This window comes from Thalia democratica, chromosome 1 (assembly GCF_965202585.1).
Source record: "Thalia democratica chromosome 1, ktThaDemo2.hap1.1, whole genome shotgun sequence".
In the NCBI taxonomy this organism is placed as follows: domain Eukaryota; kingdom Metazoa; phylum Chordata; class Thaliacea; order Salpida; family Salpidae; genus Thalia; species Thalia democratica.
The window spans coordinates 75,443,820-75,515,908 of NC_139165.1; the positions used below are offsets into that span (position 1 = coordinate 75,443,820).

At 26.2% G+C, this 72,089-nt stretch overlaps 3 protein-coding genes across 3 annotated transcripts; 1 reads left to right on the plus strand and 2 right to left on the minus strand.

Annotated features, from left to right (window-relative positions):
- The first annotated feature begins 9,488 nt into the window (after positions 1–9,488).
- Positions 9,489–10,728, plus strand: LOC145831808 (lactadherin-like). The gene is made up of 4 exons (XM_082939152.1): positions 9,489–9,737; positions 9,801–9,974; positions 10,037–10,218; positions 10,542–10,728. The coding sequence occupies exons 1-4, from the start codon at positions 9,524–9,526 to the stop codon at positions 10,677–10,679; spliced, it is 708 nt and encodes a 235-aa protein (XP_082795278.1). The 5' UTR covers positions 9,489–9,523; the 3' UTR covers positions 10,680–10,728.
- A 6,778-nt stretch (positions 10,729–17,506) lies between these two features.
- On the minus strand, positions 17,507–29,305 carry LOC145849104 (NEDD8-activating enzyme E1 catalytic subunit-like). Its single transcript, XM_082954184.1, has 11 exons — positions 29,197–29,305; positions 25,746–25,906; positions 25,343–25,423; positions 25,239–25,282; positions 25,034–25,098; positions 24,549–24,707; positions 21,420–21,522; positions 20,754–20,955; positions 19,926–20,108; positions 18,312–18,424; positions 17,507–18,046 (listed from the first exon to the last, which is right to left on the minus strand). The coding sequence occupies exons 1-11, from the start codon at positions 29,287–29,289 to the stop codon at positions 17,955–17,957; spliced, it is 1,296 nt and encodes a 431-aa protein (XP_082810310.1). The 5' UTR covers positions 29,290–29,305; the 3' UTR covers positions 17,507–17,954.
- Positions 29,306–35,317: 6,012 nt separating this feature from the next.
- LOC145832555 (lactadherin-like) lies at positions 35,318–36,861 on the minus strand. The gene is made up of 4 exons (XM_082939873.1): positions 36,507–36,861; positions 36,277–36,450; positions 36,033–36,214; positions 35,318–35,625 (listed from the first exon to the last, which is right to left on the minus strand). Exons 1-4 carry the CDS (start codon positions 36,694–36,696, stop codon positions 35,488–35,490), a joined length of 684 nt encoding a protein of 227 aa, XP_082795999.1. The 5' UTR covers positions 36,697–36,861; the 3' UTR covers positions 35,318–35,487.
- Positions 36,862–72,089: the final 35,228 nt, after the last annotated feature.

Genomic DNA, 72,089 nt, shown 5'->3' on the forward strand with positions numbered 1-72,089 from the left:
ATTAAATAGTTGAAATTGAAACAAAAAAAAAATTATAATAAACATCTTTTTTTTTATATGTTCTCGCACAAAAAAAAAATTACTCACATTAAGTTGTAGTATACTTATTCACATATCCTAAAAACTATCAAGTTGTTATTCCGAACTAAAAAAATATTTTAAAAATAATATGACATTTTACCAATTTCAATATTTAAAATATGGGTAGGTGTCTAATATGCACAGAGGGTCAAATATGCATGAAAACGCTTTTGTACAAAGACACTTTTGCACAAAAGTGTCTTTTGCACCTTTGTACAAAGGGACATTTTTGAACCAAAACACTTTTGTACAACGTCAATTTTGCACAAGGGGTCGCTTTTGCAGCACAAAATGTCACTTTTGCACATGCTGAAGACTTTTAAATTAATTGTTTTTTAATTAACTTTAATATTTTATTAATTTTTAGTATTATCACTATTACTCTTAACCCTTACCATCAATCAGTAATTTTTTATTCTCTTTTATTTTGGTTTTTTGTAATTAATTTATTATCTTTTTTTTTCCAGTTTGTTTTTTAATATTTTATTTATTTTCTAATATATTTTTTTTTATTCGAGCAAAAATGTACCTTTGTGCATATGGACCCTTGGTGCAACTTATGTCTTTGTGCACATTTGACCTATTCTCTTAAAATATATTTCTTTTAATTTGTTATCAAATATAAAGTTATTAAATTACAAAATAATATAACGTAAAGTGTAAACTGATGAAAAGTGACAAAAACAAAAAAAATTGTTTCTGTTTATAACATATAATAGTCAATCAAATTATGAGTTTTTATAACTGATGACCTCTTTTATCAAAACATTTTGTTTAATTTAACCAGAGTTTCCAAAACTCATTTTTATGAAGTCCCCTTTGCAGATATTCATAAAATATAATTGCCCTTATTTACAATATATATTTCCCTTTTTTGGCCGATTAATAGTGTAAACTGCATATAAAGGAGCAATATAACCCACTTTGGTTATCCCTACATTAAAATAAAAAAATAAAAAAATTGTATATTATATACTTAAACTTATTAGACTTAAAATTCTTATAAAAATTGCTTTTAAATGTATAAAAATTACATTTGTAAACTTTACTACAAAATAATAAAATTTATGATCATTAACTATTGTGCATGCAAAAGCAATTGGTCCAGTGATAAGTTCTATATAGAAAAATCTAGTGTATTTATTATATTTTAACTTTTCTATTTAAATTTACTTATCCAAGGAAATCCTGAGTACTATGAAATAAGTATTGAAATTATTTGTTCCAATCTCATCAAACTTGAGGCTAAAAAACCAAGTGCCATTTATAAAAAAGTTAATGTTAAAAACCAACTCAAAAAAAAAATCTGAATATAATCATGCAAATGTTTTGCAAAATTTCAACCTCTAATAACAAAAATACTTTTCTCCGCTATTTGTACTGAAAACTTGACCATTTGAAAGTTTTTGAAATCAAAAACTTAAAATCAGTTGTACTGAAAAATCCTGCCTTTTTAACAATATTGCCAAATTTACTGATGCCAGGGTGGTTACTCAGAAAAAAAAAGAGGTAAATATCACAAAACATAACAAAAGTTTTAAAAATAGTTTTTTTGAAATCAAACTAGTCTGAGTGTTAGGAAATATTTTTACAATTTCTGGAGTTTTAAAGTTTTCTTGGAGTTTTAATTTACTTTTTTTATATCCTTAGTTTTTAACACCCAAGAAAACTCTCATAGTTGCAAAAGGCAGAGTATTAAAATTCTATTTTTTTATAATTGTAATAGAAAAAAACTTCAGAATCAGACTCTTTACTTTGCAATTATTTATTTTCTTATTGAGTTGCCACTAGTTTTTGAGTAATTTCTTCCAGGCTTTCAGAATGTCTTCCAGGTATTGAAATACACGCTTTTAGGTCTACTTTTAATTTAAGGTTAAAAACTGTATTAAGTAGTATAAAAACATTGTAAAGATATTCTAATGCTACTATAAATGTGTTTCTAAATTAAAAAAAAATTGTTGATGACAAAAAATGTTTATCAATGTTATAGATTTTTTGAATCAAATCAAAATGTTACTACTTTGTTTTGAAATTCTAGGTTTTTCTAGGTTTTTTGATGATTTTTGTTCAAAGTTCCAGGTTTCTGCAACATTTCTCAAATTTCAGGTTTTTTAGTCTAAATTGTCAAACTCCAGGTTTTTTGACAATCCTGTGCATTGTATGTTGCAAGACTGAAACCCAGTGGCAGGGTTGCCACAGATCAAGCTGAAAAAAAATTTCTGACTTTTCCTAATTTTTCCTGACTTTTAACTAAAATTTTCCTGGATTTTATAAATCAAGCTCTTTATCTAAACTTATTAAAAAACACATAATCAAACGCTTAGAACTTAAGAAAGCTTTTAATCTTATTTTTTTACAGGTTAAAACAACTGTTTTTGTTGAATTCAACCATCTAACTTTCATTACATCACTTAAACCATCTATGTATGAATGATGTATTTCCAATAAACGGCTCTATCAGCAAAATACATGTATTTTCTAACTTATAAACACAACTTGTTTGAAAAAAGAAACAATATTTAGCATTTCCTAACATAAATATATCTAAACAAACAAAAAGACATATAATTTTTCAATATAAACCTTTAGAAAATAACCAACTTTTACAATTGCAACATTAAAACAATAACAAACTTATACAACTAAAACCTTAAAACAATAACAAACTTCTACAGTTTAAACCTTAAAATAATAATGAATTTAATCAAACACATTTCTTTTTTACTAATTCACTAAAATTTATTTTCTCCGTTTCTTTAGCACTTCAACCTCTTCATCTAATGAAGATATAATTTCCTTTATCTGGTCTGCATCTCATTTAGTTTTCTTGGCATTTAAACAATTTACCTCACTTTACTTAAACTGTTCTCATCTGCTGTTCCTACACTTGTTGAAGAAAACCTTTTCTTTAGATCTAGCCACAGTTTTTAAACTTCATTTCTTTTCTTTTTGCACTCATTTATTAATTTTAACAGATGAAGGCACTGGAAATTAAGTAATTTTGTAAATTTTTAGGAAAATTTTGCAAGTTTAGTATGAAGTGTTTTTAATATTTTTTTTTAACATTTAAAGACTTTGGAAAATCACTGACTTTTTTTTTGAAACCCCCCATTTTTTCCTGACCTTGTGGCAACCCTGCAGTGATCTACAAACAGAAAAAAATTCCGGGTAACTCAACATGGTTGAAATAAGTGAATGGTGATCAAATCCTGAATGATACTAATGCAGGTTTTTATGCACACAAGGTTTATTGACCATAGTTGTGAACACTAAAGTTTTAATTATTCTATAAGTATTAACAAATATTATAACTTTTCACTTATGATAAAGAAAAAGATTGTACAAAATTATACATGATTAAATAAGTGGTTGAAACGTATTGAACAAAAGATTCAATTTAAATTGAAAATTCATACATTTTTTAATGTTTATTGATTTTTTTTAAAACATGACACAAAAAGAAGATTTTAATGTCAAGTTTCAGTATTGTTTAGGGTAAATAACCCCAAGCAACAACTTTTTTAAGGCTCATCAGTGGAGCCATAAAACTACTTATCGAAGAAAAGTCTAAGTTTTACTTAAATAGTGATTTTAGTCCTTATAAGTTTAACCCTTTTTATTTAACATTAAAACAATTAAAACTTATAACCAATAAATAGTTTTAAACACTAATAAAAATTATAATACTTTACTAAAGTAAAACTATAAAACAATCATATATTCTAATTAAAAAACTTGTAGAATTTGACTTTAATTTAAGTAAGGGTAATCGATTTTGAAATTCGGCGGTGTTAAATAGTCTTTTGCAGAACATATTTTTAAAACAAGTCTTTTTGTCCAGTGATATATTAAAAAAGTATACAATAACAGCTATATTAGAACTACTAAAAAGTATAAAAGTGATTAAATATTAAGTAATATCTACTACTGTTTGTGTATTAAAAACTATTTTAAACGAACATTATGAAATTTATAAAAAAAAAGAGTTTTAGATTTTTTTCTAAAATGTTTTTTTTTTTTGAAACATGTACAGTTTAAAAAAAAAAGCCAGAGACCTATTTTTAATAGGTCGTACATGACCCATCCCTACTTAAATCTAATAAAATTTACAACTTAACAATATTACGTTCAAATCCAAATTCTGTCTACTTTTTATACTTCTATGTTTTTTTTTTTTTTTTAATAAATATTGATTTAATGGTGTAGACCAGGGTTTCCCAAAGTGGGCGATATCGCCCCCCTGGGGGCGATTTTAGTAAGTCGGAGGGCGATAATTAGTAAGGGGGCGAAAGGGTGGGCGATAACTGGTAAGGGGGCGAAAAGGGGGCGATTTGAAAATTTTTTCTTTTTATCTTGTTATTTTACTAGTTTTAGCTTGCTAATAAATATTTGACTCGAGGTAAAACTTAAACAAAAATAGATTTTTTTAATGTAAAATATAGAGAAAAAAAAATCAAGTACTTATGACTCCTACTTTCAAGTAAATTACATATTTTCACTCATATATGTTCTTATTTAACAATTATATAGATCATAGACGATCGGAATCCCTCTCACCATTTTATAACCTGACATATATATTATTTGGGATCATAAATGGTTTGTAAAAATCTATGTTATATATTATTAACTATCACCTCATGATATTTCCAATTGTTTTTTGAAAAGTCACTAAGTTAGACTAAGAAATAAAACTATACAGGGTTGCCAATTTACCTAGAAACATGGAAAAACCTGTAAATTTAGGCAAAAAAAACCTAAAAAATCTGGAATTTTTAACAATTTCAATATATTAGGTAGTAACATTTCGATTTTACACAAAAAAGCTATTATATAGATAAAAATATGGATCCCTTCGAGGCAGATTTTTTTAAAGTGAACGACTTACAGGAAACCTTCTCAGACTTACAAACTGACCTTGAACTTAAAGTAAATTTTTCCAAAGAACAATATAAAAGCTTTTGGACTAATCAAAAACTAAGGCAAAAGTATCCAATCATTTGAGAGGAATTTAGATTGTTGTTTATAGTTTTTCCTTTGTTGTTGAGAAAGATTTCAGTTCAATTATCAACATCTTGAGCAAAAGGTCTAATCTAGATTAGAATAAGATCAGATTAGAAAAACTTGCAAGCAGTCATGAACCTCATCCTTTGCATTATATTAGACTTCAGTAGCAGACATTATTTTATCAAAGTTTTTTTTTATTTGATTTGATTTTTAAAAACACTTCTTATTTAACCTGGTTTATATTGTATTTAAGTAGCCTTTTTATGATAAAAATTTTATTAAGTTATTTATTCTACAACAGGTTTGCATAATGCCTAATAAATATTAATTATGATAGACTACTCTTGGGTTCGCACTTTTTACCTAAAAAAAGTGCAAATTTATATTTTCTAAAATTTAACTTAAATAAAGTTTATTACTAAGTAAGTACTAATAAAACAAAAAATACATTATACATAACAGCTTATATAGATCTATTTTTTTAATGAATGTTTGTTTTATGTTATAGTTGATTTTATATTTATTCATAACGTTGTTGAATATAACATATTTAGATTTATCATTTATAAAAAAAGGTAATAATTTTTGAGTTTGCACTTTTTGATTTTGTTCAAAGTGCGAACTCAAGCGGAAGTCTACTGTATTTATTAAATGGTTTATGTTTTAAATACGTTAATAGTTTTATTTTGACCTTGATAATTTTTTAGTTTATACTTGTCGTTTTACATTACACTAAAAGTTTTTATAGCATAGTGATTAAAGTAGTTGTTTGAAAGAAATTAATTTGACATATTTTTGTTATTACTTGTTTAATCTGTATAAATAAAAAATCTTGATAACCATTTAAGTTTTTATTCCAAAAACTTTTTTTTTTGGTTATAAAAGAGTATAGATTTGAGGTCTCTATTTGAAATGACTACAAACTTTTCATTTAAAAGATTCCTAAACTCAATTTTATTTTATAACTTGAATTATTATTGTTAAAAAATCTATATATCAAGGAATTTTAAACTATTAATACAACTGTTTTTTGTTTTATCTTAATTTTTAATATATTAGCAATTAGAATGTGTTGTTTATTTTAATAGTTCATCACAAGCTTTTATCTTTTCACTATTTTCTTCTGGTAAATTATTATAAGCTAATAACTAGAGAAAAAATAAATTCAAACAGTATTAAACAAGCCATCAAAAAGAATGCTACAGTTACAAAACCAAATTTTAACCTAAATAAAAAAAAATTTTAATCGATTAATTTCTGTTCACAAAATTAACAGTAAAACTTTTGATTTTTTTTTTGAATTTAAATTAAGTATAAAGAAAGTATTAAAATTAAGGTTTAGTTTCCTAAAGGTTATTCCAAGTCAAATACTATTCAATGGTATTCTACCACAAAACATATAGTTTAAAAAGTTTAAAATTAAGTTTTTAACTTTACAACTAACTTGCTTATAATAAATCTTAGCATTGAAATTAATAATTTTACTGCATTAACTGAAGCTGTTGATGAAACCAATTTTTATGTGAGGTAATCAACCAGTCGGTCAAACTTCCTCAAACTAGATCAGAAATGATGTTTTAATATTTATTTTAATATATGTAAAACAAACTGTTCATTCTTTTATAGTTTTTTAATCTCTAGTATAGTAATTTTAGAACATGCCTATTTATAAAATAAATTAAGTATTTTGTGCGGCTTAAATAAGTTACTTAGTATTAACTTCTAAAATTCCGAAATTCCCTATATGAGAGATTATTATAATGTCAGGTTTCAGTTAAGATTTCAGATGGGTAACGTACGGTTAAGATCTAGTCAAATTTCGACCCACTAAGTAACTTGTGCAAAATACTACTTGTGCAAAATAAACAAAATTTAGTTTTTTGATACTTTATATCTAGAAATACACTTTCAATTTGGTTTTCTGTTTACAATAGTATTTCCTAAGTCACAATAATACTAAATCATTTTATTACAATTTTGCTCGAGTTTTTAAATTTCTTTATACGTTATTTTTTTAAATTATGCAGCCTGCAATTACATTTTTTAACGAGTTGAAACTAGAAAATGTTTTTTAGTAAATATCAATTGCTGACTACCAAAGTTGTCCAACACTAACCTAAAAGTTTCATTAGTTTAAAAACAGTTCATATCTAAACAGGAATGATTACAGATTACACAAGGCTTTTTGATAATTTTGTATTTCAATACATTTTACTGGGCTTATAAGAAAACAAATGTAACTTAATTTCTCAAGCCCTGTAAACTATTTTGAACACAGCCCAAAAGTGCGTGCATAAGAAGTACCAGACTAAATTACATTTCCAACACAATTTTTTCGGCTCAAAAGTTTGTACTCAAGAGAAAAACTCAAAATCGTAGGGGGCGATTATTTTTCAAATTTCTGAAAAGGGGGCGATTTAGAAAATGAGTTTGGGAAACCCTGGTGTAGACTGTAGTATTAGTTTTTTTGTGTTACGTTTTATTTGTAACTGAATTCAATCAAAACTGTTTATTTTTCAAAATTTAAAACATCATTAATTTATAAGTTTATAATTAAAACTAGATACTTGAATATTTTTTATAACTAGTAGTTTTAAAATATTTATTATTTAACAAAATTTTAAATTAAATCATTTATAAGATGTTCAAAATAGAGTTTATATACAATACTTGTGCTAGATAATTTGTTTAATAATTCAGATGTATTTTAAACGTGCGTTATGCATAAAAAAATATTTTAACGAAATAGTAATAATCTAGCTAAAAAGTTCTATTTAGAGCTATCAATTTTTGTCTGATAATTTACTAAATTGCACGTCAAAAAAACTTAACTTATAATTTGTAAACAATTTATGTCTATACATATGCATACATATTTACAGTAAATTAGTTTACACTAGTTTTCCTTATCTATGAATAATATTAGCAAGCAAAAATTTTATAGAATCACTAATAACTAATTTTTTCTCAGTAAAATTTCAATTAAAAAACAATGAAAACCTTTCAGTCATATTGCTTTAAAAAAACTTAACCAATGTCATTGTAAATTAAAAATGCTATTAATTACAGTCTAAAAAAACCTAAAGGCAGTAAAGTTTTGCGACATATTAATCCCGTGGTACTCCGTAAAAAAAAATTATGCTAAAAGTTTATTTATGTGTCTTAAGGTGTTGCAATCTGAAACAATTTTCATATAACGACACATTTGAATGTAGTTAACTTTATATATACATAAAACTTAGCTTGAGCGAATATCAACATTCATAAACTGTTATATTTATGCCTTAGAAACACTAAGCTTGTTTTTTTAGGTTAAACATTTTCCAAGGTTTTTTCTCTAAAGTTTTATGTTTTGCTTACTTAAATATCTAAATACTAATAGCTATATTTCTGTTTAATAGTAAATATTTCAAATAAAATTTTCATTATACTATTTTTAATGATTGTATTTCAGTCAATTCACTGTTAAAAAAAAGTTTTGATAAATGTATTTAAACAAAAAGTATAAGGAAAGCAATAAAATAGTTTTTAACTAAGAGCTTATATAAAACCGTTCAATGTATTAGTAGTGTATATTTTATTAGTAAAACGATATAGTTCTAAATTTTAATTTTAAATTATTGTTTTACAATGCGATTCAAGTTATGAAATTGTAAAATAAACTTAGTTTCAAAAAGAAAACTAAAAATTTGTCTGACTACTTATTATAATTAGGAATATTAAGTAAATTATTAAAAAACTTTTAAAACATTTATTTTTATTATTCAAAACAAGTAAAAATTGAAACACGTATGCGATGATTCGAATAGAAATACGTAAATCGATTAAATCATTAAAATGCGCACTTCCTATATTAAATCATCAACATTCTATATAACATGTATTTTTTGTTTTGAAAAAGCAAATATGATATACTACTAGTCTTTAACATTAGAATTAATATTAAGTGTTTCGCGGCTGAGAGTTGTAGATAAGTAATTTTTTTCAACTTCTATTAATTTTTTTTTTGCTTCTAGTTTGAACATAGTTTCTAAATGTTCTGATTATATCAATTATAAACTTTTATAGACTTAGTGCGAGTCTAGAATGTTTTAAACACATTCTACAAAAACGATTTTTTTAGCAAAATAAAAGGAATTTGTAGAATTTTTTTAGAGTAGGACAAAAATAAATCTAGTTTTATGTATTAAAAATGAAAACTACTTTTGTATGATCAGGTCTTTTTTACTCAAATACACTTTCATTTTGTGTATACTTTTACGGTTTACTTCAAATGTATGTACATTTTCAAGATGCATTGCATACTTTAAAGAGAGCATATTTTTACTTTTTGTTACCTTAAATTTCAAATGTAAGCACATTTTATATTTACAAACATAACTCAACACGAGTGCAGAACTGAAACGAAATCGATTCAGATTTCTTTATACTAACCATGAAGTTCTTTGGTGTCTTGTTCGCGCTTTCAATCGCCGTGTGCGCTTCTGCCGTCAAACCTGGAGAAGTTATAAGTCATGAGGAGTGGGTGATGGGATCTTGCAGCAAATACTGCGGGGGAGGAGACAGGATCGACACAAGGACGTGCTTGGGCGGGGACTGCCTCGGGTACAACAAGAGAATCTTGCCGTGCAACACCAGGCGTTGCAGAGGTACCGAGCGATTGTACTTGTAATTTTTTTAGTTGAAAAAATAATTTATATTTTTAATTTTAGTTGTAGCAGAAGAGTGCGGATCCGTGCTGCAAAACCCGGATGTTCTGCCGGACAAGAGTGTCACTGCGAGTTCAAGCGCCACAAATGGCAACAATCACTACTGGAACAGCGTTCATTTTCCCCACAACGGAAGACTTTTCGGTAGCAGAGGGGTTGGTGGTTGGGCGGCAGGAAGTATATACAACTTATTTGAAACTTAATTAACTTATTTCAAACACTAATTATTATAATAACAGAAAATGCAGTAGGTGAGTGGATTCAAGTGGATTACGGAAAAGACATGACCATGACCGGAGTGGCCACCCAAGGCAGAGGTAATCACGAGTGGAAGCAATGGGTTACTGAATATACCGTCAGTTACAAAGCAGATGGCTCAAACACATTTGAAACAATCAAAGATGGCTGTGAAAAAGCTATGGTAATATTTATACTTAATTATCAGACACCTTTTTGTATATTATAAATGTAGTTTTAAAAGATCGGTATAAAAAGTTACCTTTAAGTTTTAAAATTTTTTTAAGTTTAACTTGGGAGAAAATAACTAAAAAGTACTTATAAGCCTTAAATATTCAAATAATTTTTTTATTATTTCTATAACAATAATAAATTGGTTAGTTTGATATTTTAAATTCTTAAGCATCAATACATGCTTAAAAAATTATTATTCAATGAAACATATTAAGTTTTTTTTGATGAAAAACAAAAAGCGTATAAAATTTAGTAAAATACAAACATTTAAAGGTATTTAAAGGAAACGATGACAAAGTGGAGATAGTTGTGAACAAATTGCCGCGTCCCATAACTGCAAGGTACTTCAGAATCAACCCAATAGCGTGGAACGGTCATATTACTATGCGATTTGATTTTCTCAACTGTTGATACAGCATTATGTTTAAATTTATTGAAATTAACAATTTTACATTTTTTATCAATTTTGTCTTTTTTATACATTTATGCTTTTATATTCTTAAAGATGTGAAGCATTTGTTTTAAATAATAAACTATTTTGAAGATTTAAAATATTTGTAGTTATAAAAAAAATCAGGTTCAGTATATTAGTGGTAAAATAATACGCATTAAATTTAAGTATTATTAAAGTAATTAAATTTAAAAAAGCTCAAAAGTTTTCAAATAAAAACTATAAAGAAAACAACGTAAAATTTTAATTAAAACTTTTGAAAAGTTTTACTCTCAAGCAGTTGTTCTGTATTTTTTCATAAGCTTTGCACAATAAATTTTCAAAATAATAAAGCTGTGAAGACTTAACTATTAAGTTAAAACTCTTCTATATTTTTAATTAAAAAATAAGAAAGTAGAAACTTTGAGAAATACTGCTCTCTAAACTAAGGTAAAAAAAACTACAATGAATTATTGTAAATGTTTTACCTCTAACAGTATTACTATCTTTAGAAGAATGTCGTTTAAATTCACGAATATACATATAAATAATGAAATCATTTCAAAAGTTAATTGACTTTTTGATAATCTATAACAATCTAAATAAACTTATAAAATATAGTTTTAATTTTTTAATAATAAATGATACACGAGTCACTTATAACGTAGTAATTAAAAAAAAAATTAATAACACTTCTATTATTGTATTTTTACAGCATTTTTCAGATAATGCTTAAGTCATGCTTTAGTAATAACTTTTGACATTGTTATTGCTGATGACTAATTAAAACCGCGGTTCACGTTTACTTGAGTTATAGCGTTTTGAATAAAATATGTTTGAATGCAAAGACTTGAAACACTTTATAGTTTGTTTCAAAAAACTTTATATAAGCTATTTTTTAAATGCTATAAAATTAAGATATATCAAATAAAACAAGTTTGTTTAAGTTTATATAATTTTTTAAAACAAACAGTAATAAAGGATAAAAGGGAAGTTGGTAACGAGTATGAAAGAAAATACAACTAAAACATTATTTAATTTAAAGATTAGTATTAGTTCAATAAGTTTAAAAATAATGTTATATGTTTTGGTTTTAAGAAAACAAATTAAGAGAACTCAAGTACTGGAAGAGAAATAATTAACTTGTTTTTTCAAGAATTTGTTTTACAAAGTAAGTTTCGGTCAAAGACCTCGTCAGTGCTTAAATAAATCTAATAAGATATGTAACAGTCATGGAAAATTCCATTTAATCAATTAAACTAAAATAAAAACAAATTTTTACTCAAAATTTTCACTTAAAAAACAAAACAAATTAAATTTTTCACAAAGATTGAATTTAAGGTAAAGTTTAAATTTTAGTTAAGTTTTAAAATCAATATAATAACAATAATAATAATAAAAGCTGTATGTAGCTTTCTTTTTTCTTCTAGCTAATTTTCAAAGTAAACACTGTTGGGCAAAATGTAATTAATAAAGTGAAATTAAAGGTAAGATGCATTTTAACGTTGCTTATTTTGATGGTGACGTAAGTATTGGGAATTTAAATGATCTTGTGCTTGTAATAGCTATAAAAATTTTATATCCTGCCCGAAGGCTTAATATAAAAATAGTTAAAACAAATTTTTACCTAAAAACAAAAACAGTTAAATTTTAAAATTAAGATTGAATTTGTGGTAAAGTTTAAATTTTAGTTAAGTTTCAAAATCAAAGAACAACACAATTAAGCAATAAATAAGAAAATCTAAACTGGAAAAAAAAAGACAAGTAAACATATATACCTAATTTCAGAATAGTTGATTAAAGTGACCCTGGTTCCTCAATCCAGAAAATTATGGTTACAAATCACTAAGGAGTCTATTAAAACAATAAATGTGTTACCAAACCTTATCTATTTCTTTACTAGGTCTTAATTTTTAAATATTATACAGTTTTTTAAGTTAACTACATTTTTTAACTGCAAATAACATATTTTAATTAGTTTTTACTTAGCTCTACTACAGTGTATTTCCTCTAAAAACTTTCGCTTTGACTTAAACATAATACAGTTTGTTATAGTTGATTATTGAAAAATAAATACATAATAAGTCTGTAAAAAAAAAAGTGCAAATAAATAGTTTAAATGTTAAGTTTAGTGATCTACCGGATCAATTATACGAGTTCAGTCGGATCCTAATTTAAATCTGGGGATCTGGGTCTGGTACCGGTCGGATCTTAATTTTAAATAATGATCCGGTAAATCGCTACATTTGGCCTAGTTATCCAAAATTTGATTGAGACCCAAATAGTATAACAAACTTTTTTTTTTCTTTTTTGAAATAAAAACCTTTGTATTAAGAAATAGCCATACTACTCTTAAAACAAAAAGTTCTGTAAAAGGACACAGTTTGTCGAGCTTAAAAAAATCACAGTGTCACTACTTTTGAAAATTGTATTTAACGAATATTTTAGATTTACATTGCTATCAAAAAATAAATGCTTGATGAAAACAACAAAGGTAATTTTTTTATTGTTATACTAAAGAATAATTATATTAATCAAAACATGTTGATTGGTAACCTTATGATTTTTTTTCCTTACATGAAAAACCAATACAATTTTATACGTAGTGTTTTAAACCCTTAAAGCTTTTTTTTTATTCTTAAATAAATCAGCTTTAGCACATTTTTTTAATGTTTTATAATAAGGTAAGACAATTTATATAGTTAACTTACACAGGTCCCGACATGATAGCTTTTTGTACATAACAGGCGAGATTTATTCGAAGTATACTTTTTCGGGAGGCTTCACTTTATGAATAAGTTATATACAGAGAAAGTTATACTATAAGGATCCAAAAGATAACAAAGTTCTAACTTACACTTAGGATTTATGAGAAAACACACTGTGTTAAGCATTAGCCATTGTTTAATATAAATACATATAAAAAACACAATAGACAAAACTAATTAACTTATAAGATAACGAATTTAATCAAAAATTTAGTGATTATACTTTACTTATTTATAACTTAAAGTTTTTTTTTTATTTGTTATTATTAAAGTTATTTTAAGTGGGATCCGGCACTTTTTTAATAATATCCGGATCCTAGTTTGAAAAACTAATTAGGAATAATACGAAGATTAAAAAAAGGTCTGAGGAATGTTTTAAGGGAGATTTGAAATTTTACTTTTTATTCTTAAGTTTGGCTTTCGATCTCTGTGTAGGGGAGCGATTATTTTTCAAGTCTCTGCCAAGGAGCAATTATATAACTGAGTTTGTAAAAAAAATAATATTATGTAATGCAGATTTTTTTTTATAATATAAGTAAACTAGTAGAAAGTGACTGTTTAGACCAGTGGTCGTCAAGCTGGTTTAAATTTGTGCACCCTAAATTGCAAAATATATTTACGGTGTACCCCTAGACTTAAGTAAGTGCGCCAGTAGTGGTTAAAAGTTTGTAATATTTTTAATTGTTTTTATTAGGCCTTAACGAAAATCTCTGTGCTTTTAATTGTTTAAAACTATTTGATTTTACATGAATATACACTATGAACTAAACTGAAACATATAAACAAACTGAAAAGTTGATCTTATGTCCATTTTAATAATTTTTTTGTTTAATTTTGCATATTTTAACATCAGTATTTTACTTTGTCTTAAGTATTTTACTCAGTATTCTTTGTGTCCTATTGATTTGTCAGGCGCTCAGATCATTTGAAAAACTATCGTGAATTTTTGGAACAGTATTAAAAATTTTCATAAAGTTTCAAAGAGGTCTGTAAAAATGCTTATTTGATAATCTTTTTTATTTTTGAGTCAGAAAAACTATTTTAAGTGACCTTGATCGACTGTCCTAAGTCATCCTAAGATTTAAAAACATAATAAAAAAAATCTTTAAAAAATTTAAGGCTGACAAAAGTCTTTGAAAAAATCTTCAAGGTTTTCTGAATTTGTTCCAGGTTTTCAAAAGTACATGTTTTTGGGTCTACTTTTACTATGAAATGAAGTTTAAGGTAAAAAACCGTCTTCAACAGTATAACAGCTTTGAAAAGATACTGTAAAGTTACTTTAAATGTGTCTTTAATTAAAATAAAATTTAGATAACAAAAAATTATATATGTAATAGATTTTTTGTGTAATTTTGGAATTTTGTTACTTTACATGTAAAAACTCTTTGAAATTCCAGGTTTTTTACTGATTTTGTTCAAAACTTCAGGTTGTTTAAAAAATAATTCAAATTCCAGGTTTTAAGCCTAAACTGTCTAACTTTAGGGTTTCAGGTTTTTGAGAACATCTAAAACTAACAAATAAATTTCCTGTAATTTTCAAAATAAAAAATCTGGTTTTTGAAAAACATTTGTTTTATAGTATCATAGTATTAAATTGGAACAATTAAATCTTATACATGAATAAGTTATAAAAAAAATGACTGAGAGATTTAGAAAAACATATATCTTTATTTTTTATAGAATAGTAAAATTTGCCTTAGTCATTATGATGTTGTTAAAAATTCCTGAGCTACTTTGAGTTAGTTGCAACCCTAAAATCTTGTAAAAACGGAGTTATCCTGAGACCTGAGTCCACAAAACCTTGATAGTATTATTACCTTTCTAGTTTTAAAGTTATTAGATTATATGTTTCAACTCATTAGATTAAAATAATTTATTACAAAAAAATTGTATTCAATTACTAATTAATAATATTGTATATTTAATTATGATAGTTTAAAATAATTTTATTTTTAAGAACAAAACTTAAACAAGAAAAATTTATAAATTTTAAATTAAATTGAATACTAACCATATGTGAGTCTTTAAGAAAAATGTTTGGAGAGATTAGCTAGGAGAAGACTTTTTACATTATAAATTTTGTTTACATTGAAAGTATAAAGAAGGTACGAAAACTGTCATTTTTAACAAAATGATGAAAAACAAAGAGGATTTAAAATAAGTTATCAGGGCTGTAACTAGCTTTACTAATAAACGTTATCGCTTAAAAAGAATAAACCATACACTTTTTTTGCATGACCTGAAAAATTCGTCCACCCCAAAATAAGCTTCGTGTACACTAGTGCAGTGCTTCTGAAATGGGGTTCCGCGAAGCCTTTCGAAATATAAAAAAGAACATTTATTTGATTAAACATTTTATGTAAAATTAAAAATAGGGGTTCCGCGGAAAATTTGAACTTTGGAAAAGGGTTCCGCCACTAGAAAAAGGTTCAGAAACACTAGACTAGTGTACACCTTGACGACCGCTGGTTTAGACAGTAAAATGTAGTATGACTACAGAAAAAAAGTACCTTAAAGTTGTTAAGAATTTTAAACTTGTTTATTCTTATCTTATCTACAATTTTCGTACACCACGTTCTTTGACACCTTTTTTGAACGCTTTTTTATCGTTCATTAACCATTATAAATGTCAGCTCACAAGAAAATTCCATTTGTAGAAAATTTTGAATACAATTACTTGATTTGCACAATATGCAGAATAATTGAAACTAAGTAATAGTTTTACAAAACACAACCTACCGATTTTAATTTTCAACATAAATGAAAGCCATTTTTTCAATTTACACCTGTAAATACTCTTTTATTATAAACAATACAAAAAGTTTACAGTTGTAGCCATAATGCATTATATAATTTACGAAATACTAAAAAAAAAGCTATAAATTGTTGAGAATACAAACAGAACTTTAAGATTCTTATAAACAAAATATGGAATAAAAATTGCTAGGAGTTAACATTATTGGAATGCGAATATGACAGTGTTTAGATTTTAATTACCTTTAATTTTTAAATGCCGTTTGCAGTGTTGAAGTTTCCGATATATCTTAACGAAATGTTCTACTCTCAGATTTAAGTTCCAATGGGTCAAGTAAAGTTTATGTTAATATCTATTTGTATAGTACTTAGTATAAAATCGTTCAAGTGATCAGTACTCGTTTCAATACTTCATCATTCGAGTTGCCTGTCTGAGAATGCATTCCTTTAGTGAAACAACAACCGAGAGCTTCTTCTTTAACAATTAGTTCGCGGAAACTGTTCCTCCTTTCTTTCATCTTTGTTATCATTAACGTGTTTGTGTGGATTTGTTTTTGCAGTAATTTATAAAAGTTTATTTTCAATTTTTACTTATACAAAACAGTATAGTTTTTGTCAATTGTTACAAGCAATTATCATTTTACTATCATTAAAAGTGTAATAATAGCATATTTTTAGTATTGTAAGAAAGGCGCGTATAATATTTAGACAAATAAAATTTACCCTTCTAATCCAACCTGTTGTACTTTGTAAAACAGAATAAAAAATTAAATTAAGCAGATTAATTTACATTATAAAGTTTTAAAACAGGCATCTTCCTACTGCAGATACAAAGCTAAAATCTCTGGGCAAATTTTATAAAACATAACACAGAAAAGGCATGCTTAAACTTATGTACAAAAAAAGTTTATAATTATGTTGTTATCGTTGCTTAAGTTTAAACTATTTATCTAATTACACTTTCGTTATTTTTTAAACTATATTTAATAGGGGTAAAAAACATTTTTTAAGTCTATTTTCACCAACTGCTGTCTTAAATTTTAGTTCTTGTACACAGAACAATTCGGTATTTAGATTGCTTAGGTCCTAACAACTTAATTTCCCTACAAATGTATAACAAATAAAATATTTTCAAAACTATATAAATTTTTGAAAAGAAAGCAGTGAGCTTTTATTAAGATGTAGTATTATGACGAATTTTTTTTTTAGTTTTATATTAAAAGCTAGCAATTGACATTAACAACTTTGTTTGTTTTTACCGTTCTTTATTTTCTTTTAAAGGTATTTTTTATATGAAAACTTAAAGTTGTTAAGCAGAATTAATTTTTTACAGTTAAAAAAATAAAATTGAATATTTATCAGAGTTACAGTTTTAAAATACTTGAATTTTTTTTATGTTGTTAAAGCTATAGTTGAAAGAATAAAGCTTTCTCAAATTTCAAACTCAAGTTTTCAAATATAAACTTCAAGCACATAATACCAACAAAAATTCAATTTCCTAACAAAAATAGTATTACTGAATAAGAAATAATTTAAACAAAAAATTTCTAACCACAAGGCAAAAAAAATCAACCAGTGAGAAAACTCAACAAAGTTTAACTTTTTTAAATATATTGCAGTCATTACCATCACAATACGGATTCGCAAAGGGCAAAACCTAAACACAAAATGTGCACCTACAAAACTGGCGGTTTGAATTTGAATTGCAAAATAAACATAATTTGAACAAACAATCTAGTCGTCAGTAAGTTGAAGTGTGAAAAGTATTGCTTTTGGCGATGAAGTGTCGGTGACAGTGAGCACATCTTGGCTCTTCACTTCTAAATCTGGTGCAAATATGCTTCATTAGATTTATTAAATTTTTTTACAAACGTAGGTGATAAAAACATCAACACAGCTTCACTTTGTGTTAATTAAAATATTTTGACTGAATCACGAGCTGTTGGAAACGCTATAAAATATTTACATGCATCAATTAAATAATATCCATGAATTTTAAACGTATACTGCATAAGTAACATATATAACTAGGACGTCCAAAATAGTTAGAGTACAAGTTTAAAAGCAGAAAATTTTTTTTGTTTCACTTACCCTGTAAGGTTTTAGTTAGATTGGGTCTGGTGTGTTCTTCTAACGGACCTTTTGCCATATACAACGTTTTTCTTTTACTGCCTTGCGAAATAATCGATGGTGCTTTCAACTGGCTGTTATTTAAAATATTTTTTTTGAATTATGGTATTGATGGTTTAAATTGAACCAATAATTTTAACTGAACTAGTTTGTATAAAATATTTTAGTACAAGAATTATAACTTGGTGTTGTATATAATATTATATAAAATATAAACAAATATAGCAAATACAACTTTAGTTTGAACTCTTCAAGACAATCTTGGAAAAAAAAATGTAACTCAAATAAACATACATATAAAATAAACAGGTACTCCATGAATCATGGTGAGATTTTAATTAAAATCAAACAATTTTACTAAGAAAAAATTATCATCATAACTCATTTTCCAAGTTAAAACAAAATTTAGTATAATAATTTTCAGAACCAAAACATTTAATCAATGTTTATCAAATTTTTAAGAACAAAAACAAAGGAGAGGTAACAATTGCAAGGGAACAACAAACTAATAGGTTGTTAAGCTCTTGAGTGTTGTTAAATTGAATATATATTAGGAAACTAGTACATCAAAGTTCATAGGTTTAAAGATTTTTAGGTCAATGAAGGTGATAATGAATATCCAGGAAAGACAAATTTTAAGAGCTCTACAAGACATCTGGCGAAAAACATCTGAACGTGACTACTTCCCTACGTGATAAAAAAGAAGCGGCACCCTAGACCTGCTTGAAAACACACTTTGAAGATTAAGGATTCTTTTAGGAGAACTTGAAACTGGCACGGCAGAGAAAGAGATAAAAATTTTTAATGCAAAAATACTCAGTTAAAGCAGCTGTCAAAAATTATAGTGACATATTGTGCGCAAAATCTTCAGCAGCCATAAACGACACTGTGAGAACAGTCGATAAAAGCAATTTTCTTTCGTGGCTATGACCACAGTCTCTAAATATTTGAAAACAATCTGATTCTTATGGAGAAAAGGGTTATAATCAACACATATCTCTACGTTAGAAACGATAGGTTCCAACATTTGAAGAGATAAAGAAAAATGTCAAAGATCGGCATTTCAAACAAGATAGAGCACCATTCCAAAACTCAATTCAGGTGCACATTTAATTTTTTAATATTATGAAGCAGGGAGATGTAGCCCATTGGTTTAAATGTGGTATTTCGTTGTCAGCTAAGGTCTGTTTTGTTACTCGTCCAAGTGTTGATTCTTTGAAGAAATCTTTTCTGAGTGAATGGGCAAAAAATCTATCAGGAAACGCTTTATGTCTTGATAGGTAGTTTGAGACAGAGAAATAATTTCTAATCAGATTGATATTTAAAAACAAAACTAAAGTTTTTCTTAGTTTCCTCATATTTAACTTTCATTCGTTTAGTTTCTTTTTTTTTTTTGTTTTTTTTATATGGAGGTTTCTAAGTACTTTCAGTTTATCTTCTAAACTAACTAAAATTATTTTTCGTTTTTAGCTGAATTAACAAACAAAGTTATCTCAACTGTTTCATTAATCAACACAGTAAGTTTTACGGTTTAAACTGCAAAACAAAGTATAAAAATCACTTCAAACAACTAACAGGTCATCACTATTTTTCAAATATTCAACGACATCTCGCAGTTTTGAGTTTCTGCTGAACTTCATGACTTTCCTCTCATTACCACAAGCGGCGCAATTTTCCAGTTTTTCGCTTTCAACGGTCATTGTGTAGCACCCGTCCAAGTCGTTGAAGTTCAAGTAATTGTTCAGCACCGGTGCACGTCTGTTGATTAAGTAAAGAATATCTATTTACATACAACTATTAAACCTAATGAAAAAAAAACTTAATTTATGAAAACCGCAATTAAATTAACTTAATTATCAAACTCTTTTTGTTCGCACAATGTAGGCTTGTTAAAACTTTTTTTTTCAGGTTTCCAGCGTTTGAAAAAAAGTTGCCTTAGTGACTAAAAACTAGCCTGAGTTAACCTGAAATTGTTAAGAAACGAAGTATGGAGTATCGAAAAGTGAACAAACACATTGCTTATCAACTTGAACACTAAATCTATCATAGTAATAACATAAGGAATTCATGGTAAGAAAAACAACATAACAATTAAAAAAAAAGTTTCAAACTAGTCTGAGTTTTTCTAAAATAATAAACTGGTAGGAGTGACATCCTGTATTATACACCTTTATAGAAAATAAGTTAATTTATTTTAGACTTGTCAAATATCCAAGAGTTAACTTTATGCTTAACATATATTTAAAAAAAAAGCAAACGAACTGAGCGGAGACATATATGTTTGATGATAATTTAAGGTTACAAAAACTTGAATCTTTTATAACTTATCTTTATAACTCGTAGTAAAAATCATTTTTCCTTGATAACAAATTTTTGATTGAAAACAACGTTAACAAAACTGACTGAGTGGCGACCTTGACGACTTCGGTGACGCAGAGGGCGGCGATGCAGGCGTTCGTGGACGCCACCGCGGGTATGATCCGCTTCACCACTCCCTGCGTCAACCTGTAATCGGGAGGGTCAATGCTGAACTCCGCCGCCCTCTCCGCGGACCTCTCCATGATCCACTTGATGTGGTCCGGCGAGTCCCCGTCGATCGGAACGTCTGTTTCGATGTAGGGGATTTTTTTAGTTGTGTACAATCAAGATGACGTTAAATATTTGTCTTTAAAAATTGCGTAACTGTTATTTTTTTGTTAGCTTTGAGATGTGAATATCGTAAAAATTAAGCAAATATTTATTCAGGTTTTAATTAAACAACGAAACTTTTCAAGACTACATTTTAAAGTACATAGCCAGCTTTAAAAAATTTCAATAATGCCAGTTTGTAACTATATCCTAGCCATGAGTTATAATACAGTATACTTTTTTTTGGTTAAATAAATAGAGCTATTATGCTTAAGCTTAGTAAAAACAAAAGACACTTAAAGTTTTGTTACAAACGATAGCAGAACTTCAAGTTAAGATTATGCCTAAATGCTATTAAATAGTTAAAGTTAGAACATGTTTATTTAAGAACACATACTTTAGCCGTGTAAAACTATCTGATAAACATTAACTGCTACGAACCACCAAAGGGTTGTTCTTTGGGCCAGGTGAAAATTTTGACGTACTCAATACAATGTTCCGGCTGTCTGGGAGTGTGAGCGATTGTGCACATCGGAAAATTAACCTGTAAATAGTATCGAAATAAAATGGTGCTCAGTAAAAATAATGATAAAGTTACACATGTTCTTGAAAATGTGCACAATTCTACATAGCATAAAGTCTAATATTTTGTTTTAACACAAAAATTTCAGACAAGGACTTCCGAATTCGACCCAATGGTATGTAAAAATTCTTTAGACTAATTTTTAATTTGACCGGTTACCTTCAATAGTTACTTTTTTAACACCTAACTTGATAAAAGTTTAATTTAATCTTATTTGAAATAGTGTACCTTATTTTTTCCCTAGCATTAAGTAATACAATCTATAACAATTAACAACCTTAAGATGATTTAAGTTTTAAATGATAAATATATAACTTTTTATGTTCAACAAATACACAACACTATAAATAATTACCAAGTCTATAGGGGGTAAATCACTTTTTTCACAACTTGATCTTATTTTGTTGAGTTTTAACTAAGCTACAAGTTGCTTCTTACATATTTTTTAAGTTAAAAATAAATTTTGAGACATAGCCAGTCAAAGTCAAAAAGTATAATCAGGGTTCGTGCGCGATTTTTTTTTCATTTAGCCTGACTGAGACCAATTTAGCCTGACATTTTTTTAAAGTAAGGAAAATCCCCTTTAAAAGTCATTTTAGATATTGGGGGGTTTTAATTACTACTATAGTAGTCTCCAACTTCAACTAGCTTTATCTCAAAAATATTTTGAGCTTTAAAAACCTGCAAAAAGCAACTCATAGCTTAGTTACAACTCAATAAAATAAGACTAAATTGTAAAAAAGGTGATTGAACCCCCCTATGCCCTTAACATAACAAATTCAGTGATAAGTTTTAAAATAAGTTTATATCTAATCTATTACTAGTGTAAAAATTTAATATATATTACTAAACACAATTGTTCAATTTAATTAAGCATTAAGTAAAAAAATTATAACCAGAAGATTTATAATAAAACGACGTGCATTGTCGTGTTTTGTTAAAATTTAAAATGAAACGCTTACACGAGTATTAATTTTCAAACAAACAGCTAAGTTTTTGAACTAAACTGTAATGTTTAAACTGTATTTTTTTTATGAATTTTCATAATTATGACATATATAATCTACTCAGAACAAAATAATAAAGATTCTTAAAAAATTTTTAGAGATTCAACAAAAGGTTTTAAGCATTTATTTTTACAAATACTGACTAATTTTGTCTTGAATAACTAAATCATTATTTAGAAATAAGTTGACATCTCAATTTGATCTTAAAAAGATTTCTCAAAATTTTTTTCAAAAATTTTGAAGCATTTGTACTGAGAAAAACTGAGATTCTCAAATTTTCAAATAAAAAAACTGATTTAGCCTGACGTTTTCCAACTTTTTTCAAAAAACTGATTTAGCCCGACTTAGCCTGACGCGCACGAACCCTGTATAATAGTTTCCTTATGGGAGGTGCAAACTAAAATTGAAAAAAAAATTATTTCATTAAAAATCTATCTCCTCCTACATTTTTTGATATCACTAACTCAAACCTTTAGGAAATCTTTCTTTTATATTTGAAAATTCTGCCTCAACAAAAATTTTTTAAGTTCAAAAATAATAAGTTTTGACAAAAATAAACAAAAAAAAACAGTTTTTAGTAGGAGGAGATAGATTATTTTAAGTTATTCGCAGTTTTAGTTTTTTTCTCCTATAAGGAATCTATTGTACTCTTTGACTTTGAACGGCCAATTCTAGAATTTTTTTTTTTTTTAATCTATAACAAGTAACTTGTAACTTAATTAAAACTCAACAAAGTAAGATCAAATTGTAAAAAAAAGTGATTGTGATAGCATCCCTTATGTCCTTAAAATATAATAAAGAAAAGAACACACAACTTAAGTGTTTACAAATATAAGATAAATAATAGTATTTTTCCTTTGATTTTTAATTAAAAACTATATTTATTATAAAAACTAACATCAAGAAAGGTACAAACTTTTAATAAATTTCCGAATACAATTCTAAAGTAGTTTAAAATACATTTAAAATATTGAAGATGATTTAGTTAAAATTCAAAGGAAAATTACTATTATTTATCTAACTGATAGTTGTATACGAAATAAATACCATTACTAACATAATAAACACACTTGAAATATAATTTGAGTCAAGAAAGCTGTATTTTGGAAAAACTGTAGTAAAAACTATAAATTAATATATACTTATAATTAAAAACATGATAAAATAAGTTTTCTTATAAAATATTTCTAAAGAAAAATCTGAAATTACCAGCACAAAACAAATTATGTTTCAAAATCATTTAGTTTACAAAGTTGGACACAAATTAAAAGAAAGTATTGATTTATTTTAAGTTATATTCTATTCATATTTGCTGCCGGAACACCAAGTTTAATCTCAAAAATATATTGAAACATTTTTATTTTACTATGGTAAAACATTATTCAGAAATAATAAGTAAAATCTTTTTAACAATTATACTATCAGTAATAAATTTCTTAAGACCATACAAAAGATTTTTATACAGTGACAATATAACTTAAGTATTTTAAAACAATAAAATATTTAAAAAAATTACATTATGACGTTATCAGTTAGTAAACTTTATAAATAACAACTATACAACTTATTGTTGGTAATACAGCTAATAGTTACAAAAACTAAACATTTGCAATAATAAACATTTTTTGTAAATTATAAAGAAATTTTTACCCCTGTATAAAAATTTATTTATATTTATTGTTATAAAAAATGTATTAACGTTCGAAACAAAACAAATCTAGCTTTTGACCCATTTTAATCATTATTTTAAAATTAATAAAAACTAAATGCCATACAGTAAACAAATAGTTATTTTTTCTCTCTAATAATTTTCATATAAGCGTTGTTGAAAATACTTTTTTGGTGAAAAAGTTTGCAACCATTAACTTGTGATAGAAAAAGTTAAATTATCACATAAACAAAACTCAACGACAGCACTATCAAAGCAGAGTTGACATAAAAAAAAATGTTCCATCAAAATCGTTTCATGCGGTGACTAACGGCGGGCGGGTAGTAGCTGAGGGTGCAGTGAACGCACGCGGTTTTTCCCGGCCAGATGACCCTGCAGCAGCCCTTGAACCCCTCCGTGCCGCCGTCGATCAGCGGCACGCACGAGCACTCGTCCACTTTCCCCTCCCCGTCGTACTCCACCATGTCCAGCTGAAAACATCAGCAGGGTTAGAAAAAGCGTGTAAGAGCAGGCTGTCAGGTTAATTTATGTACAGTGCAAGTTTGTAAATTTTCATTCCGATAAGGGGTTGTTTTAAAATGCGGAGCTGATCAGCGGAAATTAAGCCTTTGCTATTTGCAATAGTAAAAATTTGTTTAGTTGAGGTTGAAACAATATGTATCAAGTTGTAAGTAAAATTGAGTCTAATAAACGCGATTAGGTAAAGAAAGTACATGTTCTTTACGTATTTTTAAACTTAGTTGTTAACATTTTACGTTCAAAACTTTTAAAAGTTAAAAAGAAAACAACTTCTTACAAGCATTCCGTTTATCCACTTCCTAGCATTGATCGAGTCAACACCACACACTACCATCATGAACTCTGTATTTTTTTATTTAAAACATTTTATTGTATAAATATAGTATAGTAAATAGTACAAGGTTTTTGTTCATTAAAAAACTTATCTTTTTTTTACTTCCACAAATAAAAAAATATATATAACAAATGTTAACAAAACTTACGGCTGTAGAAGTCAGGTCCGTAGTCTTGAATCATTTTATGGTGTCTGTTGTATTTAATAATTGTTCAAAATACTGAAGATAGTTAAATAAACACAACTACTCACGCAACAACTTTAGCACCCTTTACTCTTTTGTTAATAAAATCGGCTGCCACTTCAGCTTTCGATTTTCCAACGTCTTTATGTCTGCAAAATTACAGATAAATAATAGCTGTGTCAATTGCCTTTAACACTTGGTCTAAAAGAAACAACAACAAAAACATTTTATTTAGATACGTTAGAAATGTAAATAAATTTTTCTTACAACATAAGCTATTTTTTAATTGAAATCAATGAGTTGAAAAAAGAAAAAGCATAAAATTTATAATTTGTATCACTTAAGTTACTTTATCACCTTTAAAGACATTAAACATTATCACTAAATTCAAACTAAATAAGGAAACTGTTAAAAAAAATCATATCTGTAAAAAATAGCATCGAAACAAATGCGAAATTCACACCGCCGAACCTGTACAAGAACTGCCTGTTGAGGTTGGAAAGGTCGATGGTGTCCATGTCGATGACGTGGATGCTGAGGAAGCCGGACAGGGTGAGGCACTTGAGCAGCTCGCAACCGAGGCCGCCCGCCCCGATCACCAGAATCTTCGCGTTCACCATGCCTTCCAGGTACTTAAAAAAAAAAAAAGTTTATTGTTGTGTTAATGAGAAATATGTTTGGACAGACACAGAAAGGCTTTTTGTAGACTGATTGCGCATCAAGACTCTTAAGACTAACGAATAATTCAGCATCCAAATCAGGGTTTCTCAAAACAAGCAATGTTAAACAATAAATATCTTTTATGGGCTAGTTTTGGCTATCAAGAAGCGTTATTTGGTAAGGTTATCAAAAGAAATATATAATAGTTATCTATTGTAGTACTAATTTTATGATTTGAAAATTAATATATAAAATGTATTAGTTACATAAAATGCTGGCCTATGTTTTAATCTTAATGGAACTTTAAAAACATTAAACATTTTATAATAATTTTAAATTTTAATTTTACATATTTATTAAAATAAAAACAGCTTCCTCCTATAAATCAGTTACTCATACATGATAAATAAAAACATTCTATGCTCCTTTTCTTAATATATTCAATTAAAAATGTTCATACTAGGCTTTAAAATATTGAAACAACATGCTTCAACGTAAATGATTAATATCTTTGTATATAAAAATAAAACAATAACATTTAAAAAATCGGTTTGAACTAACAAAAACATTTCATTTTTCTTCATAAGATTCTTAATAATTTATAAGGACTGAAAAAAATCTACTATCTAAATATAACAAACTATATTTCACTAAAAAAATTATCAAAAAGAATAAAATAAAATTGCACTTATATAGGATATACTTGTACTGATAAGCTGTTTGAGTAAAACATTTTTTGCAAAAAAAAAAATTTAACTAAGTTTTAATAATTTAATCCATTCACTGAAGTTAAGAACTAAATTTGTTAAATTTTAAAATAACCATAATATAAATCAAAATACTAATATCAGAACTATAAACTAAGCAAACTTTTACAATATATTTGCAAACATTAAAAAAATTCTTCATAACAAAACACCAAGAAATTTCTACTCCACAGAAAGAGATATGATATATTCTTAATTTTGCAAAATCCCTTTGGCAAACAAAGTTTTGCTAAAAGTACTTTTTAACGAAATAGATAAACAATTCTTTTCTTATACAAATAGAAATTTTTTTAAAGAAAAAAAATTGTCTTATTATTTACTGATTATCTTGTAAGCTTTACATTACTGTCGAGCAAAAAACACAAAATTTCAACCAAAACTTTTGAAAATAACTATAAAAGTAACAATAGCAGTAGGAGATATGATATTTTTGATTTTTTGACTAAGTTTCCTAGTACCCCTATAAAGGTTCCAATTGTGTATAAAGATCACAAAAGAAATTTATTTGGGTTGGCTTACCTCAAATTTCGTTGCCAAGACCTTTTTGGAACACAAGCCCTATGTTAACTGTATGGGACCTAAAAAATGCAATCTTACAGTTTTTAGCTTAAAATGTTTAAATTGTGGCAATTATTTCAAAAACACTCTGTCCAAATTATAAGATAATTTAAAGAAAGCCTATATGGAGCTTTGATATTTATGCATATTTTTGATCTAAATATATTTTGTTCTTTACAGAGTTTAAACACTCTTTTGTTACAATAAACTGAAAGAAAGACAAAACCATGTTTATACTTAAACACTTATTCAAGTGTAACTTTTTATTGAAACCTAACAAACTTAATCAAACCTTCTACCAGTTAAAATAATAATAGTTGTGGTCAAAATAAGGCTGATGTAAACAAACTGTACAATTTCTAAACCTTGATTCTGAAGATAGTACAAAGGACATGACAAATGTCAGCCAATGAACGAACGAGTATTCATTTTCATGCTAACCATGCTCAAACTTAGTATAATACTTTCTTGTGCTTTTAAAGATGATATCAATACTTACTATTGCAATAATTTCACCTCTAAGAGACCAAATAGTTTGGCATATGCTTGTGTTCCTTATGGTCAAGTATTGGTCAAAGAGAAAACATCTTATCAAAAATGAGACACCATATCAAAGATATGAGATCATGTCAAAGAAGAGATTTGAACAACTATAAGACACCACATTAAAAATGAGACATTAGTTTTAATATAAGAGATCAGATAATTGTTAAACATTACATTGTGAATCGTGTATTGTCTTAGTTTTTGTAATTATTGACTTTGCATGTTTCTTTATAAGAATTGACAGGTAAACTGGAAAACTTAAATGGTCGATAAAGAAATTTATTTTTTAGAACAATATGAAGGCCACAGTAGGGGGTAAAGTATATTTAGAAAAATATTTAATTTTTTTCCTTTTTTCGAGATAATAGCAATCAAAATTGTTGAGTTCAACAAGTTCCTAAAAAAGAGTACAAAAACCAAGAAAATTAAAAAATTTAATTAAAATCATGTAAAAACTATCAAAAAATTTAATTAAATATTTTAATTAGACAACAAACTTTATTTCAATAGACTGAGTAAAAACTACCATCACATAAAAAAAAAAGATTTCATTTAAAAATACATAAACATTTTGACTTAGTTTAAAACTAATCCGCTGCCAACAGAAATCTATTGCTCACATAATTCAAAATTTAAATTATGTGAAACAAAAAATAAAGTTTTTTTATAATAAATTGATAAGTGCTTATAAGTTTATATTTAATACAAATTGAAGCTTATTAGTGCAATATTTCAAAGTAATTTTTTTCATCCTAACTTTTTTATTTAATTTTGTTAATATAGTACTTTTTTTACAAATAAAACCGAAAAAAAAAATTTTCTAGTAAATCTGGCCAGCCCACTTTGCCAGCTCCCTATTTTAACTAATAGTTTACAAGTAAGACTGATTTAGATTTAAAATATAAATAAATAATAGTAAATATATGTATATAGATGTAAGGATTTAAAATCAGAATATGAAACCTAAAGATGTTTAAATAAAAAATTGTAATGAAACTAAACACGGTAAAGGTTTTAAACAAAAAAAAAACTAGACTTAAATAATAAATAAACTATAGATTTAAAAAAGAAAAATATATTATTTAAATTTATTACATTACATATCCTTCAAATTTTGTGTATTACTCAGAGGAAAGCTTCTTGGTGCATAAAACCTAAAACACTGTAAAGTAGTGTATATTTTGTGTAATATATACTTTGCTCTACTTGGCTTTAAAAGTATAGAGGACTTCAAAGCAACTTAAAACAAAAGAAAAAATGATAATATATTAAAGTGTTTGGACTTATATTTCAAAAGAAGCCTTTCAAAAGTAGCTACAGTCAAAAAAATGGTTAATCAAGTCAATGGAAACATTATTGAAATGAAATTGTTTTTGTACAAAATAAATTACCTCTGAGCTTGGTTCAAAACCTTTTTCCATTGGGCTTTCTTGCTCCAAAATTGCTTTGAGGTGATTCCATCTATTAGGTGCTTCAATATCCATTATATTTAGTTTAATGATAACTATGGATAAAATATTAGTATTAAACAACAGCTTTGTTAAAAGTAAAATTTTATGAGAAGAAAACCTCAAAGTGATCTAATAAATTAATTGGGAAATTTTGTATTCACTTGTATATAAAAGTTTACATTTTCATATACAAGTGAAATTACATTAAAACTAATAAAAAAATTGAAACTAATAAAAATATACATTAAAACTTTTTCAAAGTTTGTTGAGGCTATTTAGGTAGATTTTTGTTTTAGTTTCCTCCTCCCATAGGGAACCTATTGTACTATCTAACTATATCTCAAAAAGTACTCAGAATATTAAAAGTGCTTAAGATTATCAGTATCAGCATCTTGCTCATTAGCAACCAGCTAAAATAACAACGAGTTGTAGAAACAAAAACAAACCGATTTTAATTCCTAAAAATTTCACTTGAGACCAAATCTATTGCGGAGTACTTCAGTCTCAAGCTTCCCATGGGGCATTGAAATACTCACCACAAATTGATCCACTGCTGTTCTATTTACCCTGGTTCTGCAGTAGACACTTAGTGCTATCCAAGAAAGGTCTAAACTCCATGGCGCTCTGGTTGAGCACTTTGGCAGTCTTAACAAACCTTGTTCGCAGTGCCTCTTCTTTAAGTTTATATATATTTTTCCATATAAGTTCCAAGACAGATTTTTTTTAATCTGTTCAGCTTGTTTAAAAACGCATAACTATCTTGCAGCTGACATCCTTATGTAACGACAATATTTATATAAAAATGCTTAAATAAAATATATAGTAAGCTAAAATTCTTGATTTTTCTTCTGCTTCAATAATTAGAAAAAATCAAAAGATAGTTTTGAAAAAACTACAAATTTGTTGTATATTACATAAATTCAAAACATCTTCAGATTTGTAATCCGTCTGATTATAAATCTGAAATGTTTTGAAGTAGTATTTTTAAGCTATATTTGGATTTTTTCTAATCCAAATACAATATCAGTGGCGGATACTCAACAATTTGATACCTCAACTGAAGCAACACACTTACAAATTTATTGTTATCAAGACTTGTGATTTGTTAACATTAGACTTTAGCAATCAACTTGCTTGCTTAACCCTGGCTGAAACTTTTTTATCAGATTAAGAAGAAATCAAATTAAAACTGAATACAATTAGATGGAAAATTTCTGAAAAAAATACTAAGCTTAAATACAACATCAAGGCACAGTGATCTACCTAATATACAGACAGTCATAATGAAACTGTTTTATTAAACCTCTGTTATATTTTTAATGATACAAAAATTTGACCATTAAAAAAAATTACAAGTACAGTTACTTTTTCATAATATAAACTACTGCCATTTGACTTATAGTAAAAACAATTCTTTATATTAACAACTCAAACTTTGCAGACATGTTGTTCAATATACAACTATAATTAAACTATTTTATCTTGGTTCTTACTTTTAGTTTTTAATTTACATAGTTTTTTAATTATACCATACAACAGGGGTTGGAATAAATTTGGTTGTTTTAGGCCAGGGGTCAGCAAACTGCGGCCCACATTAAAATTTTGTTTGCAACTAGTTTAATATATTAATATTCTCGAAAAATAAAAATAAAATTTTAGTGTTATCTTTAAAGGATAATCTATCGCCAAATTTTTTTTTGCTCAAAAAAATTATCTATTAATATGTTTTTTAATGCACATAAAAAACGCTCCTTTTTTGATCTGCCGACCCTTGTTTTAGGTAAAATCAAGGATTTTTTTTGTTAAAATATATATTTTTTTCATTTCTGGTTGGTTAGAATGTAGTTTTTCAGCAGTGCAAATAGAATTGCAAATGATGTAACTTACTTGCTTGAACTTTAAAAAATATAAAGTGTTGAAAAGAAAAGTTAAACTATTGTATTACTAAAATAATAAAAAGTTTTTCAAGGCATAGATTAGTTTCAGTTTTAAATATACATAACAGACCCTAAAATATTCAGTGTAAGTTTTAAATCTCCCATAAATTCTACCAATAACCTTTTTATTTTTTACTCTTCACAATTAACTAGGGGTAGGGAGTACTTGGGTGATGTTTGCTGGACTTATGAGTCCATATGATTTGGATGTGTTTTTGCTTTATTAAGAAGAACCTGAAAAAAAATTCAAAAATAAAAGTATACTTGCAGCCCAAAAACTAATTTCAACTCCAAAATATCACATACTTTTTGATTTTTTGACTTAAACAGTAATAAAATTACTTACACATGTCCTAGACTTACAACTTATGTCTTCAATAAAAGCTTAAACTTATTAACATTTATTTAAAACATATTAAATGCTTTTGATGTATTATGACGTTTAAATCACATAAATGTGCAAAATTTGTCTGTAAAATGTAGGGGTAGGGAGTACAGCACATTTTTTGGTCATATTGTAAAATTCAATTAAGTAAATGTGATTCAGATGTGATTTTGCTTAGTTTAAAAGAATCTAAAAAAAAATTATTATTTTGCAGAAAAAAAGTTACTGCCCAAAAATCAAAATATATGTGATTTTCGGGGTTGAAATTAGCTTTTTGGGCAGTGACTTTTTTGCAATATTTAATTATTTTTTTTAGATTCTTCTAATCTAAGCAAAAACACATCCGAATCATATTTACTTATTTGAATTTTACAATATGACCAAAAATGTGCTGCACTCCCTACCTCTACATTTTACAGACAAATTTGGCACATTTAGGGTGATTATGACGCCATAATACATCAAAAGCAGTTAATATGTCTTTAAATATGTGTCAATGAGTATAAGCTTTCATTTAAGACATAAATTATAAGTCTTAGACATGTATATGTTATTTTACTACTGTTTAAGTCAAAAAATCAAAAAGTATATGATTTTTGGGGTTGAAGTTAGTTTTTTGGGCTGCAAGCATACTTTTTTTTTTCAGATTCATCTTAATGAAGTAACCCACATCCAAATCATATAAACTTGAATGAATATTACAATATGACCAAAAAAACGTGCTGTAATCCCTACCCCTAAATTAGCCCTAGAATATCTAATGTATGTTTCAAATTTATAGTACATTCTTCCTGAGACATCAATAAAGACTTGAAAAAACTTTGTAAAAAATCAAACTAGCCTAACTTTTTTTTTATTTTTTAACAAGCTTTAGTCAGCCTGAATGCATTGCAGCTGTGTGTATATATTTTATATTGAACATAAAACAAAGTGCTCAAAAAATTTGTTTGATGGACCTGGTGTAGGAAAAAAACATTTTAGTTATAAATTAATACACTACTTGGATACAGTTTAACATCTTTTCCAGGACAAGACATTATTAAAAGTGACAACCATGAATACAACTTAACAAAAAAGGTTTAAACATAAAAAATATTTAATTATATGTGTTAACATCTTTTTTATTTTTGGCGGACCCCTAAGCATTAAACAATTTTATTTTATACAATAAATATGTTGAAAACAAAAATAAATGCTTATAATAAAAAGCGCTTATCTAAGATTGCTTAGCCTTGGATGCCAGGTTAACCCTTTGTGGACAAGTCTTAGTTTAAATTTTAAAACAACTCTCTGGAAATTACAAAACAACTTCAAAGATAAAAGAAATGTTTACCTTATTTTTTGATCTTTGTAGACAATTAAAAAAAAAATTTTATGAAAATTATAAAGCATAAGTCAGGTAGATTGATCTAAAGTTGATCAAGTTTTGTTTATTTTTGTTTTGTTACTTAAATGATACACATGTTAAGATACCAACACTTTTTTTTTATCTTCTTAACCAGTAGGACACGCAATTTATTAAATTTATTTATTTTAATTATTCAATTAAAATAGTTCAACTATCTAAGATCATTTAGACAAAAACATCAATTTACTTGTTAAATGGCCATCTTTTGTTTATTCCATGTTTAAAAAAGTCTTGGCTGTAATTAATAAAATTATCAGAAGGATCTGTTTTGAAAATGATTATAATAATTTTCCCTGCTCTGAAGATTAAAAACTATAAACAAAAAGTATAAAACCAAGTTTTAATTTTAAATATTTAATTAATCTTAGTACAAATCAAATTAGTTAACTAAATACTAAAATTTTAAGTAGAATATCTATTAAAACTAATTTTTACATAAACTAAGACTGTTTATAAGTATTTTATCTTCTTAAGAATACAAAATAAGTTCGTTATAGGTTATACTTAAGCTTAGTGCTTAAAAAAAGGGGTTCGCTGCAGTAGTTAAGTTTTCGATTTTTTCTTTTATAATTTCTTGCAAATAAGATAAAATATTAATACGGAATTTTATTCAAAACCCTTACCCTAAACTATTTAAATCAAAAAATTTAGTCTAGATAAGCTCAGGATCTTCCAAGATGAGCCATTACAAAACTTTAGGGACCATAAGTAGAAAAGCGTCTAAAGGGGGGTCGTGAGTAATAAAGGGGCCACATGGGTCCGAGTGGCCACAATTTAACTTACACTATATATTCTGGAGTTGATGATTAAAAGCAAAAAAAAGGTCTAATACGTTTTTAATATAAGTTTTTTGATAAATTTTGTCAAATGGAGCCTTGGTTTTTTTTTAATTTTTTAAAGGGGGCCTTATGAAAAAAAGTTCGGAAAACTCTGATCTAGAGTCTAGACTTTAGAGACCGTTAACTCGTCATTAATTTTATGTTAGTTTAAGTTTTTGTCATTAATAAATTTAGTTAAAATTAATAATTAGTTTATAATAAACATAATTTAGTTTATTTCAGTTTTTTTTTAATACAAACTTTTTTAAAGTATTTTACTCTAAACAAGTGGCTTAAATTTTTTTTTTCTTGAAAGAATTATGTCTGTCAACTTTTTTTTTTAGTATTGTTTTTTTTTTGAAGATCTTTTTTATCTTCTATGATGTTGTTTTTTTTCTAATATCAAAACCTTAGTTAAAAAATTTAATTTAAAGACATGTTAAAACTTAAAAAAATGATCATTAAGAAAAAAGTGCTAAAAAAGTAATTACTTCGATTATAAACAAGTTTTAATCAAACTGTGATAAGTTTGAGAATATAAAAGTGTTTTGACTTGGTTTACTTTAGTACTTCTAACTAATTTCATTTTGTTACTGCTTTATCATTCGTTTTAATGAATTATATATACAATTTTTTTTTAAGTTTTATTCTAAAACAACTTATATTAAATTAAACTAACTTAACTATATTTAACTTTTCGTTTAAACTTTTATAACCATTTAAGTTGTTTCATTTAATTTTTTTTTTAATATTATAACTTAAGATATCGTTACTTGCGGTATTAATTAATCATCAGCATTGAAATTGTAATACCAGTATACCGAATAAAGCTGTAATAAAAAAGCTTTTATGTGAATAAACACTATTTATTTTAGGAAGAAACAAATTTTAGTTTTTTTTTCTGTAGTAAATAACTTACATAGTCTGTAAAATGTAGTAATTTAAAATATACTTTAAAAATTGTTTAAAATTATCTAAAAGCCTGTTTTGTTTTTATTCTTTTCATAATTTTAATATGAATAAGGTTTGCTTTCTTTCTTTTTCAATTTGTAAAACTTTTCAAAGAAAAACACCGAAATTATAATTTTTAACTTTTTTAAAGCAGCATTTCTCAAAATTAATACCTACACGCAGTACCTGTTATGCTTTGCAAAAAAGATTTGTTAAAAACTACAAGTATTTCTTAAACAAATGTTTTTAAAGCTTTTAACATCATTATTTTTTTATTTTTAGCCCATCATCTTTTTGTTTTTAATAAAGAATATACAGTTTTCCGTTTTAAAACAGTTGTTTTTTTTTTCAAAAATTATTTATTACCAAGTGCACATATTTTTTTTGCTCAATCTTTGTGTTCAGCTTAGGAAAAGTTACAGCATCATAAATGCTTAAGAGTAAAACAAAACAATGAACACTTTTTTTTAATTTTTATAAAAACGTTTGAGTATTCTGTATTATATATAAGTGTTAATATGTTTAATTTGAAAGAAATACAATTTAAATAACATACCGCATCTATACTGTTTCGTTTTATTTGTTATGACTACAACTAATTTAAAGCTTTTTTTTAAAGTAACTGTTTTACAAAATAAAAACAAATAATAACACATAGGTGTACTTAAAAGTTTAACTTTATGAAATAAACGTAAAACTGTTAATTTCAATAAAATTAAACATAATGCTGTATCAACAGTTGAGAAAATCGAATCTCATACAAATATGACCGTTCCACGCTATCGGGTTGATTCTGAAGTACCTTGCAGTAATGGGGCGCGGCAATTTGTTAACAACTATCTCCACTTTGTCATCGTTTCCTTTGAATACCTTTAAATTATTGTAGTTTGAAGGTTTTGTTTTCCATCGAAGACAATACATTTAATAAAAAAGATAATTAAAGCTTTTGAGCATGGTGTACGATAACCAAGAAGTTTCTTCGTACACCAGGTCCTTTGACTAAAATTTTTGAGCGCGTTTCTTTATCGTTCAATAAACAATATATGTAATGATGATTAACAGTTAGAAATTAATTAATTAACCGTCATGTTTAATAAAAAAACAAAGTTGTTGTTTGCACATTAAGAATAAATAGGAATAAGTTTTTTTTCTACAGTTAAGCTTTAAATAGTTTAAAAAATAAAAGTTCCAAAATCAAAAGGTAACTTTAGAACTTGAAAATATTTTTAAATTACATTATTTACAAAACCTTATCAATAATAAAGTAGCAATATTACCATAGCTTTTTCACAGCCATCCTTGATTGTTTCAAACGTGTTTGAGCCATCTGCTTTGTAACTGACGGTATATTCAGTAACCCATTGTTTCCACGCGTGATTACCTCTGCCTTGGGTGGCCACTCCGGTCATGGTCATGTCTTTTCCGTAATCCACTTGAATCCACTCACCTACTGCACCTTCTGTTATTATTATAATTAGTGTTTAAAATAAGTTAATTAATTTTCAAACAAGTTGTATATACTTTCTGCGGCCCAACCACCTACCCCTCTGCTACCGAAAAGTCTTCCGTTGTGGGGCAAATGAACGCTGTTCCAGTAGTGATTGTTGCCATTTGTGGCGCTTGAACTCGCAGTGACACTCTTGTCCGGCAAAGCATACGGGTTTTGCAGCACGGATCCGCACTCTTTTGCTACAACTGAAACAAATAATATATATAATTAGAAAAAAATTACAAGTACAATGGCTTGGTACCTCTACAACTCCTGGTGTTGCACGGCAAGATTCTCTTGTTGTACCCGAGGCAGTCCCAGCCCAAGCACTTCCTCGTGTCGATCCTGTCTCCTCCCCCGCAGTATTTGCTGCAAGATCCCATCACCCACTCCTCACGACTTATAACTTCTCCGGCGATTGAAAACGCGAACAAGACACCAAAGAACTTCATGGTTAGTATAAAGAAATCTGAATCGATTTCGTTTCAGTTCTGCGCTCGTATTGAGTTATGTTTGTAAAAAAATAACGAAAATTAAGCAATTCACAGTGTAAACGAACGCGAAACATTTCAAAACGATTCGTTTAACCGTAAAAATGTATACAAAGAGAAGTAAAAAGTAAATTTAAATGTTAAAAACCTGTACGTACAATAGTAGTTTTCTGTTTTAAGATTAAACAAAAATTATTTTTATTGTAGGTTTATAAAAAACCTACTTTACTATTCTATATTGCTAAAAATTACTTACTGAAAAATATACTTTAGACTTTTTGATTTTAACTATGTATATGAATTTTTATTATTTGTATGATCAGAATGTTTAGAAACTATTTTCAAGCTAAACAGCAAAATTTGGGGTCGTGACTGAAATTGTGGGGTTAAGAGCAGTAAAGGGGCCAAAGGGGAGGCCACGAGCAGTAAAGGGCCACAGCGGCCCGGTAGGTCATAATTTGAAACTTACACTAGATATTTTGAAGTTGAAGAGCAAGAAAAAAAAGTTCTTAAGTATTTTTATTGGTAGTTTTGAAACTTACACTAGGTATTCTGGAGTTAATGATAAGAGCAAAAAAAAAGGTCTTAGGTGTTTTTAATGGTAGTTTTTTGAGTAATCTTTTTGGAGGGGGCCATAGCTTTTTTAAATTCTTTAAAGGGGGCCTTTTAAAAAATGTTTGGAAAATCCTGAACTAGACTGAAAAAATATAAAAACATTCTAATTAAATTAAAGTTTGTTCTTTTATTAATAGTATACTTTTTGTTAATTTTTTTTCATAAGACAAGGTTAGTCTGATGAATTGTGCCAATTGTGCATAAAAATATGCCGACACCTTTTTTCAAACTGCCAAAGATTATAAAACTATTTCTTGCTAAAATTTATGGTCAACTACATTATCTATTTTATTAAAACTTTGGTAAAAACTAAATTTTTACAGATTTTACTCAATTTGTGTTCAGTTTTCCGATTAGCATTTTCTTTTTTTTTTATTTAAACAGAAAATTATAAACAAGGTTTCAGTTAACATTTGTTTAAAAGAGAATGAAGAATAACTATTCTTTACAAACAAAACGTTAATCTTCTCAGACTTAATTTTGTTATAGTTTTTTTAACATTATTCTAAAATTAAATGTGCCTCATGAAAACAGTCTACGAAAAAGTTTAAACTTAGTACTGTGTATAAGTCTAAATCAATTGTTAACATGGTAAACTTTTATTGATTTTTACGTTTTAAAACCGTTTATATATATATTAATTTATTACAAAAATGTCTTTAAAAAGCAGTACTAAACTAAATAGTAACAAATAAACTTTCATAACAGCTTTTAGAAATTGAATAGAAACTAACAAGTTGTTTTAAATGAAAAATTTATTAATGTATAAATTAGTATATTTTGTTACAGCTTTTACGAATGAAAATTGTAATTAACTGAGGTAAAACAAAATATATCAATAAATAAATTATACAACAAAACTAAGTTTTTGCTAATAATAAGTATTATGATTTATATTTTAATGAAATGTTTAAAGTATTCAAATAAAACTAAAAGCAGGTTTTGTTTCAAATGTTAAAAACAGTATTCGGGTAGAGTAGTATTTGTACCCATAAAATTATTTTATAAACGTTTAGTTAATTCTTAAAGTTATCTTTATTGTAAGACAAAACACTATAGGCTATTATATGTATTCTGAAAAGCTAAAACTTTTATTTAATACAAAACTACTTACAAATAACTACCTAACATTATAATTTTTTCAATATTTGGCAAAATTATAGTTAAAGAAATATGATTAACTAAAATTTCAATGAAAAACTGTTTAAAAAAAATGCTTCAACTTAAAATGTTAGCAATTTTTAGACATTTTTCATTCATTTAACTTCAAAAAAAAGTTTTAAGTTTTTGTACAGTAAACTTTTTTTAAGTTTTCTAAGTCTTTTGTATGAATGTTAACTTTTTGTAAAAAAAAACTTTTGTAAATAACACTACTAAAAACTTTTATTTTGATATCAACTTTTGTATATTACAGTAAAGATTTCTATTTTAATAGGAACATTTTTTCCGTATTGATAAATTATTTTTAATTTGAAAAGAAATCTTTTTTTTTTCCACGACTAGTTTTAATTTATAAGTGCGTCTTTCAAAGCCGACAACTTGTTAAGATTTAAAGTTCAAAACTTCAAAAATTGCATTTTTATATACTTTCTTATTTGAACCTAAACCGGACTACTGTGAATTTTGTAAAGACTCTTATTCATACTACTGACTGGAAGAAATAAAAAACAGCAATTGTTTTAAGTTTTGCTTTAGAAGACTTTATATTTTTAACTATAAATTTTCTCAGTCACTGATTGTTATATAGGAACTTTTTTGACCGGAAGGCATTTATTTACGTGTAAGAAAATTTAGTCTTTTAATACGTTCTTATGCCTCAGAAATTCTTCAAGTTTATTTATCAAATAAATGCGGTTATAAAAGTACCTGGTAGTTTATACTCGTATGATGATTAAAACTATTACACGTTTTTTCTTCGCAGACTCAAGTATTAAGTTTGTAATGAAACGTGTAAACCACTAGTTTGATAGCGGAATTGCGGATGAAATTTTTTGTAAAAAAAATAATAAGCGGTTTAATTATTTAGAACGCTTTTTATTGGTATAATTAAAGAAGTTCTAATAACGAAAATAAACTATTTCTTTTTCAGCAAACTTAGTTAATATAAATATAATTTGTTTTAATCGATAGTTTTTTAGTAGATTAAGTAAAACTGATGCTTGAGTTTATGATTTAATTTTTTTTTTATTATTTTAAATGAGTTAATTTTTTTATAAATTTTTAAATATTTTTCTCAAACATCTATTTTCATAAATTCTAATTTGATTTTGAAACTATAAAAATCATATATAATAATTTTTTTTCTAACAATGTAAGATGTCAAGTTACAAATATATATATATTTATACAAGTTACGTTTAAAAATTTCAGTACTTTAGAAAATCAACTAAAAAGTATTAAGGTAAACTCAAACTTTTAATTTAGTGCAGAAGTTAGTAAGCAACCATGAAATCGTTTCGCATGTTTAAAAATATTGTATAATAAAAAAGTGTTTATACATAATCAGTCCAACAATAAAAGTTAAGTAAAAAGTTTTTTTTTATCATTTTCTAAAATTTAAATTTTTAATGTTTATACATAGTTATAAAAATAAAAGTAATTTTAAAATATAAATATTAAATTTTGATTAGAAGTATAATTAAATTTTTGCATTTATTATTTTTATATTTAAAAAAAAGGTAGTTTTATGAAGTTCTTGAACATACAAGTTCAGTAAATCTTATTGACATTAACTTTATTTTTCTAACTACTAGTTAGATATTTAAGTTTTTAGATGTTGACAGCAAAGCCTAGATAATCACCAGCAATTAGCATTAAATTTAACTGCACGACCATATACAAAAACCTACGATTTATTCTGCAAAATTGTTTACTATCATCTTAGTTTTAAAAGTAATTTTATTTTTTACATGTTTGTCAAATTTTCTAAACATAAAGTTTCACTAGCTATAATTTTTATATCTAGAATTAACTTGTTTGGCTGTGAAAATAAAAATACTTTTCCTTACGTAATATAAAAATGAGGAAATTACCTATGTTTGCTGCAAAACGTTTTTAACTGTTTAAGCAAGTTATTTCTAGAACAGTTTTTCTTTAATACATAAAGTAAAACATGAGTTAATCATCAAAGTAGTTGTAGTAATTAAAAACAAAATACATTTAAGCCAAAAATGTGATATATATAATACAAAAATACACTAAAAACTCAATATTATTGATAAATGAGCAATTTTGCATATTTTCGCCACAAAAACTTTTTATTTTGGTTACTTTAAAAATAATTAAAAAAAAAATAGCACAGAAAATATAATTTTGAAAAATATTAATACTATCTTTAAAACTACTTTTCAAACAGAGTACACTAGGCTTACTCAAAGCAAAAACAGAAAGCCAGTTTATACTCGTAAAACAAGTACATTAGCAATAAGTTTAGTAAAAAAACAAATATTAAAAATTTGGATGCACGACCATTCAAATTCGGGTAATTCAAATTCCGACAATTCAAATTCTTTAAACAAAATTAAAAGGGTCACAACTAAAAAAGTAATGTATGTTTTTCGAAGATAAAAAATACATATGTAGGTCCTATAAATATCTAAAAGCCGATTTTTTTCTTTTTGCAGAACATCAAATATTTTTTGAGATATGGCTTAAATAAAGTAAAAAATATAGATAGTTTTAGCAACTTTGAAATATCTTTAAAAATATTTAAGATGTTGCAAAGAACAAAAAGTGGCTTATTGACTTTAATAAGATCTAATTATGTATTTTTTTTTTTTTTTTAAATTATATTAATTTTTGAGATATAGTCTTTTAAATGTCTTTGTAAGAATTTGAGTTGTCTGAGTTTGAATTGTCATGTAACCAAAAATTTAGTTATTTTTACAAGATAAAACTTCTGATTTAAAAATATATAAGTATTTTATTATATAAAAGCTATTTGGGTACAATGTAAAGATTTTTTCACATTTTTATAGCACATAAGATTAAAAAAATTCTACATGCATGTGTTATGGTAACGCTTATTAAATTGCAAAATCTTCATATAACATTCATACATTTAAGATAGTATTTGTTTCCAATTAAGTAAATGTTTAATTTATAATAATCAATTTATGTACTTTACAGTATACCAAGTTTTAAGTTTTATAAAAATATAGTTGTTTCAAAAGTAGGGTTTAAAACAAAAAACAAAAGGTTGAAAAATTATAAATTTATCTTCCTAAAAGTTTCCAACGTAAGTGGAAAGAGATAAAACTATTATATAAATTAAAGTTTTAGTTATTAGCTATGTACAATATAAGTATTTTTCTATATAAAAATTTACGATCATCAGTAAAACAGAGCTCACTACTGTTAAAAGTTAAAAAACATTAAAGTAGTCGAAGAAAGCAAAGGGACTTTAAAATAAACGGGTTAAACATTACTAAATGGGTTGTTACAAGCTGGCTATTAACAACTGCTGTCCCGCTACTGAACGACACGGTGACGTAAAAATATGCCTACCTAAAACAACATGCTTTAGCGTATTTAGCATGGTTTTTTATTGAAACAAATCGACTTGTTGATGTCGAAATTAGCGCGGACACCCGATCGACATATCACAACGAGTAACATGGCTACCACCCTCATATCGTCCACCATTTCAAACTTCCTAGTAGCTATTCCTAGAAGAAAAATTTCGATTTCAGTTGTTCTCGTGTTTGTTTAGCTGCAGCTTATCCCACTTGATCATCCACTGGTTTTTTTTCTAATGTTTCTACTTTTTCTAGTCGTTATTGTTGTGTAACTATATGCATAGTAATCGAAATTACATAATTTTGAAATTAAGCTGTACCAATTTTCAATTTTTAAGGTCCTAAATATGTTTGTTATAAAAGGAAAAACCTTAGCTAAATGATGTGATATTGAAAAATACTCATTCTACCACGTTTATAGTATTTTAATTTTTTTTTCCTGGTAACTATACAAAATGTTTATTAAAATTAGTTTCTTATTTTTAGCTTTCTTAATGTGCACTGTGTTTATTGAAGGAAACATTTTTAAATACATTTGTATCAGTTAAAATTAAGTAAGTTTATGTAGAGTAAGTAACTTGTTTTTAACTTAAACTAAACAGTTATATTGTTGTCTGAAACATGAAAAAATATTATAGTTTTCCAACTTTCATTACATCAGTGTTTTTTAAACAAATCAGAAAACGTTCTTATAGATCAAGACGAACTGTAGAAAATCATATCAAATAAAAAACTTTATGAATAAAAGTTGTCCTTTTCAACTATTTATACGTAAAGTTTATTTTAAAAGTACAAAAAAAGATTATTAGGTTTTATCCTGCGTATATAACTTTTTTTTACGAAATCATGTGATAGTTTGCAGTTTTATAAATAGTTATTGAAAGTTCGTATAATACTTTTATTTCCGTATCTTAACGAGTTAAAAGTTTTTTTTTTATATGAATATTTTTACACAGTAATTATTTTGATTATTTCGTTCTTTTATTAACACGAACTAAAATATAACTAAAAATTGTTTAAAAACAATTTACGAAATGAGTAGAATTTTTATTTAATTCTAAGTTCTCATTCCTAAAAGAATTTTTTCAAATTTAATCCTACCAACAAATGAGGTTAAAAAAGTACCTGGTAGTTTATACTCGCATGATGTTTAAAATTAATACATTTTCTCTGTTCTCTGCACGCTCAAGTATCTTGTTTGTATTCAAACGAACACTAATTTGGTTTTGAATTAGCGGACGAAAATTTCTTTGAATAAAAACAACAAGTAGTTAAAAATTTTAGAACATTTTTTTAGTAGTACAGTTAAAGACATACTAAAAACGAAATTAAATTCTGGTGTACTGAAGTTTTGATTAAAGAATTAAATTTAATTTTTTATCATTGATATGATTCTATTTTTATCAATTTCAGAGAAACTTTTTTAACATTTGATTTCATAAGTTGAAAACTTACGTTTGGAATTTTGACAAGTATATTTTGTAAATTGTTATAATGTAACATTTAAAGTTATCATACTATACCTTTATACAAGTTACGTTTAGGGACTTTAGTACTTTGGAAAATCAAGTAAAAAGTATTTAGTAAAACTCAAACTTTTAATTTAGTGCATAATTTAGTAAAAAACCATGAAATCGTTTCGCTTAGCTTGTTTAGAAAAAAATTGACCAAAACATGTGTTTATAATAAAACAGTGTTTATGCATAATCAGCTTAAAAGTAAAAGTTAAGTAAAGAAATGTGTATCTTGTAATATTAAATTTTTTAAATCTTTAATCAATATACATAGTAATAAAAATAAAATTATTTTTCAGATATGTAAATTAAATTTTGATTGGAAGTATAATTAAATTTTTGCATTTATTATTTTTGAAATCAAAAAAAAAATTAATTTTATGGAGTTCTTGAACATGCAAGTTAAGTGAAACTTATTGACATTAACTTTTGTTTTTGTTTTTCTAACTCTTAATTAAATATTTAAGTTTTTAGATGTTATCAGCAAAGCCTAGATGTTCACCAACAATTAGCATTAAATTTAACTGCACGACCATCTACAAAAACCTACGCTTTATTCTTCAAAATTGTTTATTATCATCTTAGTTTTAAAATTAGTTTTATTTTTTACATGTTTGTCAAATTTTCTAAACATAAAATTTACTAGCTATAATTTTAGTATCTAGAATTAACTTTTTTGGCTGTGAAAACGAAAACACGTTTCCTTACGTAATATAAAAATGAGGAAATTACCTATGTTTGCTGCAAAACGTTTTTAACTGTTTAAGCAAGTTATTTCTAGAACAGTTTTTCTTTAATAAAGAAAGTAAAATATTAGTTAATCATTAAAGTAGTTGTAGTAATCAACAACAAAATAAATTTAAGCCAAAAATGTGATATGTAAAATATGTTTTTGTAAGATTTTGAGTTGTCCAATTTTCAATTGTCATAAAAAATTTAACCAAAATTTTTACAAGATAAGACTTTAGATTTAAAAATATATAAGTTAATTATTATTTAAAAGTTATTTTGGTACAATGTAAAGATTTTACTTTTTACAATGTAAAGCACATAAAATTAAAAAAATTCTATAAGTATGTGTTATGGTAACGCTTATTAAATTGCAAAAGTTTCATATAATATTCATATATCTACGATAGTATTTGTTTCTAATTAAGTAAATGTTTAATTTATAGTAATTAATTTATGTACTTTACAGTATACCAATTTTTAAGTTTTATAAAAATATAGTTGTTTGAAAATTAGGATTTAAAATAAAAAACAATAGGTTGAAGAAATATTAATTTATCTACCCTGAAATTTACCAACGTAAATGGAAAGAAATAAATCTGTTACGTAAATTAAAGTTTTAGTTATTAGCTATGTACAATATAAGTATTTTTCTAAATAAAAGTTTACGATCAACATTAAAACAGAGCTCACAACTTTTGGTCGATAAAAACATTGAAGTAATCGAAGAAAGCAAAGGGACTATAAAATAAACGGGTTCAACATTACTAAATGGGTTGTTACAAGCTGGCTATTAACAACTGCTGTACCGCTACTGAACTACACGGTGACGTAAAAATATGCCTTCCTAAAACAACATGCTTTAGCGTATTTAGCATGGTTTTTTATTGAAACAAATCCACTTGTTGACGGCGAAATTAGCGCGGACACCTGATCGACATATCACAACGAGTAACATGGTTACCACCCTCATATCGTCCACCATTTCAAACTTCCTAGTAGCTGTCTCTAGAAGAAAAATTTCGATTTCAGTTGTTCTCGTGTTTGTTTAACTGCAGCTTATCCCACTTGATCATCCACCGATTTTTTTTTCTAACGTTTCTACTTTTTCTAGTCGTTATTGTTGTGTAATTATATGCATAGTAATCAAAATTGCATAATTTTGAAAATAAGCTGTACCAGTTTATAATTTTTACGGTCCTAAATATGTTTATTATAAAATGAAAAACCTTAGCTAAATGGTGTGATGTTGAAAAATACTCATTCTACCACGTTTATAGTATTTTAAAGTTTTTTTTTAATTTTCTGGTAATTATACAAAACTTTTATTAAAATTAGTTTCTTATTTTTAGCTTTCTTAATGTGCACTATGTTTATTGAAGAAAATATTTTTTTAAATACATTTCTATCAGTTAAACTTAAGTATATTTATGTAGAGTATGTTACTTGTTTTTAACTAAAACTAAACAGTTATATTGTTGTCTAAAACATGAAAAAATATTATAGTTTTCCAACTTTCATTACATAAGTGTTTTTTAAACAAATCAAAAAACGTTCTTATAGAACAAGACTAACTGTAGCAAATCATATCAAATAAACAAGTTTTTGAATAAAAGTTGTTACTTTCAACTTTTTCTACGTAAAGTTTATTTTAAAAGTACAAAAAAAAAGTTTATTAAGTTTTATCCTGCGTATATAACTTTTTTTTACAAAATCCTACGATAGTTTGCAGTTTTATAAATATGAAAGTTCGTATAATACTTTTATTTCCGTATCTTAACGAGTTAAAAGTTTTTTTTTTATATGAATATTTTTACACAGTAATTATTTTGATTATTTCGTTCTTTTATTAACACGAACTAAAATATAACTAAAAATTGTTTAAAAACAATTTACGAAATGAGTAGAATTTTTAGTTGATTCTAAGTTCTCATTCCTAAAAGAATTTTTTCAAATTTAATCCTACCAACAAATGAGGTTAAAAAAGTACCTGGTAGTTTATACTCGCATGATGTTTAAAATTAATACATTTTCTCTGTTCTCTGCACGCTCAAGTATCTTGTTTGTATTCAAACAAACACTAATTTGGTTTTGAATTAGCGGACGAAAATTTCTTTGAATAAAAACAACAAGTAGTTAAAAACTTTAGAACATTTTTTTAGTAGTACAGTTAAAGACATACTAAAAACGAAATTAAATTCTGGTGTACTGAAGTTTTGATTAAAGAATTAAATTTAATTTTTTATCATTGATATGATTCTATTTTTATCAATTTCAGAGAAACTTTTTTAACATTTGATTTCATAAGTTGAAAACTTACGTTTGGAATTTTGACAAGTATATTTTGTAAATTGTTATAATGTAACATTTAAAGTTATCATACTATACCTTTATACAAGTTACGTTTAGGGACTTTAGTACTTTGGAAAATCAAGTAAAAAGTATTTAGTAAAACTCAAACTTTTAATTTAGTGCATAATTTAGTAAAAAACCATGAAATCGTTTCGCTTAGCTTGTTTAGAAAAAATTTAACCAAAACATGTGTTTATAATAAAACAGTGTTTATGCATAATCAGCTTAAAAGTAAAAGTTAAGTAAAGAAATGTGTATCTTGTAATATTTAATTTTTTAAATCTTTAATTAATATACATAGTAATAAAAACAAAATTATTTTTCAGATATGTAAATTAAATTTTGATTGGAAGTATAATTAAATTTTTGCATTTATTATTTTTGAAATCAAAAAAAAAATAATTTTATGGAGTTCTTGAACATACAAGTTATGTGAAACTTATTGACATTAACTTTTGTTTTTGTTTTTCTAACTCTTAATTAAATATTTAAGTTTTTAGATGTTATTAGCAAAGCCTAGATGTTCACCAACAATTAGCATTAAATTTAACTGCACGACCATCTACAAAAACCTACGCTTTATTCTGCAAAATTGTTTATTATCATCTTAGTTTTAAAAGTAATTTTATTTTTTACATGTTTGTCAAATTTTCTAAACATAATGTTTTACTAGCTATAATTTTAGTATCTAGAATTAACTTTTTTGGCTGTGAAAACGAAAACACGTTTCCTTACGTAATTTAAAAATGATGAAATTACCTATGTTTGCTGCAAAACGTTTTTAACTGTTTAAGCAAGTTATTTCTAGAACAGTTTTTCTTTAATAAAGAAAGTAAAATATTAGTTAATCATTAAAGTAGTTGTAGTAATCAACAACAAAATAAATTTAAGCCAAAAATTTGATATGTAAAATATGTTTTTGTAAGAATTTGAGTTGTCCAATTTTCAATTGTCATAAAACCAAAAATTTAATTATTTTTACAAGATAAGACTTTAGATTTAAAAATATATAAGTTAGTTATTATTTAAAAGTTATTTTGGTACAATGTAAAGATTTTATTTTTTACAATGTAAAGCACATAAAATTAAAAAAATCTATAAGTATGTGTTATGGTAACGCTTATTAAATTGCAAAAGTTTCATATAATATTCATATATCTACGATAGTATTTGTTTCTAATTAAGTAAATGTTTAATTTATAGTAATTAATTTATATACTTTACAGTATACCAATTATTAAGTTTTATAAAAATGTAGTTGTTTGAAAATTAGGATTTAAAACAAAAAACAATAGGTTGAAGAAATATTAATTTATCTACCCTAAAATTTACCAACGTAAATGGAAAGAAATAAATCTGTTACGTAAATTAAAGTTTTAGTTATTAGCTATGTACAATATAAGTATTTTTATAAATAAAAATTTACGATCATCAGTAAAACAGAGCTCACTACTGTTAAAAGTTAAAAAACATTAAAGTAATCGAAGAAAGCAAAGGGACTTTAAAATAAACGGGTTCAACATTAATAATTGGGTTGTTACAAGCTGGCTATTAACAACTGCTGTACCGCTATTGAACGACACGGTGACGTAAAAATATGCCTTCCTTTAACAACATGCTTTAGCGTATTTTATTAAAACAAACTAAAATAGAATTAAAAATTGTTTAATTAAACATTTACAAAATGCGCAGAATTTTTATCTAATTCTAAGTTCTCATTCCTAAAAGATTTTTTTCAAATTTAATCCTACCAACAAATGAGGTTAAAAAAGTACCTGGTAGTTTATACTCGCATGATGTTTAAAATTAATACATTTTCTCTGTTCTCTGCACGCTCAAGTATCTTGTTTGTATTCAAACAAACACTAATTTGGTTTTGAATTAGCGGACGAAAATTTCTTTGAATAAAAACAACAAGTAGTTAAAAATTTTAGAACATTTTTTTAGTAGTACAGTTAAAGACATACTAAAAACGAAATTAAATTCTGGTGTACTGAAGTTTTGATTAAAGAATTAAATTAATTTTTTTATCATTGATATGATTCTATATTTATTAACTTCAGAGAATTTTTTTAAACATTTGATTTCATAAATTGAAAACCTACGTTTGGAATTTTGACAAGTATATTTTGTAAATTGTTATAATGTTACATGTAAAGTTATCATACTATACCTTTGTACAAGTTACGTTTAGGGACTTTAGTACTTTGGAAAACCAAGTAAAAAGTATTTAGGAAAACTCAAACTTTAAATTTAGTGCATAATTTAGTAAAAAACCATGAAATCGTTTGCTTAGCTTGTTTAGAAAAAATTTAACCAAAACATGTGTTTATAATAAAACAGTGTTTATGCATAATCAGCTTAAAAGTAAAAGTTAAGTAAAGAAATGTGTATCTTGTATTTTTTATACTTTTCAATCTTTAACTTTTATACATAGTTAAAAAAGTAAAAAACACTTTTTAAATATGAATATAGAATTTTTATTTGAAGTATAATTAAATTTTTCTTTTGTTATTTAACGAATTTAATTAAAAATTAAAAGTTTGTTGTTATTTTTGAATTTAAAAAATTGTTAGTTTTATTAAGTTCTTGAACATACAAGTTCAGTAAATCTTATTGACATTAACTTTATTTTTCTAACTACTAGTTAGATATTTAAGTTTTTAGATGTTGACAGCAAAGCCTAGATGTTCACCAGCAATTAGCATTAAATTTAACTGCACGACCATATACAAAAACCTACGCTTTATTCTGCAAAATTGTTTATTATCATCTTAGTTATAAAGTAATTTTATTTTTTACATGTTTGTCAAATTTTCTAAACATAAAGTTTCACTAGCTATAATTCTAATATCTAGAATTAACTTTTTTGGCTGTGAAAACGAAAATACTTTTCCTTACGTAATATAAAAATGAGGAAATTACCTATGTTTGCTGCAAAACGTTTTAAACTGTTTAAGCAAGTTATTTCTAGAACAGTTTTTCTTTAATACATAAAGTAAAACATGAGTTAATCATTAAAGTAGTTGTAGTAATCAAAAACAAAATAAATTTAAGCCAAAAATGTTATATATATAATATAAAATTGAAATAATAACTTCAACATTATTTATAAAAGAGCACTTTTGCATATTTTTACCACAAGCATTTTTTATTTTAATTATTTCAAAAATAATTCAGACAAAAATTGCACAGAATAAAATAAGTTCTCTGCACGCTCAAGTATCATGTTTGTTATCAAACAAACACTAAATTGGTTTCAAATTAGCGGACGAAAATTTCTGTAAAAAAAAAATAAAAAGTTACACATTCTAGAATATTTTTTTAGTAGTATATTTAAAGACATACTAAAAACGAAAATAAGTTCTCAGTACTGAACTTTTAATATAGAAATTAAGTTATTTGTTATTATTATTAAGATTATACTATTTTTATAATTTTCAAAGATTCTGTTTAAACACTTGTTTTCATAAGTTTAAAACTTACGTTGCAATTTTGACCAGTATATTTTGTAAACTTATTGCTAAAAATGTAAGATGTCAAGTTTTTACACTATTTCTTTAAACAAGTTACGTTTAAGGTTTTTAATACTTGTAAAAAATAAGTAAGAAATGTTTAGGTAAACAATTTTTTTAAATTTTATGCATAAGTTAATGAGTTACTATAAAGTCATGACGTTTAAAATGTTTAAAAAAAGAATAAAACAATACATATATTGTTAAATAAAACATAATTGCTGTATAACCAGTTTGACGGTATAAATTAAGTTAAAACAAAGTGTAATTCTTATTTTAGAAACTTTAAAAAGTTTTTTGTTTAAACATAATTATAAAAAAAGTAATTCTTATATAACTATTCAAAATTAAAAGTTAATCGTTTGCTAATAAAGACCCTAGCGATACAAGTTTATTGGAATATATAAAAGTAACAAATTTTAGCAAGACCCTTTCTTTATTCTATTCTTAGTATCAACAAACATCATAAAAATATCTTCTAATTTCTTGCAATGAAGACAGTAATTGTTATATATACTTTATTATATATTCCAGCGAACTTATTTTGCCCGGATCTTTATTAGCAAACGATTAACTTTAAATTTTATATAGTTATAACTTTCCCATTACTTTCTTAACTGCGAGTACTATGAGAATCTTTTTATGATGTTTGGTGATACTAAGAGTAAAATAGAAAAAGAACACTGTTTAAATTAGTTATTATTTTCTTATTTGAATATTTCCTTTCGATCGGAAGTATATTTAATTTGTTACATTTGCTTTATGGAATTTAAAAAATAGACGGTTTTTTAGAGTTTTTGAACATAAAAGTTAAGTGAAATTTACTAACCGAAATGATTTTTTTGTTGTAGTAACCATTAGCTTGACATATAAGTTTTTAAATATTACCAGCAAAGAAACTGCACAACCAACCACAAAAATCCACGCGATATTCTGAAAAACTGTTTAGCATCCTCACAATTTTTGAAGATTTTTTTTGTTTTCTACACATTTGTAGAACAGTCTAAAGCAGTGAACGACCTTGTCCGATTTTTCCAATAAGGACAGAAGACGATTTTTGTACAGTTTTGAGTTGTAACTTGTTCCCGCGTAAGTGTATGAGCAACTATCAATCAAAACATTTTTCACAAACAAAATTATACTTGGAGAAGCAACAGCTTGTTAGAACACTGTTTAAATACAATAACCTGTCACAAATCTACCCACTCTCATTTGGTCAATTCTCAACAAATACAAAAGTGTATATAATTTGAAGTTCTTTTAATGTTGTACCAAAAAACTAATTGTATGTTTTGAATTAACAACATAATGCTTCAAAATATCATATGTGTTTGTAAAAATGCATATTCTTGCAATTATTCCGTTGTTTTTGTGTTAACTTTGTAATGCACCTCTCGTTTAATAACGCTCTCTCGTTTAACTACACTCTTTATTGTGCGCAAATTCGCGAGAGGTCACTGTAATGTATAATGACTAACCATTTAATAATTTAAAAAGTTTGCAAATGACATACTTTACAAAACCATTCTAAAATCTATTTCTAAAACTAAAAACATAACTCAGTACCGTTTTACTAAATTCATATGAAACAGTTAAATGGTTAGTGACGCATTTGTACAACATTTGTGTCAACTATTATGGACCTAACAAAAGTAATCAATAATAATGAATTACAGTCACCTCTCACGAATCTACGCACTATCGTTTAGTTACGCATTTTACAATTCTCACAAAGTACAAAAAGTTGTTTGAAATTTTTCGTAAAAAAATTTGAGGAACACTTCAAGAAAATATAAATAAACATTTGGATAGATATAGAAGATATATTTTTATTAAATATGAAATTTGCATTTTTATCTAGTGCCTTCCATAAGTAACCTATTGAGATCGATGGCTTTTCTTTTTTATATTTTAGGTTTCATAGCCACCCTTTATGCCTACAAATCAAACAATGTACGGTATTCAACTCCCCACAACATTTATGGAATAAAGTTTCATTTCAACTCAATAAATCCATTTATTAAAGCTGATTTGTTCCTTGCCCACCTAAAATTAAACTTATCTTGAATGGTATTAGAAAAAATATTATTATTTGGTATAATATATACACTTTGTCAACAGGTAAACATTTTTTTTAAACTTTTTGACAACTAGAATTTGAGCGAAACCTATTTCTGTAAACAATAAAAGCAGTAAAGTCCAAAAACTGTATTAAATCAAATGCATTATAAGAAAACAGCCAATATAGCAGGTATATTTGCTACCTCTAGTTTAAATACTTTCTCTCGTTTTTTACGCACTTTTGCTGCGGACACAATGTGCGTAGACTAGCGAGAGGTGACTACAACTAGGATAATCGTTTAAATTTCATCTAACAAGTGTAATAACTTCAAAATAAAATAGCTAATCAAAAGCATTTTGTTATTCTGATCAAGAACAAAATACTGTCCTGTATTAAGTACTTTTTTTTAACTTAAAACTATTTAAAAATAAAGTTCTTTCTTTCAAGTTCTATTAAAAATGTTAAGAGTAAAAAAACCCACCGCTGTTTTTTTGTAAATGGTTTGTAGTAGTACTAAAAGGCTTTATTTAATGTACGTACCATTTTAACGTTTTAATTACTAGCTTTAAAATTTTTCAAAGTTTAAATCACACTAATTTTAAGTACTTTCATACAACAAAAAAATTTCTAAACATTTTGTCATGGTAACTCATTTCTTATTTAATAGAAATAGTGTGTCATTGTCTAAAATTTTTGTTGAAAAACATGCACCTTTTTGTCAGTTTTTAAACACAGTTGAATTAAGATAGTTTTGTTCCTGTACAAGTTTGATACGTAAATTCGCACGTATTTGATACGTATATTATTTCCATTGTTAGGTAAGTAAAAAAACTTCATAGTTCCGCTTTCGTTTATGTAACCAAAATTTTAATCTTACTTTACAAAAAATGTCGGACTGTTTTTAGTTTATTCATAAAGTAAACATATATTTATTATAAAGTTTTTCAAACTTAAGTTAAAGGTTTTAAAAAAATCTTATGAGTTATACTAACAAGAACAGCGATAGGTTTAAAAATAAGACTTTGCGTACAAAAATAATAAACTTTGATAAAAATGACTAATGTTTATGACAAAAAAAAAAATTATGTATTTTTAAAAACTTAACTGTAGTTGTATTTAAACCTAAAATATCCGGTATCATAAGTTTGTAAAACTTTTTTTTTTGTCTAACTTGATTCAGTTTCTAAAATAGTTAAAGAAAAAAGATGTTTAAGTAGTTCAAATAAAAATCGACCATAAAATAAACTTTCTTTATTTATATTTTAAGAAGACGTATTAAAATCATAACATAAAAAGAGTTATTTGTAAAAGAAAAGAAAAAAACTATGGGCACTTCAGCTCATTAGTTAAAAATGTGTTTAAAAAACTAAATTCGTTTTACAAACTTAGTTAGTCAAAGTTTGTTTTGTTTAAATATAAACTTGTTATTTAAGTAACAAAATACTCGAAAAGTTAAACAAAATATAAATTATTGATATAATTGAGTTTATTGAGTGCTTTTTAGTAACTTCTTAAACTAAATATAACATAAGTTTATAAATTTTGCGTTATCTTAAAGCTAATAAGTTTAAAGTTTTTATAAATTTTAAACTTTAAAGCCTTAAAAAGGAAGTAAACGATGTAGTCAAAAAATAATGTTAAAAAATTGTATACTTTAAATATTTCCAAGCGTCTTCACTAGTAATAGTTTAAATTTATTAAATTTGATATTAAACTTCAACGGTGTGGAATAAGGCCTGAAGATCTCTTAGGGGTGAAACGTCGTTACTTTTGTGTAGTTAAATAAATTTAATATTAACCTTAAACAAATAATTACAAAATGTTTACATTGAAACAAAAAAAGTTATATACTTTAAATTAGCAAAATTTTTGAAAGAAACTTAATATGTACTTTTTTAACAAAAAACGTAACTTTATTATATTTTATTTTTTAAGAAGGACTTTTTAAAATTTTTATAAGCTTTTAATTTTATTAATAGTCAACTTCATATGCTTTCTGCGATATCAATTTTAATGATCAAGTCTTGAAATAAAAAACTTTACCTTGATCCGTAAAATCTTAGAACCTTTACGATATTTTGTGTGCGTTTAACTTTGTAGATTAGACCTTTTTAAAAACAACATTTAGTTATATTTTTTTACACAATTATTTAAACGTGTTAAATGTTACATAACTCTTTAAAAAAATCTTGAAGTGTATTGTAAATTAAAACAATTGTAGTTTTAGATTTTTAAAAGACACATAAATCATTGTTTCCAATAGCTTTAGCTACTTCTGTTTTGAAAAAGTTTACGTTTAAGATTATAACTGTTTAAAATGTGTTGAAAATAAAGATAAAAACTGAATTGAAATATTTTTTTCTAAATTTTTAGATGTATAGTTTTCTACCAAACAAAATGTTTAATATAAACTATACTTACAAAGTTGTTGACAAGTTGAGTTTTATGTATAAATTTTGAAACTAAGTGTATGCTTATCTTTTAATCGAAAGTAAATATCAAAATGTTTTAGTAGATTACAAATATAAAACCTGATATGAGTAACTAATTGCATTAGAAAACAAGTAAAACTTTTAATATTGTAAAAAATTAAAATAATTTACAATTTTAAATTAATTGAAATTTATTTTTAACTAGTTTTTACTCTTTAAGAACGACGAAGTTTAGCAACCCATAAAATATTCAAAAGCAATAGTAGTATACTGATGCAGTTTTATTACGCCTATCAAATAGATTTTTTAACAAGATTTTCAATGGCTTGAGTGTAATTAAAACAAAATTTACATTCTATAATCAAAAAGTTTTTAACGAAAAGCGTAGAAAAGTAGTTCTTTCTAGTTAATACTATGCTAGTATTAGATTAAACGTGGTACAAATGATTTCAAATCTCCAGTAATATAGGGTCTTTTACTATTATTTTAGTTAACTTGTGCTTTTTATTAAATATATATTTTTTTACATTAATATTATAGTAGAAAAAATACTTTAATAAAGATATATATTTTATATTTTTCTAAAGTAGTTTTAACATTAAGATAATCTTTCTATTAAAAAAAAATGGAAACAAAAGAAGTTGTTTCAAAATTTTGATAAACTGTATTTATTAGTTATCTTTTTAGTGCTTTTGATTTTTTTTATAGTTTCCTGCTATCAAAAATATATTTGATAATACTAAATTAATGTAACAATCTAACCTTTTTTAATGTTTAAACAACTAAACTTATTAGTATCTAACATAAACAGTAAACTATAACTTTAATATAAAATTATTTATTTTTTATCTGTACGAAACTACTCTGGCTTTATTCTTTTATTATTTACTTGAGCTTTAGATTTATTTTGAAAAAAAGAATAAAACTTTTCTTTAGATAAACTACACCAGAAAAGATAAATGCTATAAAATAACTACGTAAGAAGTTTCCTTTTTTAATAGTTGAACTTCTTATGTGAAAAAAATAGTAAGCAGACTAAATTGATCATGGAATTCACTTGAATTTTTAAGTCAGTTTTCAAAAAAGTATAAATTTAAAAGGAAAACAAAATAAGTTTTGCGGATTTAGAGCATAAAAATAGTTAACATCTACTTGTGTATCGTACAAAATACTCGAGAAATGATTGATATATATACACAAACTCTTTTTATATTTAACACTTTGAATGTCAAGTTTATTTGATTCGATTCAGTAGTAAAAACTAAATTGCTGAATTACCTAATTTGCCTTCTTTGGAAGCTCGAGGCAGCGATAGTAACAACTGATGTGTTATTTTATCAAATCATAGTGTTTGCAGAATTGTACTTGAAGCTTTTTAATGATATATTATTGTTATTGTGAACAGAGAAACTATAAACGTCTTTACGACTTTAAACTAATGAAAATGCTTAAAAAAACCTAATTTATAAGTATGAACATGATTTGTAGCCAATTTTTTCATTTGATAAATTAATATACTGGTTAAATTAAAACTATTTCAACTTGTTTCCTATTTTTTTATAGTTATATTGTTATGTATATTTCAATCATTTTAAATTTGAATTATTCTAGCTAACACCCTTTTTGTTAATTATACAACAAGTTTATATATTTTAGCCTATTTTTCTGTTTTTATTAAATGGTTCGTTTTACCTACCACTTTATGCAACCTTCTAAAAATTAATAATTAAAAAACTGATGTTATGTAGTATGCAGTATCAATAAAATCTAACGAGCAATAGTTTTAATACAAACACATTTAACTACTAAAACGACTGAACTAAAATGTTAAGTTGTACCAAACTTCGGAAATAACATGACTCTGTAGGTTTGTTTATATTTTATAGATTACTAAACGTCGTCATTCTTAAAGAGTATAAACTAGTTAAATATTAATTTAATTTAATTAAAATTGTAAATTATTTTAATTTTTACAACATTAATAGTTTTAACTGTTTTTTAATGCTATTAATTACTCATATCAGGTTTTATATTTGTAATATACTTAAACATTTTGATATTTACATTCGATTAAAAGATAAGCACACATTTAGTTTCAAAATTTACCAAAAAGCACTAAATAAATTCACTTATATTAATGGTTTTAACCATTGTGTTGAATGGTCACTATTGAGTTTAACTTTTCGATTATTTTGTTATTTAAATAAAAAGTTTATAGGTAAATAAATAAAAAATATTTACTAAGGTTGTGAAACAAATTTTGTTTTTAAACACATTTTTCACCAGTAAGCTGAAGTGCCCACAATTTTTTGCTTTTCTTTTATAATTAATAATTTTTGTATAACTTTTAAACGTCTTCTTAAAATATAATTAAAGGAAGTTTATTTTATATGCTAAAATTAATTTAAACTAATTTTAATTTTTTATTAATTATTTTAGAAACTGAATCAAATTAGCCAAAAAAAAAACATTTTACAAATTTATGACACCGGTTATTTTAGGTTTAAATACAACTACAGTTAAGTTTTTTAAAATACATAATTTTGTTTTTGTACATTAGTCATTTTTATTAAACTTTAATATTTTTATACGCAAGTTTTTCTTTTTAAACCTATAGCAGTTCTTGTTAGTATAACTCATAAGATTTTTTTTGAATCTTTAACTTGAGTTTAAAATCTTTAGTATAAATATATGCTTACTTTATGAATAAACTAAAAAAAATTTAAAAATTTTTGTAAGCTGAAATTAAAAGTTTGGTTACGTAAACGAAAGCGGAAATAAAAAGTTTATTCAGTTACCCAACACAGGAAACAAGTCATTCGTTACAATCGGCACTCAAACCATTTCAGCTGCCAATCTATTTACTTAACATTATAGATATAAGCTGTCTTAAGAAGCTTGTAATTCATAACTTTTGAAGTAGGTCAACTGCTAAAATAATATCTTTTTTTTTTTGCGAATTTACGTATCAAATTTGTACAAAAAAAACTATCTTTATTCTACTGTGAAATTACTCTTTCAAAAATTTATTTTACAATCTAAGTTTCGGTCAAAGACCTCGTCAGTGCTTAAATAAATCTTATTCAAATAGAATATTCTACTGTGTATAAAAACTGACTAAAAGATGCATGCTTTTGAACAAACATTTTTTTAAGCTATTAGTGCTTATTTTGAAAAACTAAAGGTAGGAAAATTTAGACACACGATAAAGATATCTCAAAAATTATATTCACTACAAAGATGTTTAGTTTAGTTTAATACAGTCAGTAGAGTCATTCAAGTTAATAGTGTTATAAAAGTAGAATGAACAAACTAAATCATTAATTTAAATTATTTCAAAAGTATTATTTTAGACATAATGCATATTCTAGAAAAAAAAAACATAAGTTATTAAAAAACACTAAGTCAACATTTTAGTTTAGCTTTTTATCATCGTGTAAGAACTAGAAATTTATGTTTAATTATATTAATATCATGACAATAGTACATCATGATAAAGTTTTTATGTAGTAAATAATTAGTTAAAAACATTGATTTTTTAGAAGTAAAAACTAAATAAAAATGTTAGATAGTAAGGGATTTTGGACTAATTGGAAACCTGTTAACGAAAAAAATAACCATGGTTTGGACTTTGGACATATCGGACGTAAGTTTTTAATATTTTTTATCTTTTTGAAATGATTTAAAAACATTTATCCATTAATAGTTTAATTTAATCCGTAACCTTTTTGTTAACAATTTATGTTAATGTTAAAAATAGTTTATATAATTTTCAAGTTATTTGCATTAGAAAAAACATAAAGTGCCAAACAAGCTTTCATTACAACCTATTAATTTTTTTAAGTAGCTCTAGCACAATCAACTTGAATCTAACTTACAAACTTTCATTTATTTAGATAAAAGGACAAGTTGAAACAATTATTGGCAAAGTTGAAGTGTTTGTTGATTTTGAGTATAAAGAATATAAAGTATTTTCAACTGCTGAAGATATTAACGTCAAAAGTCTTCAGCTGGTTGTTAGTTTAGTTCAAACGTTACTTATTTTTATTTTCAAAAAAAAAATTTAATTTAAACTAACTTACTACTTTAATTTTAAACAGCTGAGAATAATCTCAAGTATTCAAAAAACAGTTTCGCACAAGTCCGAATCAAGGAAGGCGATCACAAGTCTCGCGGAACACTGGTAACAGTTCACATTGAAGTTTACGAAGGAAAGTAGGTGGGTTGTCAGCGTTGAAAACAAACTGTTCCCCGGCCTCCAGAACAAGCTGGAGATTCTCGATGGCGAGGACAAAGGCAAGCAGCTGACATTCGCTGATGATTGTCCGAGCCAAAGCCCTTTCGTGCCGGCGACTCAATCTATTCAAGATATTTTGGACTCAGCTTTAAAGGATCACCCTGAAATTCCAAGAGTAATACTTTTAGTTGAAAATATCTTTTGAACAACGCTTACCGTTTTAATTGAACTAAGAAAAAAGTTTATGGGCATAAATTAGTTAACTTTAATAAAGTTTTTAAAATGCTTTTTAATTTGTACATATTTTAAGAACTTGTTATGCGCTTTTTTATTGGGCTTTACTCTTTCATCAATTAAAAACTAACTAAATTTTCTTACAGTGTACAGCTTTGTCTTTTGCAAGTAGAATTTTGGAAACTGGAAGAGAATACTTAGTTTTAGTAATTGCTTTTGTTAAATACAATAGCTTTATAAGTTCAATACACATAAAAAATATGAACTTAATATATAGTCGAAATTTATATTCATTTTTTATTTTAGTTTTATTTAATTGGAACACTTTGTTGAATATAAATAAAAGAACATTAATAGCAACTACGATTGTTTTTTACATATTAAAAACAAGATTTTATATATTTTAGGTCAACAAAGACAGTCCTAACACAATAATTCCAACAGAAGTTAGGCTGTTGACCATTCATGGAGAAGGAAAAAAATACAAATATATATCTACAGTGGATGTTCCATTGTACTATCCAGATAGTGATGATATTGTTGATTTGAAAAGTATTAATGTTCCTGATTAGCAAGCTATGACCAAAGATGTTAGAGATGCTGCTTTAACGGTTTGTTTGTTTATTTGTTATCTCTGTTTTGTTTTTTCTTAAATTTCATAAGTACAGGCAACTCTAACACTGAAGTAAGGTTTCATCTTTACTACTTTTGTTGTAAAGTTGCAACCAACTTCTTTAGAAATAAAAATCTAAATGTTTTGTAGCTCAAGCAAAAGGGTAAAATAAAACTTATAAACACTTTGCATCTTTTGTTTCAGGTAAAAGATAAAGTTTGTAGTGATGAACGGATATCATACTACTGCGATACGTATGTACCAAGAAGATATCGCCACGTTGAGGATAATTCTACTTTGTGCACAAAGGAGTTGCTTTTGCAAGTAGAGGTAGGACTTCTGGCTATTAATTGTATAAAACTACACCGCAACTGTATGACATTATTGGTTTACTTATGTTTTTAGTTTTTAGTCTATAAAGCTTAAGTTTTTGAGTTAATAAGTTTAAAACTTTATACATTAGTTTTAAAAATATATATTTTAATACAAAGGTCAAGCTTTAGTTTTATTATGCAGTTCTTAACAGTTTTGTAACAAATAAATAGCCATAAACAAAAGTAAAACTGAATTCACCTTAGGATTTGTTTTAGATATACTTATCTTTATTTAAAGTGTGCAAAGTAAAGTTTTTGTTCATAATTAGAAAAAAAGAACTAGAGTGTTAATCACAGTGATTAAAAACCAGTTTTATGTTTTTTGTTAGGAAATCCTTATTCATTCAAAAAATACAACTTTTTTAAATATTTAGTATTTTTAGAACTTAATTTTCTTTTAACTCTGTATTGACTAAAATTAAGTTAAACTGTTAACTTATTGCCTTATCTGTAACTATCGAATATTTTTGTGCTAAAATTTTAATTTTTTTAACTAAATACTTTACTACTAAAAATACTTTAGATAAAAGTAAAAACGAACATCGTGCAAGGATGCAGAGAGGCATTTGCTCCGAAAGGTGTCATAGTTGTCAACTTGTTTAAGAGTGACGACAAATACGATTATGATTTCTATAACAGCGATCTCAGAACAGTCCCGTCAACTGTCAACGAGCTCATCTCCTACCCGACCGACTGGAGCTTGGTTGTTGACAATAATCATGACGTCAACCAATTGATAAAACACGTAAGTTTTTGCGGTTGGTGAGTTCACTGCTAAGCACTAGTTCTTAACTTTTATTAGCCATGATATTTGAAAAGTTGTTTATTACAAATACAAATAGTTTATTCTATATAATCAGCTTTTTTTTTCAGATTTACGAACCCAGGGGTCTTGGAAATATTGCCCAAGTGTCCTACTGGAAGTTCAAATGCGGTGCGTATGGACTTATAGTTAAAGCATTGGTTAGTATTAAGACTGAATATATGCACGTGATTTAGTATTTTGTTTATATTTTGTCAATCTAAGAACTAAACATCATCTTAAATTAGTTTAGTTTAAAAACACTGCATAGAAAATATCTTATAATTGTATTTTGAATAAAAAATAAGCAGTTTTAACAATAGTAGCAACCTAAAAATCGCATCTAATAATATAACCTAACGAAAGCCTATTTTCTGGTTAATTATAATTTAAGATTTAAAAAATATAAACATTGACTTTTTATTTATTTAACAGCCCTAATTTACTTTTGAGTACTAACTTAAAAATGCTTCCTACTGACTGTTTTTATGCTTAACTATTGACGGAAGTAAAGTAACCTGATTTTGATAATTTTAGGTTTATAAAAATTTAATAAGTTTCCAACAGTCCAATAAATTTTTATCTGTGATGCAATAACAATATATATGCACTGCAAACTTTTATGGTTTATACAGGTATACATATACAAAATGTTCCTAAATGATTTAAAACATTGAGTTTAAACTTGTATCTGTAAGTATATATAGTTTGCAATGTTTATTCAAAGTTTTGTTTATTTTTTAAATTATTATACAGACTTTATTTTTGACTGAAATAAAACAGCTGCAATTTTGACTCAGCAGTTTTTTAGCTAATTTGATTCTTTTGTTCCAAAGTATGTTAGAAATTAGTATTATTTTTAATAAGGTTTTAATTTCATTTTAATTTCAGGTTGATCTAAATGGGGATAAAAGGAATGATCCCATTTGCGACTTAGAGATTGTAGAATTTGTTTGTCTGCCACCCTTCCCTGACAACAAGAAAATTGTAGTTCTGAAACAATACCCTGTGAAATACATTTGAGAAAATCAAAACTTGCTGATGTTTGGAATGCGACTTTTAACACGAATTTTTACAATCGCTCATGCTTTTTTACACTATTATTTGTTTTCGCATTATTGTTAAAGTTTTATACTAATAGAATACACCTTACATACAAAGAGTGTTTTGATTGTAAACAAACTAATATATTAAACAATGACACACTATTCTATTAAATAAGAAATGAGTTACCATGACAAAATGTTTAGAAATTTTTTCATTGTATAAAAGTACTTATTCTTGTGACTTAAATATAAATATCTTTCTTGGTTGAGTTTATTCACAAAATAATTACAAGAATGATAAAGTCTGTAACACAAAACATAGCTAAAACTAGGTAAATACTTCTACATCTCCCCCCAGATTTTATCAACTAAGGAGATAAAACGGCAAATTTACCTAGCAAAACAAAATTTTTTTTTAAACAATTTGTTACAATTAAATGCATTTTTCAGGTCTTAATTTAACGAAATTAAACTCAAAAAGATAAAAACATTTCAAAAATTACGATTAACTTAGTTCACTAATAAATGATTTGTTAAAACGAACTAAAACTTAAACAAACAAACTGTAACAAAAAAATTGAGACTTAATTTTTACTTTTTTTCACTCAGTTGCTGAATACAAGCATTTAAAAACTTAATTGCTTTCACCGATTTGAACTTTTCAGCTTTGAAGAACGAAACCACATGTCATTCATCTAACCATCTTGAAACTTCACTTCATTTGCTGATTAACATCTTTATCATATTTTCGACTTTAAACAAAGTAGAAGGTGCATTACTGATAGCATTAAACACTGACGAAATATTGCTACACTTATTTTCCAAATACTCGATACCAACCAACAGTTCGAATTTTTGAAATTCAATCTCTGCGTCCTCATCCAAGATCACTTTGAACAGATGGCTGTTAGACTAGTCTGCTGCAAAGTCAATACAAACTTTAGGACGTCACCATTGGACTGAAACTCATTCATTATACCATAAAACATTAATTTACAGTGAACATTCCAACTTGACAATAAATGAATATCAGCAACATTGGTGGCACGAAGCTTTTAAGAAGCATCGTAAAGTCTTACACGGAAACGCTGCAAATAATCCGATAATTTCACACACTCATCCCGGACACATTGTTGTTCGCAGTAAACTTTGGCTGTCTGTAGAAAATATAAGTCAAGAAAATATAGATCAAAGCAAATCCGAGCCATTCCAGTTCAACTTCAATTTTGAAGAAAACCATTAGTACAGAAGGAAATTACACAATGCTTCACAAAAAGAATCTTCCTTCTTTAAAAACATAGAACATAAAAAATTTTCTTGACATCTTTTTCTCAACCTTACAGAAAAGACAAACTTTTACAGTTGTATGTTTGCCTTTCTCAGATAAGGGATACTACTTAGAGATTTGCAAACAGGAGGGGTAAATCTTCTCAGAAACTTACGATTTTGAGCAGTTAAGCGACCTGATCCATCAACTTTGACAACACATTGATGGCAGTCCTTCACTTCCACCACCACTCCACTATTCCCCCACTTGCTAGGAAAGTTACCTGTTCGATTTATTATCACGATATGATCACCGCAATTCAATGGTGGCAACGATTTTGTGTTCTCACCTATATTTTCCAGAGACTTATCAAAACAAATAATGAGAGATTCTTCCTTTTTATTCCAAACGTCACGCCACATTTTTGAGATCTGCGGGTTATTGTAGGTCAAAACACTTTTTCTGACGTAAGGTAATGACTTCTTTAAATTTCGTCGCGATCCAGTGTGTAAAAGTACGTTTTTCTGTCCCTGTACCTCCTTTTTCTTCTTCGCGTTTTTCCGCTCGAACATATTTTTTCTACGACCTCGACTGCAAAGGCCATCAAAGTTTTGTGTATACAATCCACCAACTACAAGTGCATTTGACTCATCAGCATAATTTTGGTGACTTTGATAAACTTTTTTACGGGACTTTATCCAGCATTTTTTACAGGCAAAACACTCAATATACCTCGTATTTTTACTGCTCGGAACAAATTTATCAGTTGATTTATTACATATGCTACAAGATGTTTTACCCCTTGGTTTTTGTGTGGTTTTCTTTAAAGACTTGCATACATTTGGTGTGTACAATCCACCAACTAGAAGTGCATTTGACTCATCAGCATAATTTTGGTGACTTTGATAAATTTTTTTACAGGACTTTAACCAGCATTTTTTACAGGCAGAACACTCAATATAACTCATATTTTTACTGCTCCAAACAAACTTATCAGTTAATTTATTACATGTGTCACAAGTTATTTTACCACTTGGTTTTTGTGTGGTTTTCTTTGAGGATTTGTATGAGAAAACTGATGCTGTAACAGCGGGTTTTGACATTGCATCACGTGCCATCTCTTTTCCTTCAATAAAACCGATTGTCTCATTGACATTTTTCTCATCTAGATTTTCCCATCCTAGAACCTCTTTACGGATATCCTCATCGGCTAAACCTGTTACCATGACATCTTTTAGGATTATGTCTGTAAAATCTATTATTTTATTACAGCCATCCTTTGGGCATTTACATGTGTACGAGCATGTACTGGCTTTTCCCTTTAAACGGGCAGCAAATTATCTAGTATTTTCAGTCAAATCCTGTCTTGCACTAAGAAAGTCCGATCGTCGTACAACAACTGAAACAGGAATAACTGCAAGCTGCTTGATCATCCTTAAAAGCTCTTGCTCACTTAAATTTACTACATCTTGATGTCCCTTCAGAATAGCATCGCCTAAATCTTCCTCACAGCACTGGTACAGTTGACGGCGTTTTTCTACATCTGTCATCTCCATGCTATCTTTAAAAATAGTCCACTTTTGTACAAATATATTCCAACCCTCTTCACTGCAGTCTGTCCCTATTCGAGGACGGTTCATCTTTGGAAGCTTAGGTTTTGAAGAATTTGCATTAATGTGTACATTGTTGTGAATGATAAGCAAAGAGGCAACTACAGAAGCATCGACGTCTGGTGTTTCATATGTGCAACTCTCAAGAGGGCATTTAATCACAGGCATTGTTGATTCAATTCAGCTTGACTTTATCATAAATAAATATATCTTTCTTGGTTGAGTTTATTCACAAAATAATTACAAGAATGATAAAGTCTGTAACACAAAACATAGCTAAAACTAGGTAAATACTTCTACATGACTGAAACCTTAAAAAATTTTAAAGCTAGTAATTAAAACGTTAAAATGGTACGTACACTAAATAAAGCCTTTAAGTACTACTACAAACCATTTACAAAAAACAGCGGTGGGTTTTTTTACTCTTAACATTTTTAGTAGAACTTAATAGAAAATCTGTAAATTTTTAAATTGTTTTAAGTTAAAAAAAGTACTTAAGACTTAATTAATCTTAGTAAAGTAAATGTATCTTAAATTTTACTTAGTTCTGTAAATTCGTAAATTCTGTGTTTTATTTCAGCACTGAATAAGTTACTTTAAACTTAAATATTAGTTTGTTAAAACAAATAAAATGTTTTTATAATAGTTATAAATATTGCGAAAAAAGTACAATTAGCACGTTAACTTTTGAGTGATTTTATGAATTGAAAAAATATTTTTGAATGAAAAGAAATTAAATATAAGCTGAATGTAGCTTAGATATTAAATCTAAATTAGTAAAATAAACATTTAAAAGAGGTGTTTTTATTGTTTTTGAGTAATGTATAATATTTAATTAAGTTATATATTTTTTTTAATTCAGGAAAATATTTTGTTCTTGCTTAGAATAATAAAATGTTTTTTAGCTATTTTATTTTGAAGTTATTACACTTTAATAAATTAGAATAACGTACGCAGAATTACGTCCGTGTAAAAGAAATTTCTAGTTTATTTTAACCTTTAAAATATTTCGACTTATCTTAAAGTTTAACATTTGTACTCAAAAATATTAAATTAAACACCATTTTGATTAATTCATACAAATATAATGCAGATACAAATTAACAATTTTGCTAATTTCAGATTTTTTACCAAGTTTTAAGCACATGTTTCTAAATTTTTATATACCTTTATATAAATACAACAACCCTTTAATTTTAGAACCAAAAACAAAAGAAACAAGTAGTGATCTACTAAATCCAAAAATTTTAGATTCAGCTGAATCCGAATCCGAATCTAAATTTTGAAACTTGGATTCGGCCGATTCCGGATTTGTATAGAATTCTAAATAGAATTGTAGTTTAAATACAATACAAGTTTAAAAATAATAAAAACTTATTATATTATTATTTATTTAGTAATTTAAGTTTGAAAAATATTTTCAACGTGTTAATAAATACATCCATTTTTATATAAAAAATAGTTTATTTCAAAAGCGAACAAAAAAAAAACGAGCTTCTTGCTAAAAAAATCAAGCTACACACACAAGAAGTTAGTTTAAATACTTGGATATCCATGCAAGCAACATTAACAGTTAATTATATTTATGGTATGCAGAACAAATAAATTTATAATAATTGCATAAAGTAATATAGTAAAGGTATAAAGAAAACAAATCACAAAAAATGTTAAAACATTTTACGTTTAATTTAAGAGTTAGTTTTTATTGTGAGTAACAATTTGTGACCAAAAACGAAACATAACATAAACTTTTGCAAGTATTTGTATTTGTAAAACAAAGTGCAATTTAAAATAATATTATGCCTGTAGTATATTGAAATGTAATACCAACTATAATAAAGGCCTAAAAAAGAATAGGAACTACAATTGTAATAAAAAGTTTTTAAATTTCACTCAAGATTACATAACAAAAAAGAAAAATAAATTAACCTTAGCAACTGTTGAAAAATAGAAAACGAACTACAATTGCAAAAGATGTCTTTTTTATACTACAAAAGACTACTCTTGTTTTTTCAAGTTGTGGTAGAGAAATAAAGTTTTTTGCCGGTTTTTGGAAGCACTCAATTATGCTTTTCCTCGTACAAATTGCCATCTTCAGAAAACAAAAATTCAGAATACACAGACGATGATAGAGCAGCAAGATATTTCTTTGCAAAGCTGGCAAGATGTGGGTATTTTGTCTTGTTCAAGCTCCACCAGTTTAAGACTTTATCATCTTCAGCTTCTGCATTCAAATTCTCTGTAGCAAAAAATCCCTTTATTTCTGCTTCAACTCTTCAATAGAATCCTGTTCCTTGTCCTCATGTACAGCTGTGTTTGATTCTATTTTAAACAAAGAATAGTAAGTTGAAAACTTATTCGGATCAAAATTTACAGAGAGCTGTGGTTTTTGCTTCTCTGGTGACAATATAAGAGAATCACCTTTTTGATCAGCCTCAAAAGAGATATATACTTTTTAGCAATAAATTTTAGCTCCTCTTTAACATTATTTTTGAGTTAAAAAGGGAAGCGTAAAGTTGATATCGTGGATCAACAGCTGTTGTGACTGGTAGTAATATGTAGTCATTAATGTTTAAGTTGTTGTTATTGGTAAAGAAAGCAGGTGGGCAATGTACGGCCCGCGGGCCGAATCTGGTCCGACCGTTTTTGAACTACAATGGAATCCGACCCGCAAAGTTCAATATTAAAAAATTTTAGAAAAACTTTTTAAGACATTTTTAGAAAACAATACTTAAAAATTTTGACATAAAAACATGTTTAAAAATGGCTTTTCAAATTAATGTCTACTGATAAAAAACCATTTTGTCCTAATATTTTGTGTTGTTCTAACTTGTTAGAATATACTTTTGTCGAATAACCCAAAGCAAATTGCTTGTTTAAATCTGTCATTTTATGTTCAAACCTTAGTTAATTATCACGTCAGTTCTATTTGAAAACATTACATAAACATCTAACATGTCTCAATCTACATCTTAAGTTGTCACGTTTGAGAAATTGTTGTGAATTAGAAGGATTTAAAAATATGATCAACCGTATCTATAAAATCATATTCAGGCTAAACCAAAAAGTTATTTATCGTTTAAGCTAGAATCCGACCGGATCCGATCTCGATTTAAAATTAGTATCCAATCAGATCCGGATAATATTTTTAAATTAGAATCCTGCCGGATACAAATATCCAGATACTGGATCTAGTAAATCATTAATTCAAAATGCTCCGGTCTGCCAAAGACAAAAATTTTCCGGATCCGGCTCAATTAAAAACGTTGCCCACCCTTAGTATAGAACCTTCTTTCGCAAGCCCCTTCCATATTTTTGGCTAAATTTTTACAAAAATTTGATAGTTCTTCGGAACTTTCGTTAGTGTAAACAAACTTCGTCAGTGATCTTGCATGCGGGATCACGCTTAAAAGCAATGCATTGTTTTTACTTCACTATTTTCTCACAAAAAAAGGTTCGAGCAGTAGAATAATGTGATTAACCAGATGCGATTATCTAGCTGTAATAATCGAGTCTTGATCTTTTTATAGTTAGCCACATAGTACTGGACACCTGATTATAGCTTTTTCAGTCTCTTTAGCATAAGATATGTTGAGTTCCACTTTGTATCCTTATCTTGAACAGGAATCAAGGTTTTTTTTTTGCTTTTTAAAATGTTTTGCACTGTCTCGCAAAAAACGTTAAAATGACCCAAAGTAATATTCCAATTACTAAGCATATCCTGAATGTAACTACAATTGTTTTTGCCAGTGTGCTCACCCTCCATTTTTCGGCAATGCCAAACTTGATAATTGAGCTCAAAATTTCCATTAAACCAATGCGCGGTTAAAAAAATATATGATCAAAAGATAAATATAAATTAAAGGTCTCCACTTATTGCTAAAGAGAATGATATAACTTCAATAATTTTAAGATTTTATTTTCATAAGAATCTTTCACTCCTATAAAAAGAACATCAAGTAAAATTAAAATATATTAAAAGATATTTAAAGTTTTATTATTAACAGGCTTTTTCCTCAGAACATTGTTTTAAAAATTTTATATTAAAATTTTTGAAGTTATGATATAACATATATGTTATAAATAAAAATTATCTATTAAATACATAAGTAAAATATTAACATAATACTATATAGCTAAAAGTATGCAAGCATTCGCTCTTATGTTACATATTTAAATTAGATTTTTTTTCTTTGTATAAATAATTGACCTTTATATGAAAAATCTCAAAAATAACAAGCTTATTTTAATTGAGGTTAATTATTTTAAAATAACATAAAAATAAAATGATACTGCTCCTAAAAAAGACACAATAACATAATAGTTTTTTTTAATTAGAAAAAAAAGAAGTAAAATAAAATATATAAGTCTAACAATCTTTGTCACAAGTCACTTATGACACACATAAATAAACAATCAATAACATCTAAATGGAGACTTATATTCGTATTAAAAAAACAAAAGATACTTTAAATAGTTACATGGTTTTTGTAACTATAAAATCTCTACTATAAAATCCATTAGTTTATCCATATACTGTATGTGTATGTAAGGAGTATTCTTTAAACTCAAAAGGTCTCGACAAAACTAGTTTCGGAGACAAAGTTAAAAAATTTTTTTTATGTAAACAAAGGCAACGATGTTTCATCCCTCAGGGATTTTCAGGCCTGCAACATTAAAAATAAGACGATGAATAAGTCGTTGCCTTTCTTTAAATAAATAAATATAATATTAATATAAACTATATGTCATAAGTTTTCAAGAACACCTTAATAGAGATGTTTAGAAAAAAATCCTGGTAAGGCTTGAGCTATGCATATAAGATTTCACTGAACTGAGGTGACCTGAGGAAAACCTTACTAAAATCAAATAATTAAAGTATATTTATATTTATATTCTCGTATGAGAAAAGCCAAAAAGTTATTCAAACCTAAATAAGTTCATGATCAAACAAAAAAAACTAAACATATGATGAAGTAACAAGAGTTGTTATCAAAAAAGCTGAGATTAAACGCCTAAACTATTAACTTAATTTTATTTGGCAGTCAAACAAAAATAATTTTTCATAGTTTTTATACTGTGTGCAAAACTTTAAATCAAAGTTGAGAAGGCTTTTATAAGTGTGAAGAAGCACTATTTTATCAACTCAAGCGTGAAATCGTTAATTAGTTCTAAACTTTATTTATCTTTGACAGATAATTGAGTGAAATTCAAAAAGTTCAAAGTGGTCAATCGGAATGGATCGAAATCTTATTTTGTAATTAGGATTCGGGATCTTGGATTAGGTAGATCACTAGAAACAAACTTTTTGGTTTATTTACTTACAGATGTGTGTTTTTACAGGTTTCCTGGGCGAACTCTAAATTACAGAAGAAAAAAAAAGCTCAGATTATTTACTTTAAACGTCATTTTATAGGTTTGGTTTCATATATTTGCTAATAAAAAAAACAAGTGTTGAATTTATTAGAAAGGAAGACTAGACTTAAAAGTTTATTTTAGCATGGGCATCTCTGCAAGTCAGCTTAATTAATTTTTACTATTAAAATTTAATTGTGATGCCAAAAAGAACATGTTTTTTAAAGTTTTACTTTTAATTAGGGAAACTTTTAAAAAGTTGCTTAAAATTCCCTTTATAAAATACTACTTAATGTAAATAAATTACTATCATTTTTTTAAGGTTAAAAACATCAGAGAACACACTCTCCCTTCTACAACGATAAACGTTTTATAAAGTTTAAAGGAAAAAGTAAATTATGCAATATTTGTGAACTAGTGAGAATAATTACTTCAAAAGTTTTCAACGTAATTAATAAAGTCTAATTGCACTTAGTTTATTGTATAACATATATTTTTGTGAAGCAAACCATATTATTTTAGGATCATAGCAACTAAAAATAAAGTTGTTACGCAAGGTCTATTTTGTACAGATGCAATGATTTTTCAAATTAGGATTTTTATGGCTCAATAAAACTGACCATGACTATTTAACAGCTTGACCATTACACCAATTTAGTCAAACTTCAACATTTTCTTTTAAATATTGTCAAACTTAATATCTTTTACACACATATTTATTTTTTGAATATGTGTCAACCACTGGATTCAAATCTTGTAATATAATTTTTTTCTCAGAGAGTTTACCTTTACAAAACCAATATTTATCCGTTAGGCAACACATATAATTATCATTTGATAACATTTTAATGTTTTTCAGTAAGTTTTTGTTTGTTTATGTGTCGAGCATGACAATTTAAATTCTTAAAAAGAATTAAAGGGCCATATCTAAAAAAAGTAGTATATATTGAAGTTAATAAAGTATTGCGCATGTAGGTCTAAATAATATATACAAAAACTTTTCTTTTGAAAGAAAAAAAATTAGATAAAAAATAATATAAGTTACTAAAATTTTCAATGTTTTAAGCTTATTTAACTATATCTTTAAATATGTTTAACACTTAAAATAAATTGTTTGTATATATTAATGAGACCTAGATACGCATGTATTATTTTTTCAAATAAACACTAAGTTGTAATGTAACCCTTTATAAAGATATTTAAGATTTTAAATCGGCTGAGTATGAATCTTCCAAATTTGAATAGTCGTGCACTAGGTCTTGAGATTGGTTTGATTTTAATGTTTTAACTTTTTATATTTGAATAACAATTAAATTAGAAGAAATTTCTAGTCCCTAATAATTGTTGTTAATAGTATATATAATACTTGTTTTCATAAACTTTTTTGTAACACAAAATAACTACTAAAGCAATTTTTAAGATTCAGCCAAGTCTTGTTTAAGTAAAACATCTTTAAAGTTTTTAGGAAAAGTGGTACATGAAAGCTTTAATCTTTATGTCGAAAAATTAATTAACTAAACTATGTTTTTCTAACTAATAAAAATAGTATGAAGTTATTTTATATGTTCAAACTTTATTATACGTCTAGACTTTGAATGTTGAATAACCTAACAATTCAACCATAAAATTAATAACTAATTTGCTTCAATACATCAAACTATTTAACTCTAAGAAATGGTAAAGAAGTTTATGTGTAACCTAAAATTACAACATTGGCATATACAAAGAAATTTTATATCACTTTACAACATGAAGAGCATAATTTTCCAGCTAACTAAAATTGAGTTGCTTATTGAATCATTCCATAGCTGCAGTTTTTTTTTTACCTTATATTGGTCATTTTATTTTAAACTAAACTACAGCTCCTTTTTTTAAAATCAATCAAATTTTAATAAAGATTTAAAGCTTCGTATTACAAATTTCTCCATAGTTTGTTGTTTAGTTTTTCTACTGTTGCGTTTGCTAAGTTGAATTTTATTTTGTTGAACTCTGAATCAATCAATATTATACTTTTATTTTATCTGAAATATTTTTTTACTTACTCTTATAAATTTTTAAGCTTGGACTAATTTGCTCATAG

What these genes read in the sequence shown, in the direction of transcription:
- LOC145831808 (XM_082939152.1), top strand. Translation starts at nt 9,524, where the DNA reads ATGAAGTTCTTTGGTGTCTTGTTCGCGCTTTCAATCGCCGTGTGCGCT. An exon ending in CAACACCAGGCGTTGCAGAG is followed by an intron (nt 9,738 to 9,800) that starts GTACCGAGCGAT and finishes TTTTAATTTTAG; the next exon opens with TTGTAGCAGAAGAGTGCGGA. An exon ending in TGGTGGTTGGGCGGCAGGAA is followed by an intron (nt 9,975 to 10,036) that starts GTATATACAACT and finishes TTATAATAACAG; the next exon opens with AAAATGCAGTAGGTGAGTGG.
- LOC145849104 (XM_082954184.1), bottom strand. Translation starts at nt 29,289, where the DNA reads ATGGATATTGAAGCACCTAATAGATGGAATCACCTCAAAGCAATTTTG. An exon ending in GTTTTGAACCAAGCTCAGAG is followed by an intron (nt 25,907 to 29,196) that starts GTAATTTATTTT and finishes TTTTTTTTTAAG; the next exon opens with TACCTGGAAGGCATGGTGAA. An exon ending in TCAGCTACTACCCGCCCGCC is followed by an intron (nt 21,523 to 24,548) that starts GTTAGTCACCGC and finishes TACTATTTACAG; the next exon opens with GTTAATTTTCCGATGTGCAC.
- LOC145832555 (XM_082939873.1), bottom strand. Translation starts at nt 36,696, where the DNA reads ATGAAGTTCTTTGGTGTCTTGTTCGCGTTTTCAATCGCCGGAGAAGTT. An exon ending in CAACACCAGGAGTTGTAGAG is followed by an intron (nt 36,451 to 36,506) that starts GTACCAAGCCAT and finishes TATTTGTTTCAG; the next exon opens with TTGTAGCAAAAGAGTGCGGA. An exon ending in AGGTGGTTGGGCCGCAGAAA is followed by an intron (nt 36,215 to 36,276) that starts GTATATACAACT and finishes TAATAATAACAG; the next exon opens with AAGGTGCAGTAGGTGAGTGG.